This window comes from Aythya marila, assembly GCF_965140915.1.
Source record: "Aythya marila genome assembly, chromosome: 1".
Classification (NCBI taxonomy): Eukaryota; Metazoa; Chordata; class Aves; order Anseriformes; family Anatidae; genus Aythya; species Aythya marila.
Window position 1 is genome coordinate 147,219,231 of NC_139042.1, and position 70,082 is coordinate 147,289,312.

At 44.2% G+C, this 70,082-nt stretch overlaps 3 protein-coding genes across 7 annotated transcripts in view; all 3 read left to right on the forward strand.

Annotated features, from left to right (window-relative positions):
* The window catches only part of KDM7A (lysine demethylase 7A), a 61,219-nt gene extending 54,707 nt beyond the window's left edge, over positions 1 to 6,512 (forward strand). For both annotated transcript variants that reach the window (XM_082774322.1, XM_082774323.1), the window contains exons 19-20: positions 256 to 532; positions 1,340 to 6,512. In XM_082774322.1, the coding sequence (XP_082630448.1) occupies positions 256 to 532; positions 1,340 to 1,434 (372 nt within the window). In that variant the 3' untranslated portion in view covers positions 1,435 to 6,512. The remainder of the gene's footprint in view (positions 1 to 255; positions 533 to 1,339) is intronic.
* A 13,177-nt stretch (positions 6,513 to 19,689) lies between these two features.
* Positions 19,690 to 42,642, forward strand: LOC309883381 (cystine/glutamate transporter-like). 4 transcript variants are annotated; one of them, XM_082771375.1, is made up of 17 exons: positions 19,705 to 19,834; positions 22,844 to 22,949; positions 23,365 to 23,750; positions 25,195 to 25,339; positions 26,032 to 26,136; positions 28,144 to 28,416; positions 30,277 to 30,403; positions 31,118 to 31,233; positions 31,693 to 31,818; positions 33,973 to 34,072; positions 34,160 to 34,204; positions 34,404 to 34,527; positions 34,844 to 34,947; positions 36,740 to 36,836; positions 37,477 to 37,626; positions 40,577 to 40,751; positions 41,626 to 42,642. In XM_082771375.1, the coding sequence occupies exons 6-17, from the start codon at positions 28,221 to 28,223 to the stop codon at positions 41,688 to 41,690; spliced, it is 1,425 nt and encodes a 474-aa protein (XP_082627501.1). In that variant the 5' UTR covers positions 19,705 to 19,834; positions 22,844 to 22,949; positions 23,365 to 23,750; positions 25,195 to 25,339; positions 26,032 to 26,136; positions 28,144 to 28,220; the 3' UTR covers positions 41,691 to 42,642. The 4 variants fall into 4 exon arrangements, 3 of the variants coding, with proteins under 3 accessions (XP_082627501.1, XP_082627502.1, XP_082627500.1); XM_082771376.1 differs by having other exon boundaries at positions 26,032 to 26,132; positions 28,142 to 28,416; XR_014318445.1 differs by having other exon boundaries at positions 19,690 to 19,834; positions 26,032 to 28,416; positions 37,539 to 37,626.
* Positions 42,643 to 45,106: 2,464 nt separating this feature from the next.
* Positions 45,107 to 56,964, forward strand: LOC309879744 (protein mono-ADP-ribosyltransferase PARP12-like). Its single transcript, XM_082763913.1, has 9 exons — positions 45,107 to 45,167; positions 46,465 to 46,511; positions 47,638 to 47,749; positions 48,223 to 48,343; positions 49,404 to 49,494; positions 50,786 to 50,861; positions 51,655 to 51,785; positions 53,680 to 53,831; positions 54,446 to 56,964. Exons 3-9 carry the CDS (start codon positions 47,693 to 47,695, stop codon positions 54,724 to 54,726), a joined length of 909 nt encoding a protein of 302 aa, XP_082620039.1. The 5' UTR covers positions 45,107 to 45,167; positions 46,465 to 46,511; positions 47,638 to 47,692; the 3' UTR covers positions 54,727 to 56,964.
* The last annotated feature ends 13,118 nt before the right edge of the window (positions 56,965 to 70,082 follow it).

The following is a 70,082-nucleotide window of genomic DNA, read 5'->3' on the forward strand; positions in this document are numbered from 1 at the left end:
TCCTTAAGTGAATATGAAAGAGCTTGCACAGAGATATTATACTGTACTTATATTCTATATCTTATTTTTAAGAGGAGTCTGGCCTAGAGGAAATGATGGAATCATAAAGTGGTTGGACACTGGTGACTCTGGTGGAGTTGCATCTTCTTTTTTAAAGATATAGTAGTGGGATTAGAAAAGCTGTAGTGAATTTGAATCCAAAGGCTATTAACTTCCACTTTTTTCTTTTCCTTCCCCCCCTCCTTTCCACACCAGGATACAAATAAGACACAAAAATATATCAAGAAAGAGGGTGCATCAGAGGCTAATCATAAAGTTCAGGAAAACCGAAGTATAGTCCACAACAATGGCCTGAGTTTTCAGCATGGCAAGTATACACGAGACTCCAACCTAATGCAAGGAGAATGCCGGCTGAGTGATGGCAGCCTTAGCCCTGACAGGCCATATGGTGAAACGTCCTTGTCTATACCACTTCACCCAACGAAGAGGCCAGCATCAAATCCACCCCCTATCAGTAACCAGGCGACAAAAGGTAATGTTTATCTCTGTCCTTTTGCTAGGGAAAGGAGGGTGGGAGGTGGGGGGACAACAAACACCTGAGAAAAGAACCCTGTAAACATCAAAAACAGCTGTTAGATGCAGAAACTGCAAAGGGGACAGGCTTAGACCTTGAGGAAAAACAGAAAATTGGGAATGCTTTGGATGGTTAAATATTGGCTTAGAATGTGCGGAGGAGGGGAAAAAAGAGATCTGACTGACTGCTTGGCTAATAGAACCCGTCATTGTTGGCATTGCATCTCTGCAGGTTTATCTGTCGTGCATTCATTATATTACAGGGAACAGAACAAAGAACCACAGCTATACTCTGAAAAACTGTCCTGAATCATATTTATTTATCTAAGTGAAGGTTTAAAAACTGTGCCATTAAAAACAACAACAACAACAAAAATGATGACCATTCTGTTTAATTTTTACTTTCTAGTTTATTTTGCATATTTTACTCAAGGGAATAATTAACTTGACTAGAATCCAGGGAGCTCAGCTTAAGTTCTCCTCTACCCCACTCACTGCCCTTCCTTAGACTAGCAATATTTGGAAATAGTATGATAGCATTATTTATGATAATGCTAGCAGGAGTATAGGGAAAGGAACTCCTGCTGTTCTTAGAATTCTGATTCCTGTTTGCTTGCTCCAAAACAGAGAGATGAATAGCATTTTTTTGGAAAGTGTTTTAGGTGAAATCTTTTCCTGCTTCACCTCTAAGTTCTTGATCTTTGTTCTATGACAATAAAAATTTGTTCTGAAATTCCCACTTGAAGTACTTGATTTATTTTTTCAGGCAAACGTCCAAAGAAAGGAATGGCAACTGCTAAACAGCGCCTTGGGAAGATCTTGAAGCTGAACCGGAATGGCCATGCACGCTTCTTTGTTTAATGTAGCTGCTACTTCTACTACTGCTGTCTTTCCTACACAGACCAGTATTGAGGTCGACAGAGCCTGGAGCTGCTGTTTTTCCTCTGCTTGAAGCAGACTTGCATGTACCGTATAAAAACACTGCCTGATGAACAACAAAAACAAACAAAAAAAAAACAAAACCCACAACCCAATGCTGCATTTTCACTGTGCCACACCTGCTCAGCAATAACCATATGGGAATGGGGAAATCTTTGGAGAGACGTGGACTGTGAGAATTAGTCTCTCATCAGGGCTTGAATATCATTTGTTGCTGGTAGTTTCTGACCTAATTCATGAGGGGAAGATAATGAAGGTGGTTTATCAATAATTTATTTCTGATAGATTTTGACAACTTTTAAATTCATTTTAAAAAACTATTTATTTGGAAGACTTTTTTTTGCGGGGTTATTAATTTAGATTTAAGAATGTGAAAGTTTTTAATTGTTTTGATAATGTATGTTTGGTGCAGTGGAGAGCCACATTAATGGTGATTATTATTCTGGACTCCTAAATTTGATATTCAGGTTATAGTCTTAAATAGGGATGAGATGCATTATTAATTATTTTTAAATTAAGGCTTATGGAATCTTATTTTTTTTCCTGCTCTTTATAAGCTATTGGCTGGGCTTCTGTTGATTTGCAAGGTGCATATTCTCTGCCAGCTTGGTTATTTTTTGACCTCCTCTCTTTTATACAGATTTATTTATTTGATGGACTAGAAGAGACTCTCCTAAAGACAGAAGATTCTTCTTATGTCAGTCCAGTAGCTAACTTGCTTTAAGCCGCACCCCTTTCCTCCAAATTGGAGTGCATACTTTTCCTCCTGGTGTGATGTTTGATTTATCTCTGATGATTTTCTTCTGCAAAAAGGCTTCCTGAAGTTGCATTTGTACAGGTTATTCAGAAGTTGGTACAAGGGAGGGAAACGATACGTCTTCTTGGAGGAACGGGGAGCTCACGTTACATGTTTTTCCACAACGCTTACTCAGTAATAACTCGTAAGATACATTGTGGTCTTAAGATTTGGCATATTATTTAATGTAGCATGAAAAAAGCATTAAAATATTATTGTACTTCAGACATTTCAGTGAAGATCAGGAAGGCAAGAGAATCTGTGTTGCTTTCAAAGCTGGGCATGACAGCCAATTAAAAGTCTTAACTGGTGCGCATATAAGCGTTAAGTAGCTTACTGGTATCGGAATGATCATTTGTGTCAAGCTTCCTTCAGAGCTGATGGCAAATGCTGATTCTGAATTATTGTAAATAATTTTGTTTTTAAATTTGTATTTTTCTGTAATATAAAAATTAAATATTTAACTTTTAGGGGTTGGGGATGAAGGCAGAAAGGGGAATACTTGATTCTGGAAAAAGGGCATTTTGCAGGGTCCAGCCAAAATGAAAACATTAATATTCTAGTGACAACGATTTTTTTTGTTGTTCTTTATTTGTTTGTTTTGTTTTGAGTGATTTCCTAAGAGTAAAATTCTCAGGCATAGTTATCCAATTTGTTGAGCTGATTTAAACTTCCATAACCAGTTTTTCCTTCCTCCATATTCTATACTGAAATAGTTTTCTCGTGTTGTAATTTAAAAAGAGATTATCTTGGACTTTCCAGAATATTTGTGCAGAGTTATTTTCATATAGACTAGATTATGAATGCCGTTAAAAATTTATGGCAATAGTTCTGATGTCAGGTGGTTTTGATTGTTGCAGGGTCAAAACTTTTCAGCACTATGTTATCCTGTTTCTAAATTGAGAAACATCAAAACATAATGCAACTGCAAATAAATCGGGTAGTTTTCATGGCCTAACTTCCTCTGGAGCTTCAAAAGTATAACTTAATTTTGTTTGTTTGTTTGTTTGTTTGTTTTTTGCAGCCCCTCTTTAACTTTATATTGACTTGACTTTGTGTGTGTGTGTGTGTGTGTCTGTGTGCGTGAGTATGCATATGAATGATTTTTTTTTTTTTTTTTGCTAGCTATGATCTCACAAAAGTAGTTATTTTTTCCACCCTCACCCTCTGGAAGAACACCACTGGCTGCATTCAGGCTGTTTTCAGCCTTTTTATTACTATTTTTTTATTAATGCAAGCTGTTAGCCTTGCTTAGGCTATTGGGAATGGACATAACAAAAGATTTCTACAAATCAGAAGATAAGCTAAGAGGTACTCTCTGGTGCTGAAAGTGACAATAAGTACTTGCTATTCTCAGGTGCTATGTTTTCCAGATGGAAATAGTCAAAAGAGAATATTTTAGCTATCTTCTCACATGTTCTTATCAAGGTAATAAGTCAAAGAAATATACTATGTCGTCAATGCTAGTTAAAATTATATACCATATAAATATACTCTGTGCTTAAGCTTGAGCAAATAGATTACTGCCCACCAAGCTTTGAAATCTGTTTTAGCTTTAGCATATTGAACCAAACTGCTTCCTTCTTGCTGGCTGTATGATTTTTAAGAACAAAAATTTCCAGTTTAGGACAGCAAGCAGATTCAGAATAGGAGGAGGAATGAGCCATCTCTCCTCACAGGCAGATTTCAGAGAACGCTAATCGGAAGTAGAAGTATGCCAGAATAGAATCTGGAGTAAGGAATTTTGAAGTATGGAATAAGTGTTCTTGTATACGTGACAGATTTATACAGAGTTTCTTTTCTGATCATCCATATTATTTATCTGTATCTTACTATTGGAAGACAGGCATGGCTGGACCCATATATATTATTTCTTCTTGTTTTTATTCTTTCTTTATTCTATTTTCTACCTTTTTTTTTTTTTTTTCCAAAGTGGCTCTCCGCTGTTGTTGCTGTTGTGAGTTTATGTAATAGTCTCTTCGCAGGCTGTCAACATGCAGAGGTTCATTCCCATTTTCTTCAGATATCCATGCTTCCAGCAGATGTTAACTTTGATGTTCCACCACACAACAAGCAATTTAAAAGAAATTGCCACTATGAGCAATATTTAAAGAAAAAAAAAAAAAAAAGAAAAAAAGAAAAAAAAAGTCTAGTCTCCTGGTAGCTTATGAAGAGGATGTGGTAACCTCACTTGTTTTGTGTACTTGTTTGTAGGGGTATTTTTACTGTGTTCTAGGTGAAAACACTACTGCACCAATCTTTTTGTAGATGGACTGAACCTTGTGTTGTAGTGGAGGGAAAAAGCCCTATTTTTTTTTCTTGCTGTATCACTTGGGATGGGAGAGAGAGGGGAGTGGGGAGCGCTGACATGAAAACTCAGAGAATTAAGCCTGGTATGGTAACTCGTTTTGAAGGAGGGTCTTTTTTGAAAAGTCAGTGAACTTGGATTTGATATAAAAATGTACTTTTATTTTTTTGTTGATAGACCATACAATAGGAAATGAAATATTGTAGGGGTTTTCCCATTCTCTTAAGATCTCACGTTCCTACAACTAGGAAAAATAAAAAAGAAAAAAAAAAACAGAAACAAAACAACCAAAACATGAAAATGGAAAGACCACCTAGAAACTATATCAATGACTCTTCCAGCAACTTTCCCTTTTCTCCCTCTAGACTTGCTAATAAACCCTGGCTACAAGGTAGCCTTTAATGACCTCTGAGGTAGATTACCTATGCAACCTATAATACTCTACATGAATCCATTTTAAAGACAATTTTGAAAGGGGTAGATGTTGAGAGTTCCAATTATTGCTTTCTGATCACATGGGGAATTTTGGGGGGGGTTTGAATTTGTTCTTTTTTTTTGGTGGTTGAAGTGCTTGTGTTACTTTTCGTAGCAAAATAAGAGAGCACAGTGTCATGATTGCCTTTTAGAAGCTTCAGCTTTCCCTAGGCTTTGCTATACGGCATCAGCTGCCTTCATCCTCACGGCCATGAAGTTGCAAATGTTGAAACTTTTTTCAGGGTTTCGGAGTTAGGGCTGGCATGAAGTTTGCTAACTGCTTTTTTTGGCGATTGTGGAGACTAAGCAGAGCTGAAGCTAGAATGACCTGGCACTACAAGCCTATAACTAGTACCCTATTTAGGCTCCACGTGCCCACCTATCCCTTCACACTCCCACCACCAAGTCTAGCGTCTTTTCAGAGTCTCATTCATGTAATACTTCCAGACCATTAAAAGCTGTTTGTGCCTCTGGGACTGAGTGAGCCTAGAGCTAACTCTGTTTCTCAGAAGAAATATAAACGGAACCCAGGGCCTTACTATTTGTGGTTAAACACGATTAAAAGCTGCGACATCCATTTTTTCCAAAAACAACCCCCGGTAAAAATAAACAAAAAACAACCAACACCCTAGTAGCCCTCTTTGTGGGAGCATGAGAGTGATAAGTCATGCAGCGGATGGGAAACACAAGTAGCACTGATAAGGAGATGCGCCTTCTTCATAGGCTGCATTTCTGTTTGGAAAAAAGGACTTTTTCTACTTTTAATATAAATTAAGCCATAAGAGTTTCATGCTGTGGGAAGGGAATGAAAGGGATCACTTTAAGAGATTATATTGATATGTATTGTCACTTCTGCTGGGAAATGTCTATTGCTGCCAATGCTTTGGCAAATCTTTTTTTAAAAAAATAACCATGAAATTTGAGGGAAAAAAAATGGGGGGAGGGAGGGGCTAGTTCTTGGCTATATTTACTAGTTTTGTAGTAATGTTTTGCTGGCCCATTTGTCTTTTCCTCTCCTTTTTCTACTCTGATAGTCTAATTTCTGTCCTTCCTTCTGATGTCCCTGAAAATATTAGCTTGTCTGCTCAGTAGGGGTCGGTGTATGTGTGTCTTCCTTTTTACAGAAACGCACTACTGTGTTAAGTATTTGGCTGGGAAATGGGATGCTGCAGCTTTAAGAGCATTTTTTCAATTCATAACAGTATTTCCCATCCTCTTTTGCCTGCAGGCAGGGAAAGTGTATGTACAGTATTTATTTTGTTTTGATTTTACTTTAAATTTGTAAGTTTCTATAAGTAGTTCACATTGATTATTCTAGGGGAGGACAAGTGGCTTTGTTTAAATTTGTATTTGATATTCATAGTTTCCACTTTCTGTACTTTAAAATACTGAAATTAAAAAATGGTATTGCTTATGTTTTGATTTTAGCACTCTAAAGTGTTTAATTTCTTCAGTCTTCTCATTCACTTCAGTGTAAATACAGAAAACTGTACAGAATGTGCTTTTCTAGGCCCAGTGTCTGTGCTCTTTACTCACGGCGTTTTTAAGAAGACATTTTCTGGAGAAATGTGAGAAGGAATATTCTCATACTGCTCTTTATTTTTCAAAGTGCAAATGTTGTTTCAATCCAAGCTTATTATATGGCAGCCAAATGCAATTTGTGAAGATGTGTATATTCTTTCTGAATCTTAATATAAAAGGGAGTTGGAAGTGTTCTGTGATCTGTTATATTAGCAAATCAGGAAAAATAGAGGTGTAAACTCTAAGCAGGGTGTCAAAAAAAAAAAAAAAAAAAAAAAAAGAAGATATTTTCATGTTCTTCTTGCTCTTGGTTTTTGTTCAGGTTTGCCTCCAGCTACTGATGACTCATTTCTGAATATCTTTTTTCTTCAAGTGGTGTGCTGTTTCTGCAAGAAGCGATTTCTCTTGCACACTTCCACGTAGTTTGTCATATTCACGGATGGCTTCCCTGCTCATTTCTCCCTCCACATGTCATCTTCTGTTTTACAGTTGTCAGTGCTTCCTGTTTTGATTCCATATGGCATAGCAGTGTTTGCATGTGCGTACCCTACCTGGGGTAATTTAAACATTACCGTGTTGCAGTCACTGCATTGCATTTTCGTCCCTTGCAAATAGTGCTTTGTGCTGCTGAACAATTTCAGTGTCATGTGTGGACAGATGCTTAGCTTCCAGTGATGGTCATTTTATGAGAGCCTTAGATACATGGCGCAGCAGTGGGCTTGGAAGAATCAGATGCCAAAAAACATTTGAGCATCCTCTGCAGCTGTGCAAGTGTGCTACTTAGGCTGGCTTTTAGTTTGCAGAGAATTTATGGTTGACTGCAATGACTAGGAGATCTGTTCATGGACCAGGACTCTTTCACCACATGCTTCACAAAGAGCAAGAACACAAGAATACTGTCCTCAAACCATGTCCTGCTTCAGTTTAAGGTTTGAAAAATAGTTTTGTTAAAAAAAAAACAACAAACCACACACACAAAACAAAACAAAAAAAAACCCACAGAACTAAGTCTTGTAAATTTTGAGGATAGAAACTTCTGTGCCGTTTCAATAACAAATTTAATCTGTGTGGATTAAAAAATCATGGGGAAAAATAACTATTTAAGTACAGAGGATGAAGATTAAATATATGTCCAGCAATTATTTTCTTCTGTATTTTGACACACCTTTTACATTTTTTGAATTAATGTGTTAAGATTCATTTACAATTTGGTTAGCCAGAGATTTGCCAAAGATCTGAAAGAGCTGTTTCTCTATCAGAGCAACCAAGTATTTTTAAGTGATCACTGTGATTGGTTGAGGGCAATGCTGCAACCTGGGCATTTCCGTCAGACACTCATCTGGATTTGTCACACTGAACCCACTGCTCATACTTGTTTTGGTGTTAAAATAAAGTGGTAGACTAAAAAAGTGTCTCAGTGGGACACAAAAGTTTCATACCCATATAAAAATCCATATAAGCACATTTACTCTTTGTCCTTTTGCTCTTGCCAGCTATACTCCAGAGCTTTTCTCAAATGACCGCTGTTTGGTGCATAATATGTAGGATAACACATGGGGAAAATATATGAAATATCATAAAAATGCTGCTTTAAATGCTATTTGATAGCCTTCAGCGTCTGGAGCCCTATTTCTATTAAAAGTGAGAGTTTCTGGCCTGTTTTTTTGGTTTCCTGTTTGGGGAGGATGGGTCCTTAACCTGGATTGTTCTTCCCTAGTGGACAGATGGACAGAAGGCTACCAAATACAAGAAAAGCATTGCATTTCAAAAGAATTAAAAGTGGGCAAGATACTTTTCTTGGTATCTGAAGACTGAAGTGTGCTTTTTTTCCTTCCTTTTTATTATTTTTTTCAAATCAAGTGTTCTACTGAATTTAAGGTAGAGTCGTGGTGGTGTTGTCCCTCCTCCCCCGTAAAGTGCCTACAAAGTTGGTTTTGTGTACATTTAGCGCAGGTCAATGCTTTCTCTAGAGGGCTTTCCATCACCTGCTTAAGTTGTAAAGCTATTTGGGGCATTGGCCAATTAGATAATACAGCCAGCCAAACCTTTTATTGTGTGTTTAGTTTAGCTATAACTTTGGATTGATGATGGAAACCCGAGTAGTAGAATGAATATGGTGAAGTCAATCATGCCAAGTCTTTGTTTCTATAGGAACTTTTATTTTTTTCTTTGTATAGAAGTGTTTCTCCTGGGAGCCCATGAAATTATGCTTTTACTGCTGGTAAGTAATGTCAACCGTCTTGAGCCAAAAGTTAATGAAGACCGAAACTGTAAAAACAGAATGTTATTATTCATTCTGAAATGACCAGGAGTTTTAAATACCTTTGTTTCTACAGCAGCCAACGACTAAAATATTCAATCACAGAAGTCTCTGGTGGTCAAGATGGTGAATAGTTTCATTGCCGGAGCTCGTAGTATTCCACCTAACGGCAGGTTCATAGGACAGTTTGCTTTGTCTAGATTAAGTCTGATTTCTTTGAAGCCAGTTATATTTAGTCTTTAGAATAAGTACTGCAAACTTCTAAAGAATTGTGTTTGGCTTAATAGATCTATTTATCTGTGCTGTTCCTGCTGTATTTGCTTTGGTCTTGGAAAAATTATTCCTTGGAGCATATTAAGTCAACTAAAAGAACAGTATACAAAGAGTTTGCTTGTTTGTGGTGCTTTGCTTGAAAGTTTTTCCTCATAAGAGATGTTTTATTTGCTTCATTCAATAAATGTGGGTGAAGTTCTCACCCATATGCAGATAATACACATGTGAAGAAACATTTGCCCATGAACCAGATGTAAGTCAGCTTTTTTTTTTTTTTTTTTTTTTTTTTTTTTTTTTTTTTTTTTTTTTTTCTGGTGGAACTGAAAGCCAACAAAACTCTGTAACTGCTACCCTGGTCTCCTAGAACATGATCCGTGCTGTGGAAATGTGGTTTAACCGGGTAGCATTACTAGTTACAGTAGTAGCATTACAATTACTAGTACTAATTTGAAAGGTGTGCTTCATTTTCAAGTTGTTAATTTCTAGTTAACAGAGTTTTGGCTTTTTTACAAAGGATCTTGGAATAGTTAGGTTACAGGTCTGGTCCAGTAAGGATTGTCCCATGCTTGACCTGTGCCTGTAGAAATTGTTTTAAATTCCATTCTGTGACAGTTCCTGACCAGAGCCCCTTTCTATATGGTTAAATCACTTCTTAAGAGGCAACTCACTGCTGTGTTCCTACAGACCTGTACCAGTGAGGAAGGAGGGCATTCAGTGAGCACATTTACCATATAAACTGTGCTGTAAGTGATGTGAGAAGGAACTAGGTGGTTTGAAGGAACCTCTCTGTTTCCAATGTCCATATTCAACCCAGGTCCACTGGGGGAGGTGGTGCTGGAAATCTGTGAGCCGTGCAGTGGGCTACTGCAAAATGAGTTGGTCAGATTCCAAAGACTGGTGGACAGCTGTGCCTGCCGTAAAATTAAGTGGCACAAGTGATGCTGAATTGCCGGAGCCTTAGGAGGGAGACCAAGCATTAAATGGGACTTGGCATCTGAGTGATCTCTTCCTCCCTGGGCTGTTCCAGCAGCTCAGAGAAGAGGACTTAGTGAGGTGCTTTGGGGAAAATGCAAAAACATTTTATGTATCTCTTCTCTGGCTACATAAAAATTTAGGTGTTGGTTCTGTTAAACCATTTTCTTCAATATTAAGTGAATCTCACTTCAAGGAGGAGTTCAATTTGTTAAGAAAGCAGAAAGATTTAATGTTTTACATCCCCCAGTTACCCTATGAGAAAGGTTTGTAAGGGGAAGTGTTAGGTATTAGACTGATATATTTGGAGAGTGGGAAATAAATGTGATGTTCAGTGCACACAGCTCAGAATTAAGATCCTTCCTCTCCACACAAACCTTGCTGTGCTTATGTCCTCGGCACACAGGGCCACTGCTATGAAGTAGTAGCTTATAAATGGTCTTCAGTAATGTTGCCAATAATAGCTTTCATATTTTAAGCTACATTTTTAATGGCAGTTACTGTAGTAAATGAGGAGAAAAATGATGTAGCTTGGTTAGATTGAATGCACGATGTCTGAAATGCCTGGGAGAAAATACAGAAATAAGGCAGAATTTCCTGTGGATAATGTGTTTACTAAATTAAAACAAATAGGAAACAAACAAACCAAACAAACAAACTTAGAAGGGAGGACTCTTCACAAGATTACAAAACTAAGGAAGTCAGAAATGCTTTCAGCAAGCCACAGAATCCATTTTCTTACATTTCTTATTCTACTTGGACAGTGTTCAGTCATGGCAGGTACAATTATAGTGTGCCTGTTGGTGCATATTCTTGTCCCATATTTTCTGTTTCCTCCAGTTTCAAGGGGTTTTAAACAATACAGAAGGTTACTGCTTGGTTACCGTTACCAAACTCTGATAATATTAACATTTATACCATAGCTATGATAGAAGGATTGTTTTCACTGGTCCTTTCATTATTTATTACACATTTAATTGATAGCAAAATAGCTCTGTCAATACTCTTAAAATATTTTTTGTCTTCCACTTGGTTGGGACATTCAGGGATTTCTAAAATACAATTTTTTTGCACTGATGCTAACTCACATTGTATCTTACACTTCAATTTTTAATCTTACTGCTTGAAGAAAAACCCGAATATCGTTCTGTACCAGACTGTCATGATTCACTGCAAAGGGCTCTAAAAACTGGGAACAATACAAAAAGAAATCTCTGATTTGTTAAATGTTCTCTGGAGCCTGCACCTTTATTAATCAGCCGAGGCACTAAAGCACAGGTCATACCGTAACTTGAGATCTTGAAGATACTCTTGACTACTCAGATCAAATCGTATCTCATGGTAGAAATCAGAAGGGAAACCATACCTATAAAATGCGGTAATTCTTTCCTAATTAGCTACAGGAATGCTAGATTTCTATCGTGGTATACATGAAATAGACAAATACTCTTGCGGTAGTCATTTCACTTGCACATTTACTTAAAATATCTGGTCAGACTGCCAGGTGACAGAAGTGGCTGCAAATAATAAGGCAAAAATAGGGTTGACTTGAAGCTAGAAGCACCAAGGTTGTATTTTTCTAGGGAAGAATCTGCTTAGATTTGCACAGCAATGGTACTCCCGGGTGATAGATGGGCACCACTGCTTTCCCCAGTGCTGGGAGAGAGGCGGCGGTGGGGCCGAGAGGAAGGCTGCCATGCCCAGGCGCTGCCCGCTGGGACTGCTCCCAGAAGGGTGACGCTTCTCTGAGCCTCCCTGGATCAGGGTCATCCCTGTCCCTTGCACAGAGGTCACCTTCAGAGAAGTTAAGCACGTTTCTGCCGTTAACGGGACAGAAAATAATACAGGACTATCCAAGCAGATACATGGAGTGGTGTGCACTCTCTTAAGAACGTAACCCCTAGGGGTCAGCTTGAGTGCGAGCATTTTGAAGTAGTATTTAAATCCGCAATAAATCAGTCTTTCCCTTGCACTGCTGGCATAATATGGAGCAAATTTCTCTGTTTTGCCATTTTCAAAAAACCCCATTGTGGTCACTTTGCTGTATTCCATAGCTGCATTGCTACGTTGAGTAAAACGGAGTGGCATATAGCCTCGTCCAATGTTCCCGTCACCTACTAACTAACGTAGCAGCTTACTTTGGAAGCCAAGTTATCGCTGCAGCACTGGATTATCAGCGTTTCAGTCTCTGCTGTAACAGGACGGAAGGAAGCTGAACAGACATGTTTCCTTTTCTATAAAAACATCTCAACCAAAGGCTCAGGGAGATGAACAGCTTCATGTTGCATTTGAACTAATCTGTGTTCCCTGCTTCTCTTGATTATGTGGCATTTTGGAGATAATTACTGAGGATCTTTGGATCTCTTTGCTCAAATTTCTTTATCAGCTGCCACGAAGACTGGGCTATAATAGATCTAGATGCTGGCTGGCTTTGCCAAGGATCTGAACTGGAGGATTTTTAGTCATTTTTGGTCCTTTTCACTGATGTGTTATGTTCAGTCTTGTATTTCATTGAAAAAAATATTCATGCAAGTTAAAAAGTAAAAATCTGAAAAAAAAAATAATTATGATTTATCTAGATTTTCAATTCTTGTAGCTGACACCTACAAAATCTTAGTGGGTGTTTTAGGGATCTGTATCAATAGATATTTTTTTCCACTGATTGTTTGTTGTTGTTGGCTTGGCTTTGCAACGTTTCTGCGTTAAAGTACTGTAGTCATTCTCACTGATATGGTTCTCATATGTAACCTAAGACATCTCTGCCTCTATTTTTCAAATTTGTCAAATCTTTGAGGGCATTTGAGAGTGCAACTATTGCTGCTTCCTGCAGTGCTTTTTCTCTTGTCTCTTCATAAGGTCTTGATATCTTCAAGCACTTAACACCTTATCTTATATCACTAACAAAGCAGCGCGAACCCAAAGATTGCCATCCCTGTGAAAAGCTGATTAAACTTGAACAGCCAAAGGGCTTTCAAATCAACACCATCACGATAATCATCAATAACATAATAGCTGGGAAATTAAAAAGGCATAAGAGTAAATTTTAGGAAAGAATCTGTTCTCTAGCAGAGGAGATATGGCAAGGGGATTTAAAGAAGATCATTTCTGACATAGGACCTGCATTGCTAACAGCACATAATGCATCTTACAGGTATGCAAAACAAGTGTGTGTGTGTGCGCGCTTTTGTAGGTGTTTGCAACTCATTTAATCCCTAGTTTTCCCAGAAGCAGGAATTGGTTGTTGAGGCAAATGCAGTCTACTCAAGAACACAGTCTGACACAGGGACAGGCTGTGCCTCTGATCTCTGCTGTAATCCACGTCTCTTTCTTCACGATGGTGCCTGAGCAAGCTGGTTTTTGGAAGCCCATGGTCTGCACTTCTTACTCGGAGTAAGAGACGGCAGTTATGTATGTGCAGCAGAGGAAAGAGGGAAGTGATGCTGAGGATAGTGGAAAAAGCGTGTTCTCTGATGTTGCATAGACCAGCTGTTGTACAATTCCATGCCGAGGCATCAGAAGGATATCCTGGACAAAACATTTCTAAAATGAGCCTTTCTAATGCAAGATGTTGGGTTTAGTGGTCTTGACAGGGCATTTTGGCTATGTACTAAAAATGGGCAGCATTACAAGGGCCTGCATTAGCCCACACTCAAGAAAGTGCCTGATGCCCCGTTCTGGCAAAGGTAGTTTTCGAAGTACCTCAGTTCAATGTGTGACAGCAAGACTGAGCAGAGGCAGATCTGCCACCAAGTTTTTGTTTCTGCTACCTGGATAGCAGCATGTTTGTGCAGAAACTAAATCCATGTTACAGAGAGATTAGAAGAGTCTCTGCAAAGCCATAATGCCATACACAAATGGCCAGCTCAGCTAGAGGGGAGCAGAGGCAATTGCTAGTGGACCATCTTTCCAAAAACTGTCATGTCATGTTTTTTCCCCATCTTTTGTTCCATTTATGTGTTACTGCTTGCTCTTTGTAATGCCATCTTTTCAAGACAACAGCTCTTGGATGCTAGCTGCTTGTGTGGTGCCTATTGAACTGATTCTGTTAAAGCCTTGAGCAAGCATTAGTTATAATTTAGCTTTCTGTAAGAGTTTCAACCATTTGTGTAGAGTAGAATTTGACATTTTACTCCAATCTCAAAAAATTATGTGGGTAACTCTCCTCCCTCTTTCCCTCTTCCTGACCTGTGGACTCTGCATGGAGAAGGCTGTTTCCAACAGGCATAAACAGTTAGGAAGGATGTGTTTTTTGGGTGTGGGTCATATAGAAGAGTGGAGTCTTCTGTTCTTCCTTTGAAGCTGCAAATAAAATTATTTCTTCTGCTAAGAAGAAAATGTGCAGCAGACATGTTAAGTGAAACTCCTGATTTTTATTGAAAAATCAAAGCGAGGAGAAAAGATGTGTGGCTCTTTAGCCACATCTGCAAACAGTGAGGAATGAAAGCCTTTACTTCACTCACAGCATATATGTTTTATTCTGTTTCAATTTTAAAATGTGTTTATTGAGTATAGAAGAAAAGAGGAGAGACATATCCAAAAGCTGCATTTTTAATGTTGAGCTTGAAACGCAGGGGAGGTTAATACGACACTAATGACCACCAGGAGGAGCTCATGACACAGCTTGCAGTGTTAAATCCTTACCCTAAACTTGTAAGAATTTCAAGAAAAACTTGATGTCCCAGCCCGGTGTGGGCAGCCATCCCCTTAAGGCTGTGCATGCTGGCATTTGACACAGAGCTGCAGGAACTGAACCGCATCTGCACAAGGCAAAGCGACGTGACACGGCGGGCAGGTGGGACAATTTGCCACGGGCAGATTTTGGGGGTGAGGGAACGGGGTGGCCCATTATGCTGCGAGCGGCCTCCTCTGTACAGGGAGTCACGGCCGCACGCCCTGCGTCTGAAACCTCTATTTTCCCTTCATAAAACCAGGGAGCCGGGGTGGAATAAAGGCCAGCTGGCAGCCAGAAGGGGGGAGCGCTCACATGGTGCCGTGCTTTTTAATGTTTTCCTAAAGCTCTTTATGGGCCAGTCAGTAACGGCGCTCCGCTGGGTGATGTGAATGCTCTCAGCTGTCCCAGGGCTGCAGAACAAATTTGTAAGTAAAAGACCAGCAGCTTTGTTGTGGAGGAGGTGGCTGATTTCCGAGAGCACAGCCCCTCACCTTGCAGCTGCGAAGTTGCCTTCGTCCAGGACAAAGCAGGACAGAGGCCTCAACACTGAAACTCCCGAGGAAATTATTTTAACAACTTTCTGCAAAGCGTCGTCGTGAATTGAGAAGAACCCACTGCCTGTCACATCTGTTCTGCTCTGCATCTATTTTCGTACTTGCTGAAAAATCCAGTATTTTACAGTGCCTCGAGGCTAACCAGTTCCCATCTCACTGAGACAAGAGACCAACGTCTGTAACCCAGTGACTGTGGGCACCTTTCTTCTTGCTAAAATAAATTAATACTGAGCAGACAGAGTCCTTTTATCATGGCCGGGTTCTTATCAGACCATCTCCTTTTATATTCCTTCCTTCCCCAGCCATTGTGGAAACAGACATCCTGCCCAAGGCATCAAAACCCACAATCTGCTGCCTCTTCTATGGAGCCTCTGGATTTGTGCCAGTAGCCCCTCGAGATGGTCCCAGATGTGGCTGCCTTTTTCTGTGCTGCCATGAAAATATCCGGTAAAGACAAAGGGCTGCACTCACCACAGTTACCGCTTTGGAGGCCAGCACTTCCTCTGCTGTCAGGGCTGTACAGTGGGAGATGTTAGTCATGATGTACCCCAGGGTAACCACTGCTGGAGTGGCAGGGTCGCAGTCAAAGGGGATGTTCCTGCGATAGAAAAGAGCCCATACTTTGACTGCACCTCCCAGCTGTTCCTTGGGTTTACCTCCAGTTCCCATGAAGCCAGGAGATGTGCATGGGGTGCAGATTCCTTGCACCTATGTCCAGTGTGAAAAAGAGTTTGGGTTTTGATGCTGCTTTTCACTAGAGAAAGGACTTCAAACGATGTTATATTTATTTCAAAGTGACTTGGATTCGAGGCATTGGCTCTCCTGCTGCTTGTAAAACCAACATGTTCCGACTGACTTTTCTGGGAGAAGTCTGGGGAGAGAGAAAGGCAGTGAAATTACCAACTCGTGGTTTTGGCTTGGGTTTGTGGTGGCTTCAAGATGCTTCAGAAGGTTTGGTAATTTTTGGTAGCGATACTAGAAGCACACTGTTACAGGCTGTTACTGCAAGCCATTGAAGATGCCTGTGAGGAGTCATGGGGATGAAGCAAATGTACCCTGCTGCCTGGTTTCCTTGTGTCTTCATCCTGTGACCTTTTCCTTTTTTCTTGTAGCTTAGGCCTTCAATACCGCTTCCTTTCCTTGATACCTGCTGCCTAATTGCTGGACTTCCTCTTGCCCGAGTGCACTTGTCTTCTCTGCCTTCGTAAGCATTCGCTCATGCAATAAGACATTTGGAAGGTTTTTTTTTGCCAGTTCATCAATTTTTAGGCATTGAGGGAGGAAAGGTGAGAATCCAATGTGATTTCATGCATGAAGCTGTGCTTTAACACTTAAAAGTTTTACGTCAGTGTCACTGCAAAGAAAAACTTCAAGTGCCGCTCCACTGGGATCCACCTTGCAATCTGTCTGCCTCTAAAACGAGGAGATTGGAGAAAAGTGATGAATTGTTAGCCTTGAAAGTACTTTATTGCTCTGTTAAATTAGGTGAAACCTCTGCTCTGCAACTTATTTGCCTGACAGAACTAATTTGAGGACATCGATGATGCGCTTGTCCCTTGGATTTCAAGTGTTTCCTGGCACAGTGTTTGTAGAGAATCGGAGAGGAAAGCAGCTCGTCAGCGCTGCAGGTAATGAGGTGGTGCATGTGGGACATCTCCTCACCATGCTGCAGGTAAACCAGGCAGCTTCCCGAGGTCCAGCTCACCTCTCTCCTCAAGGCCATGCAGTAGGCTTGCGTCATGTCGGGGACGCGTGGACGTGTTTGATACGGCCTTCGTGTTTTTTTTCCAGAAATTAAGAGGTGTATCTCTGTGGCGTCTATTCTGTTAAATATTGACTTTCTATCAGCGGTGTTAGAGGGGAGGAACCTCCCTGCAAAAATTATCCCAGGGGTATTTGCAGGGCAAATGGCCTGAGCACAACTTCAGCTTTTTTTTTTTTTTTTTCCCCTCCGTTTTAGGTAAATTGGAACGGAGGTGCCTTGTGAAGCATCTCTTCATATGAAGCGGGCTCATTGCTTTAACAAAGTATAAGGGCTGATACCTAATCCTTGGTATGCAAGACCAATAATGCAGAGTACCTTGGTCACTGGTGACCTAAGATCCATTTTAAATGATGTCTGCTTTCTCGTTATTACTTTTCAGAAATGTCCTAACCCTGCAGACTGACAGCGGGCTTTCCTGAACAAAACACGCGGTGTCAGCACCAACCAGGAACACAGCCAGAACACAGCGCCCTCTGTAAGCAGGTGTCCTGGAATAAAAGGCCAGAGGGTGGCTTGTAAAGGGTCAGTGAATGCCAGCCCAAAGCATGATGAAATCTTACATGGGAGAGAAAAAAAACAAGGACTAAATATGATGGTCCCCAGAAAACTGGTGATAACACCCAAACAGCTGTGCAGCCAAGAAGGATGTAAGCATATTCAAGCTCTTTGCAAGCACTGTGGTACACAAAACCTGCCTATAACAATTACATGTTATAGAATTTATTTTTATTTTTATTTTTATTTTTTTTAAAGTCAGAAAGAAGACTGTGCCTGGCCTGATGTTTTGAGTAACGCTGTATAATACTGTTAATGCTGTTCCCAGGGTGAAAGCAGCCAGCACTCCCCAGCTCCTGGTCTTCCTCTGTGCATATGGTTTGGTCCATGCCCACTGAGCCTTTGCGTCTTCCTGTAACCAAACAGTGTGAGGGGGGCTTAGCACAGCTGTGCTCATCCTCCCTATAGATGGTAGGAGAGAGAATGTCACCCAGAAAGAGCTGGAGATGGCTTGGATCCTCTGAGCTGAGCTCTGTGCGGACCATCAGGTGCACTGTGCCCGCAGAGCTGCCAGTTAAGTTGAGTTTTTCTTTGTGCTCTTGTTTTGAAGACGTTAGTACTAAAGGCAAGCATCAGTCTGATAACTCCAAAAACTGAAATCTCTTTATCCCCTAGGAAGGAAAGTAAACTAACTGCAATCTGGCTTCTTTCAGGCTTCTTCTGTTTAAGTCCAATGTGGGAACTATACCCTGGCAGGCACGAGGGGTGTGTAGCCCACTGCCCAATTATTCCTGAGCACTTCTGCTGAGACTTTCAGTGAGGAGCTCAAGCACGTGGCTGGTTTTGCTCCATCTTTAATATGATTTTACTCCCCAAACCCCAGCCCAGGAGAGACGTGCTGTTATTGCTCGGTGCCATGAAGCAACGCGGTGCTGCAGACAACAAAAGAAGCTGACTGCAGAGCGGGGACCTCTGCATCTCCGGGTCCCCAGCTTGGCAACCTGGCCATTGGCTCAGGTCCTTCCAGTTCTAGGAAAGAGGCTGACGCTGTTGACCCTGAACTATTATTTGCGTACTGTAATACAGGGAAATGAGGGCTAGATGTGAGGATCTGCAGCTTGCTGCCTTTCCCCGCTCTCCTTCCCTGGAAGAGTTTTGCAAGAGCAACTGGGCACCACCGGGATGTCTGTCCCCATGGCTGGTAGCAACATCCCCGCCCCGAGGGGGCCCTACCCTGCAATACTCCACGCTGTCATCTGCAGGCCTTGCGGGTGGAAACTACATAGCTGGAGCTCCTGATACAGGGGCTATGGAGGAACACCAGCTCTCCCTGAACGTGCTTTATGGAAGAGCAGCAAGGGCTGGGTGCACGCTGCGTGTCCCTGCAGACACGCAAGGTATGGCACATCAGCGTGGGGCTGGCAGAAACGCATTGCGTGATGCATCTGGCACAGAAACCTTTTCCCAGCTCTTCGTGCCAGGCTCTCCTGGACGCAGGGAAAGGAGCGGGCAGCTGTTTGGCAGCCGCAGTCTGCTGACCATAGCCTCCCCCTTCAGTGCCCCAGCGCCTCTCTGGGGCTCGTTAGCACAGATGGGCCTGGCCAGCTGTAAGCGGGGCTGGGTGCAGGGATGGCCAGCATCACTGCTGCTGGAAAGCAAGCAGCCTTGGTGGCTTAAATATCTGGTTCTGACCAGGTCCGAGGAGCATTCCCTACACCTGAATAAATCATCCTGGCTCAGCACACCTTAACCCCAAGCTTTGGCAAGTGCAGAATCGCAAACCATGGCTAGAGGCCTCACATCCCTTAAAACCCATCCTTGCGTGGCAGGGGAGGCCCATGGGGCTCAGCGGCACTGTGACAGGGCTTGGCCCCGGCTGTGCTCCTGCTTCTTTTGGAAGTGTTTTTGTGTTTCTCGAAGCAGCCCCTCAGCTGGTGCGGATCACGCTGGCTCCAGTGACATGTGGAGACCGTTCTGTGCTTGCATCAATCACAGCATGCCAGTTTATTTTCTTTTTACTTAGCTGTTTTGCAATGCCTTCACAATTCAATTGCTGATATTTTTCATAATTACGTTTGAGCAGCTGCATCGGCGTGGAATGCATGCAGAGGCTCCAAATTTTGCAACGCTCTTGCTCGTGCAGGACACCACTCACGCACCTCTTGCTCCACAGGGAGGATCCTGCAAGCCAGCCAGCACTGCTGAGAGTGCCAGAGCAGTGAACTGCTGCAGGTAAACACCCTCCACCTCCTGCCTCACCCGCTGAGGGGTAGTCTCTGTGTTCTCCTTGTCCCTTGTGGCCAGTCTGCTGGGGAGGGGAACCTGCAGAGGTCTGAATTACCAGTGCCTGCTCAGCAAGCACCCCCATGCCCCTTCTCAATGCCCTTCCTAGTGGCCTGAGTTTGCGGTGTCTGTGCTCACCCTACTCTGCTCTGAGCTTTTTTCTCTGGGGTTAATGTTGCTGCTTTGTGGAGCTGAAACAAAATGCCCAGAGCAAGCGTTTTGTGGGTTGGTGATAAGCACCTTCCTGAGCAGACTGAGTGCTGAAGAAGCTGGGTGCAGGGGATGGGCTGGAGGTATTCTGGTCAGGGCTGTTTTAAGGCACCCAGCAGAGGAGCTGACGTCAGGTCTTCACATTCAGGGTGGTGACTCCTTGGTGGTGGCCATAGGGACCCCAGATCCCAGAGGCAGACATTGCTACAGCCCAGTCCTGCAATGGAAGGTCCTCTCCTCCTGTCTCCACACATAAGCTGCACCCATAGCGAGCCACAGTGACAGGGGAAAATGCACATGGCATTTCTTCCTTTGAGAGACAGTTATTAGAGCTTTGTTGGGCTGCCCTGGCCCCCTGCTCAACTCTGTGTGTGAAGGAAATGTCCTCCTGAGGCTCCCCGCTGCGCTCAGACCTGCCCCTGAAGCAGGAGATGCGGTGACCTCTGCTGCAACATGGGTAATTGCAGCTGGAGCTCCTGCCCCTCCAGCGATGCTGGTCTTTATTCAGCCTGACTGGGGGCTGTAACCCCTGCCGGCTGCGCGTCCTGCCAGCCGCCGGCGTGCTGTGTGAAGTGCTGTTTGTATTTCCTTCTATTCCTGCTAACGCTGCCTGCCATGCCTGATGCAATCCTCTGACCAGCAGAGATCATAGAGAGGTTCAAAGTCCAGGATGGAAAAAGGAGGGGGCAAAAAACACAAATCAAACAACCATCCCTAAAAATAGAGTTTCCAGGGCAGGAGCTTGTTTGGCGTTTGGATGTGGAGGGGACGTGGGGCAGGACGTGGGCAGAGGGAGCACCAGAGATGGGCTGCCTGTGCTGGAGCCTCCACATTTGGGGAGGAACATCCACGGGGTGCCTGTCTCCTGGCTGTAGCTATCTGTGCTTCAGCCATCAGAGCCACAGCTGTGCTGAGTCCAGTGGCCTCAGGGAAACCATTAATGGAAAAGTGAGCCTGTGGGGCTGGTGGAGCCCCGGTTGTTGGGCAGGGATGGCAAGGAGCAGTGCCAAAGTCAGGTGTAAGCATATCAGTGCTGGAAGATGCGAGGTTCAGCTGCTGCAGGTGTCCGTAGTGGCAGATGACATGGCTGTGGGTGACAGCTGTGGTTTGGGAGGTTTGGGGAAGGCACTGGGAGAGGCTTCTTCCCAGTGGGGTGGTGCAGCACTGGAGCAGGTCACCCATTGATGGAGCAGCTCTTTGTCCTTGGGCGGTTTAAGGCTCAGCTAAACAAGGCCATGGCTGGAAGCAGCCCTGCTTCTCATGGGTGCCCAGAGGTCTGTTCCAGTAGACACTTCTGTGACTGTACTTACTTTAAAATTGAATAAACACAGCCTGATGTTGACTTAACCTTCACAGTGAGCATGTTGATCTAGTTTTATTGACGTGTTCCTTCCCAGAATCTGATTCTCACTTACTTAATACAGGTGAAAACGGGGGGTGGCTTGTACGTTACCTGGAAAGACACGCGAGTCGGGTTTTTGGGTACTTTTCAGTTCCATCCCTCGGGCTGTGGGAAAGCTGGCAGAGGCAGCGCACTTGTCCCTGTGACGACAGTGCAAAATACAATCCTGTAGCAAGCTTTGTAGGTGCAGAATTGGAATAAGGCTTTCCTCCTGGCCAGAGGCTTTGCTTGCTTTTTACAGGGCTCTTCTCCCTGTTACCTGGGATGGGCTGTCAGAAACTCTGGCCGTGCGTTCCTGTATTGTCTCACAGGAGATGAGGTAGTGGTTGTGGTTGGATGAAACCCTCCTTGTCCCCCTTTCCTCCATCAGAGGCACAAGGAAGGGCGAGCGATTAATCTGAAAGTCTGTGCAGTAAAATATAAATCTCTGCAGCTTGAGAAATGTTGGACGAAAGCCAGAAAGGGTTAACAAGGAAATGTGTTCCCTCCAGCATAATTGTATATTTGGCTTATATTTTAATAAATGAGTAACAGCTGAGCAGAGAGGCCAAAAGAAGAGAGTCCCCCCCCTACCCCGAGCTGTGCTCGAGGCAGGGCCTTGGCTGTCTGAGTGTCAGGTACTGCGGTGGGGGTGTTAGCCCAGCACGCTGAAGATTAACCACGAATTAGACAGCTACACAGAGAGTGAGGAGCAATCAAGAGTGAGTGGCTAATGCAGGTGTGAAGGCTGTTGTTTCTTTTCTCTTTAATGTTTAAATTTTCTTTTGAATTCCCTTCAGGCAGGAAGAGGAGGAAGAAAGCCAGGCACTGTGGTGGAGCCTTAGGGGAGTGGGAGGCCTGGGGTGATCAATCAGCAGCATTTCAGTGAGATTAAGGGGGGACCTGGGGTAATATATGAGGCAATGTGGAAAGAGGCATTTTATTACAGTCAGCTCTGGAAGGATTCAGTTCCAGATGGCTGAAGTGGGGGTAGATCAGGAACCTCTGTCAGAAGGGGCCCACCATCCAAAAATGTGCAGCATAGCAGCAGCAGTTGAAGGTTTCTTCAGCTCCAAAAAAAAAATTATAAAATAAATCTCTCCTGGAGAGAGCTGTCTCCATAGCTGGTTAAATCAGTGTGTGTTGGTGGGAAATGCCCTCTTTGTGAGGACAGATGGCTATGAGCGGGGCCATTTTGGCACTTCCCCCCCATTCAGAAAATGCGTCTTGTTCTTGTGGAACAATTCTAGGAAGGCTTTGGGACCGGTTTGCTGCTCAGAAGCAGATGTGTGGTGTGGCTCTGGATGATGGTGCTGTTGTCATAGCACTGGTGGGAAGATTGGCCTTGACTATCTCTTCCACCGTAGCCCCTCTGCAGGCTGACACCTCCAGGAGGCCGAGCACCGTGCCTATTCCATGATATGGGGACCCACCTCCCTAGGGAACAGCCTGAAGCTGCTAAAACTCTTTCTGGTAAGTGACCAGGCAGTGGCTAGCAATCAAGAGCTTTCATAGCTCCCAGCCAGAGTGAGAGGTAAAGCAAAGGCCTGGTTCATGGAGGAATTTCTCCTGCAAGAGCCAGGGCTGTTGGGTGCGAGCATTGCCCATCTCCCTGTCAGAGGCAGAGTAGGCCTCAGAGCACAGCACTGATGTAGTGCAACAACTCGTCAGGAGGAGGGGGGGATGTTGTTTTATTTCAGGGTTGTTTTTTGATTTGGAATGGTTAAAAGGAATTCTCATTTTTGGAAAATTTGGCTGTACTTTGCAACAGCATTAGACTTCTCTGTTGGATCTCCTCTACTAGAAATGTTTAGATTTATTTTTGTTTGTGTTCTGTCTTACGCAGCTAAGAAAACAGTTTCAAATAGGACAAATTGTCTTGTTCCAGGGAGGAGGTCTCATCTGGAGAGTGAAAACAGCTTGCTACTTGGAGTGCTGTCTGCAAAAGAACAAAGCTCTAAGGACCGTTCCCTACGCTGTGCCCCACAAGAGAGATTATTGAGCCAAGATGTTGGCCTCGGGAAGCATCCTACTATGCTAGGCAGTTTCCATGTGAAACATTTTTTTTTTCCCTAGGATTTGTGTGCCCTAGCACCTGGTCATCTCGGTGCTGGTCCTTTGGGGAAGATGGGCAGGGAGGCAAGTGCCTGGGCTATTTGCTTCTCCTATTTGTAAGGGGAATTGCATTAGTTCATTTCACAGGGATGCTGAAATACCTTTCCGATAGTCTTTAATAGCTGGTGCTGTGGAAGAAGAGCTGAGCATTTTAATCAGGTGCGTGTCAGCCCCATATTTGTGTTTTGCACGTGTCACAGGTGACATGAAAGGAAGAAATGTTAATGAAAGAGCCAATTTTCCTGCACGGCTTTCATGGAAAATGAGTTCTGATGCACAGAACTGTTTCGTATGGCAGCTGAATGAAAAATTACAGATACTTAGAAAAGTGAGATGACATCATATGATCTGTACATCTTCTGAAAATAAATCAGGGCCACTATGATTAAAATATATGCACTTGCAATGGATGCTTTGGCAGACTGGTTGTAATAAAGAATTTTAAAATTGGAATAGGTTAAAAAATCAAGTAGGAAGGAGTCTAATACCAAGAGGAATTTTTCTTCTTGAAAACCAGACTCATTTTAGTCCAATTTCTAGCTAGAGAATGGAAGTGTGGATTCAACACTTTTAGATTCTCAATTAAGAGATCATCACCACATTATCAGGATGTCAGACACATCACATTCATCAGTCTGTTTTCTAGAAATTTTTGCTCTTGTCCAAAGTACAGCTGGAAACGCCTAAATAAAATTAAAAGGGGGTAAGTGTCACCCAGGCCAAGAACTGTTTTCCTCTCAAGGCTTAAAGTATTTTCATTAAGAAAAAAAAAAGGTGCTAGGACATTTCAGTCTTTTCATAGACAGCTCACAAGACTAAATTCGTGAAACTCTTTAAAAAGAGGACCCACTAGAAATGATCTTTATGCTTACACCTACAGCAATCACCCTGGATTTATTACTACATCTCAGGCTGCAAGCCTGAGCCTGATTTATTAGCTACCGTCCCTTTGGATTTCTTATCCAGGGCAGTAAAACAGCTGTAGAAAGCTGAAAAGAAGTCGAGCTGCACATCTTGTCTTTTTAGCCTGTTTCTTGTGTTCATTATAGTCTATAAACAAACATCTTTCAGGTCTCCTAAATAGATTTTCTGATCGAGTTCCCAGAACAGACCACCACCAGTCTCATTAAAGCTTATTTATGCTACTTTCATGCATGAATAAAAAAGCTCCCATTCACTGCTGATTTTATTTAGTTAGATCCTGTGCCTTGTAGTGGACATTGAATTGGTGTGACATTTTTTGGCATGGAAAAAGAAAAGTAGTGTGACTGCAGAGAACAGTTTGATGCCTACATCTTTTGCCGTATGAAAAGGAAGGGGTTAACCTGTTCTTGGCTGTATTGTATTGATTGAGGCCCATGCAAAGAAAATACAGCTGTAAATAGTTAGGAGTATTCCCTAGTAGCTGAGATTTTTTTTTTTTTTTTGGTAAGTCATTGAACTGGGACTTTGGAGGTACGAACTGTTTCCCAGGGATGCCACCCACTTCCTGCGTGATAGGAGGGAGGTCATTACTTGCTCTAGGTCTCAGCTCCCCGACTGGGAAGGATCCTTTCTCCCTCTGTTCTTTCTAACTTGCTTGTTTATATGGATAACTTTGCAGCACAGTAACATCTACTCTCTCTGTGTGCTCACGAGGATGGGTCCTTCTCCCGGCTGGGGCCTCTAGACAGCACCACAAATAACAAATACGGTTTCCCCTTTATGTCTGTCTCCTTCATCTCCATCCATGCTGCAGTGTCTGCAAGGTAAGATTAATGGCTTGGAAGAAAAAAAAGAAATCAGTAAAAACAAAGAACAACTGAGTAAAGGACCAGCAGGTGTGAAAAGTTGTGAAATGGGTTTGTTTTTCTCCAGTCCTGCTGGCTGGTGAGCTCACGCAAAGGTATTGCGTTTTGCACGGGAAGGATTTGAGGCTGTACTTTAAGTCAAAGGGTGAACAAAAAGCAGCTTTGTGCATTTACTTCGTGCTAAGCACATTGTGAATATTCTTAGGCACTGCCACAAGGATTAACATCTCTGCATTTTAATGTGCCTTGTGCCGGAATTTAGCTAGAAAGCAGAGCAGGCAGGAACGGGCTCTCCAGGCGGTGCTCTCTGCTAGGTGTCTCTGAAGTGCTATTCAATAGCTTTCTGTTACTCTTTTTCTTATTATTATTATTTTTCCTTCTTTTTCCTTTCACTCCTTCAACAGCTTCTGGAACAAATCCCGATAGATTTCACCTTTCTGAAATTTACTGTGCTGGACTGTTTTATCTCCAAATACTCTTGCATGGCAATAGTGTATATATAAAAAAAAAAAAAAAGACATGTGGACAGAAGTATGAAGTTTGGTATTTACTTTGGATCATTAACCTGGTGTGCAAATTTGACTTGATCTCTCTCTCTCTCTCTTTTTTTTTTTTTTTTTAATTCTCCCCTGCCCTTTGTGGAATTTCAGAGCCCGTGAGGAGACACAGCCTTTTGCTGCCTGGCGATCCCAGCAAGAAATGGGAGGCTGATGGATTGCAAACGCACCTGCTTGGTTTAAAACCCAGCCAAACAGATAAGTGCCCTTTTAATTTTCTCACAATAGCGTTTTAGACATACCTGTGCACAAAACACCTCTCTTCACGCTGGTTTTAATTTGGGGAGCTGTCTGTGCATCACCCTTAAAAATGAATGCTCTGGGTTTTTCCTTTCTGCTGAGAAAAGCCAGATGATAGCAGTGCTTCACATGGGCTGATTAATTAGAGTGAGGTTGCTGCAGCTGAGGGCTCTGGAGGCTGCTGGGGCTCTGGGGAGTGGGGCTGCGGTACCGGGCGATGCTGGTGTGGCCCAGCCCAGCCTGAGGAGCCCTCCGGGGCTCATTATTAGGGGTTTAATAACCAGGCTTGGCTGGCTTGATTGAGAAGATGCTTGTGCACTTGGCGCGATCTCAGAGAAAGCTAAAGCTGGTGGATGGAGAGGGCTTTGTACATGTGCTGCTCATATGTGCATGGAGAAAGCGATAAACCTGCTCCTTCCTGGAGGGGAAATAGCCAGGGAGATGGGACAGAAGCCCTCCGTTATTTCAGTCTGCACAGTGTGGTATCGTGAGTGAGTGGCAATGGGAAAAGTTCCTGCAGAGCTGGGGGGCATTTGTATCTGTGGACAGGAAATACAGCACATCTGGAAAATAACTTCTGGCTTCTTAGATGTGCTACTGCCTGTTCACAAACACACCGATACAACTATTAAATAATGTAAGTAATCTAGAAAATACAGTTCTCGTGTACAGTGTCACTGCAATAGTACACAGCCACGGGGTTGGGGCAAGTATTTGCTAAACCCGTGATGTACAGCATTAGAGTAATGCAAAAATCACTGATGCAGTGTGTTGGAGGCCATGTGTGGCAGGTGAGGACAAAAAAAGGTGAGGACCCAGATGATTCCAGACCCATCTTGTCTGCTCTAGTGGGGTTAATTAGCATTGTAAAATGTCCACCTGGCTGTTAGGCTAACTACAAACATTTGTTACAGCAAATTAGACTGTGCTAACTGATATGAAATTTGCCTTACCTACCTAAATGAGAGTTTCTTGCTGAGGGCACCAGCCCAGAACCAAGAGAAGCTGGAGGCCGATTCCTTGCCTCCAATTGACCGAGCACAGCCTGTAGCCTCTGTGTCTTGTCTTTTACTGCCTGGAAATGCAGCTTGTAACACTGCCCGTCCCTGCAGGGAAGGGCCACTGAGTAATGGGGAATGAGAGCCGGGGTGATGAAGCAGGAGGTTGCTGCAGCACAAGGGCTGGATCGAGGTCAGCTTCTGAGATCCCTGGAGTGCCCGAAGTTCTTTCTTTTCTCGGAAAAACTCCTCACCCTTGCTGTTGTTACCGAGAAGGGATTTGTATTAATAGTAGAAACAGCATTTCTGATATCAGTGACAGCCCTCTATCTTAGAATACACAGCAATATTTATTCTTGGCTCTTCAGTGATCTGATAGTGAAAAGGCTTGGCGTTTGGCGTTGTATTAAGGAACACTGATAAAGTGAAGCCTTCACGTTAAGGCTGTAGCTAGGGTTTGTTCAGGGATGGATGGTAAATTAAAACAGCTTAAACCATTTGTGTATGTCAACTAACAGGGCTCTTTGCTCCTCCAAAATAAATAAATAAAATTGACCCTCAAGGTCTTGATTATTAGGTGTGCAACGTGAAATGTGTTTTTCTGCTGATGTGCCGATATCAATGTTCACCCAAATTAGTTCCCAATAAATTAACCCCTAACCTGGCTAGTTCCATCCAGGGCTGCAAACCTCTCTTTGGGCATCAAAGTTGCATTCGGAAATCATGTCCTAAAGTGTGGCATGCGAGTTTCTCTGTGCTCCTTGGCAGAAGTGGGAGAAAAAGCTGCCAGTCCCTCTCAGGAGCTGTGCTGATATGAGATGATGCTGAGTGTATTATATGCAGCTGTGGTTTATCTGCTGGTTATAGCCAGTGGCTGAGGAGGAATCAACAGATCTTGACAGGTTGCTGCAAAAAATCTTGTCCAGAAAAGAAGACCCCCAAATCCCTAACTCTTTCCTTGTCTTACAGGTGAGCCTTGAGGACAGCTGAGAGTCACCATAACTCCTAAATGCATGAGCTTCTTCTGGGATTAGAAGAGAAGCCATGGGGAAAGACAAGAAAAAAGAGGAGGCTGTCTTTCTGAGGAAAAAGATAACTTTGCTGAGGGCTTTCTCGCTTCTCATTGGTAGCATGGTTGGCAGCGGCATCTTTATCTCCCCTAAAGGAGTGCTGAAAAACTCGGGCACTGTGGGCTTCTCCCTGGTGGTCTGGTTTGCCTGTGGGCTCCTCTCAATGTTTGGTGAGTGCAGAGTTAGGGAAGCTTTTGCTTAAGCACCTGGGAGGTGAGGGGAGCCAGCAAAATTGTATTATAAATAGCTGGGAGTGGAATGGACCTAAAATTCCCTGTTCTGAATGTAGCAGAAAAAAATACTTAGTAAGCCTGGGGGCCACCACGGGCCTTTGCCAGAGTCGGTGGGTGTCTGTCAGAAGGGGTCTGGGTACGACTGCTGCTTCACAGAGCGAGGAGATGGAGTGGATCAGTTCCTGGTGCCTTTCATTCTGGTTCTTCTGAAAGAATGCAGTTCTTACAGTTACCATGGGTAAAAGCCACAGCTTTCAGTTTCCTTCATTAACTGTATACAAGCACCTTCTTCTCAGAAGTGCTTTAAAGGTGCTGTTAGATGTGCAAGATCTCTCAGCTCTGGGGAGGAATCTGAAGCTTATTTTCAGCGAGTGACTTTAAAGTTCTTCCACTTTTACAACTTGAGGAAAGAAAAAAAAAAAACAAAAAAACAAGAAAGGAGAAATACTCCATGTGGATAAAACACCTTGGCACTGTGACATTTAGAAATTGGGATGTTCAGTTGTTAATCTGGCAACAATCGTGTGGTTCTTGCTCTTTGCATATGCCTACCAGTATTTCACGTCGTGCTGCTGAGCATAGGCTGCGTTACCCTACATGTGGGATGCAGCTTCTGCATGGCTGTTTGGGGAGTGATATACTTTTGCCTAAGGAAAAATCTTACAGCTTCATGTGAGCAAAGAGTCTCTTTTAACTGAGCAGAGCGATAAGTGATAAGGCATGTGCTGGCCATGTAGCCCAGCCTCCACACTGGAAAGGTTTCTCTCTCTGTGGCAGCCTTTGGTAGCTTCTTCTGTCCCGACTGCTCTTTGTTGAGTTGCTGCATTTTGTAGCTGGATCTGTTGGTTTTCTCTTCCCTTTTGTCAGCTTGATGACCTCCTGTGATCATTTTTCTGATGCTTTTTTTTTTTTTTTTTCAGGATATTTAAATGGCCTGCTTTCTTTTATCCTTTTTTTTTTTTCTCTTAAAGTGTGGCTCTGTAGCCTGACTTCAGCAAAGCACTTAAATATAAGCTTTAAGCATGTAAATAAACCCACTGGAATAAATGAGAGGAGGGCTCTGCCTGCATCCAAGACTTTGGACAGGGATTCAGCACAAATTCACCAGCAGAGAGGCAGGAAAACCCTCACCAGTGGCATGATCTGAATGATCTCCATGGGAGTAGGAGGCACAGGTGGAGGTGTAAAGGTTTCTTTCCATTTGCCTGGAAGTTTTAAAGCTGTCTCCTCAGGCTTGCCTTGCTCTGCAGTGTCAGGTTCATGATTTCTATCGGTACCAGGTCTCCCTTCTCAGACATGTCCTTCCAGGTTCTCTCTGGGGACTTCAAATGAAGATGTGAAGGTGCAAGATAGGGACACAGGAACGTGGTTCATGATCAGAAATGTGATCAAAATGGTCAGGACAGCTACTGGCGGTGAGCTGAGTGCTGCAGCCACCCTGTGTGCACCGTTACACCAAGCTGAGAGGGGAGATGAGAGAACATGAACCTCCAAGATGTTTGTCATAGGATGTCTCTCTAAGTTTAGTGCAGTGTTTCTCCCACACACCCTTCCACACAGCTCCCCTGGACAAGTTACATCATTAACCAGGCAACAAAATTTCCTTCCTTCTGACAAAACAGTGAACTTTCTTCTAAACACACTAGAATAAGAAAAAGAGTGGTTCTGCAAAAGCCCCCTTTTCTTCCTCTAGTTCACCACTTCTTTTAAACAGACTCTGTCAATTCCTGGAAGTCATGCAGAAAAGAGTATCCAAGGGATGATTTACTCAGTTCATTTATACCTGAACTTTTCCAGGTGCCTTGTGTTATGCGGAGCTTGGAACAAGGATCACCAAGTCTGGAGGACATTATATCTACATTTTGGAGACATTAGGGCCTCTACCAAGTTTCTTATTTCTGTGGGCTGAGTTTTTTGCTATCAGGTAAGAGATTTTGTTTGTTTGCCCTTTGCTGGATATTCTGATTTATTTAAAAAAATATTTATTTAATTTGTGGTTCCAGGCAAAAGTCTAAGCAGTTTATAAAGGAAAAGGGGAAAAAATCTGAAAAACTTTTAAAGACTTTCAGTAATAAAAGGAAGAAGACAGACTGAGTAAACAGTTGCATGTGTTCAGTGTGATTTGTACTTGAGGAATATCTCTGTTCTCCCCTGGCAGCTCTGGTATCATCCAAGAACTGTGATATATTTTTGGTGACAGGGAGCAGATGCCAGGTTCATTTCAGATCTTCTCATTCTATTGTGAAACTTCTCACATTCTTCTGTGGAAAAAACTTTCTGGCTTAGCCCTGAGTTAAGTAATAATTTAGAAAATTGTAAATGACTTTTCTTTCCACCTGAAAAAGGAAAATCCTCCCCTTCCAGCAGCCTGTCCTCCATGTATGTTGGGATGAAGTAGGACACATGAACCACACAGCTTTGCTCTGTATGATTAATCTCAACTTTTGCTTTCAAGCTAAGAATTAACCTTTTTTTGCAGCATGTGCCTTTTAACCCATTTGCTGAGAAAAAACTATGAAAAAGTCTCTATGGGATCCACGTTGTGGAGCAGGATTAGGCTGTGTGGGAAGCTTCCACCCAGCTATTTTTGGTTGTCCATGGACCAAAATTTGATGCTGTGCTTGGTTCTCCTCGCCAGGCCTGCCAACAGTGCTGTGGTTTCGCTGGCATTTGGGCGCTACCTGCTGGAGCCTTTTTTTGCCCCCTGTGCAGCCCCTGTTCCTGCCGTGAAGCTCGTCTCTCTCCTGGGGTACTGTAAGTACACCTTCACGCCACTGCCAGCCTTGGAGCCTCTCTGCACAGGACCTGGGGTGCCTACAGGTCTTTATCTTCTGGGACTGGGGTCCTGTGCTGCCTCCTTGGCCACTCGAAGCTTACTGCTCCAAGGAGCTGCTCCAGGGCCCTGGTGTTTGCCGAGAAGGAGCAAGGGCATCCCTGTTGTCTAGCTGGAGCCCAGGGTCTTGAGGGGATGGTGCCGAGTACGGGGGTAGAAACTATTCATGTGTAATTGCACAAAGGCTGCCTGGTTTGAGGCCACAAGGCTTTTGTAGGCCTCACGTGCTGCACCCAGCCATGAAAACACCCTGCCTGCTGTCTCTCACCGTGAACACCCTCTGTAACATCCCCCGGGCAGGGAGCATTCCTGTATTTATTTATTTTCTTCCCCTGTGTGTGTCGAGCATGGGCTGCAGCGGTGTGGTCTCTCCTCTCCAGACGCGGTCCTCACCCTCAACTCCTGGAGCGTCTCCTGGAGCGCCCGGCTGCAGACAGCCCTCTCCATCGTCAAGCTGCTGGCGCTCGCGCTCATCATCGTGCCGGGGATGATGCTGCTGGCACAGGGTAGGTGCGTGGCCGACGGAGGGTGCTTGAGGGAGAGGGGCAGTCAGCTTCAAGCTGTGTCACCTCGCTGGGGCTGATGCTTCTGGCTCAGCTCTGCTTTCTTCAAAGTTTTTCTTTGGGATGAACCTACCCAGGGTGAAGCAGGCACACACCTCTGTTGATGTCTTCCTTCCTACAGCCAGCCCATTGTCAGCGTGGCTCCAAACCCTTCCAAAGCAGCACAAAGGCAAGGGATAGCAGGGACATGTGACAGCATCCCCTGGTGTCCTGAGCCTGTCACAGCTGTGCAAGGAGCCCCCAGCCCCCAGCTGAGCCCTGGTAACTGCATCTCTAACTGTCCTGTGGCTTCAGCTGATGCTTTTAACCTCCTAATGGAGATGGGCAGTAAGGCAGTAAACTGACAATGGACTCATGCAGGATTTCACGTTCACGTGCAGAGGAAAAAAATACAACAAAAACCCTACCAGTGGTATCTTCTGGGATTGATACGGGAGTGTTGGCTTTAATCCAAGTCTCAGTCAATAGAAAAGCCCCTGGCATTCCCACCCAAGGGATGAAGCCCACTATGGCTTCACACTATTTCCTTCCTCTGCAGAGGGAACAGCAGAGGCAGTAGGCTCAACATTTGTGTTTCTTTCTGATGTTTGGAGCTGGCTCCTTTGAACATGCAAAAAACCCCCTCAGGCGGGCAACACTTCTGAAATGAAGGACTGCCCTGCAGCTAGAAATCCTGAGCCATTATTGTTAGGAATGCCTTCAAATGACAATCTGGAGCCCTGGCACCCGTCCTCAGGCAAGAAGGATAAGTGCTGGTGACATCTGGAGAGAGAATCCGTGGAGGGACCCCAGGATGTCAGGTTGTGTTTAATGTGACTCGTGGGGGATTCTAAATCACTCATGAATATATTGCAGACCGTAAATTCTTTTTGTGTCACATCACTTATCAGCAGTTGTTTTAGAATACAGAAAGATTGCCCCAGTAGGCCCACTTCCATTTTCCAGTTTCTTTTTTTTTTTTTTCAAGTCCATTTTCTTTTTGACTTAGTTTTTGTGCTTGTTTTTAAATCAGTTTGCCTCACTCTACAGCCTTTCTCTGTTTTCTTTAGTCACACTCCTGTCCTTTCCTCTGCCACTGCCTTCCCCTTGACTCACATTTCTTAAAGAGACTTCCTGGGCTAGGTTTTCACACCTGGATGCCCAAGTCTCATCTCAGAGCTCCTCGCAGAGGCATCTCTGTGGATGTGGCCTGATTTTCTCCATGTGCTCTGTGTCATTTCATCCTTTTCCTGGAGAGACACAACTGCATGAGTAGTTTGTCACTTTGATATGAAAAGACACTGTGATATGGAAAACTGAACATAGATGTGGAGTCCAAACTTTGTGGCACTTGGATTTCAAAATGTTAGAAATATAACTGCTTGTGACTGCCTTCTTCTTCCTTCAAATGAGAGGCCATTAGGTGTTTTTCCTTGTCTTTCCTTTTATTTTTATTTTTATTTTTATTTTTATTTTTTTTTTTGAGTTTGATATAGAATATACCTCACAACCAGTATCCTGACTTTGATATTTTTGCTGCCTCTAGTTTTTATTATTGCATTTGCTTTGCCCCCTGTGTCCCCAGCTCCCCTCCTGCAGGGCCGTTCCCGTGCTGGCTGCCTCCCCCCTGGTTCCCATGCTCTGCACAGCGTGGGGCCGGGGTCAGCAAGCTGGTGGGGCCGGGGGGAGCGCAGCAAGAGCCGGATTTGCTGCCTCGCTGGCTGCACCACATCAAAAAAGAGCGAGTGTCCAGCTGCTGGTGGCGTGGGGAGGAGGGGGTCAACCTGGGGAATCAGTTTGAGGCTGAAAAAAAGGATGGGAGAACTTCGTGTCCCCACAGTCTCCCATTTCCACAGCAGGCACAGTCTGAGGGAGAAACAGACGCTGCCGTGAAATTTCTCCAGTAGCTGGTCAGGAGATAGATTTATTCTGTCACTGTGTATGCAGCTTGCATGTCAGCACAGCACCACCAATTAAAGCACTGAAACAAATCCAAATGCCTGGCTCCAGGGAAGTCACAGCCGCTTCTCCCAGGTTTGGGCAGGATGTTAACCCGTGGGAAGGAAGTCTACCCCTGACGTTTCCCTGCTCTGTATCTGTTGCTTATCTCTTCTGTAGGCCACACTGAAAACTTCCAGGATGCTTTTGACAAGCAGTCGCTGGTCCCGGACAAGCTGCCCTTGGCTTTTTACGCAGGCATGTTCGCCTACTCGGGCTGGTAGGTGTGACAGGAGGGCACCCAGCGGGCGGCGCGTTGCGTCTGCTCCGGGCTCGACCTCTCTCCTTGTGTCTCCCCGCTGTGCAGGTTTCAGACCAGCTTTGTGCGGGAGGAGTTGGTCAGACCTGAACGGTAAGGCTGGGAGAAGCAGGCGGCTCTAGTGTGCCAGCCTCTGGGGTACCACTGCTTCCCCTAATGCTGGCAAACAGCATGGGAAGAAATAAGTCTGTGGGCTCACCTAACCAGTGCCAGCTGCAATCTGCAGCAATGCGATGAAAAGCAAAGGGGGAACAGCCTGTTCATTGTGGGCCTCTCTTCCCCTTTCTTGTAGAAACATCCCCTTGGCTGTCATTGTGTCTGTGATCACCGTCATTGTGGGGTACATGCTCACCAATGTCTCCTATTACACTGTCCTGGGAACACAAGATGTTCTGGCTTCTCCAGCTGTGGCGGTGGTGAGTCGTCACCCCTACTGATATCTTTCTTTAGTGTGGTCAGCTTCTGCTGAGGGGGTGGTTATGGCAAGGGTCTAGGAGATGGTTTTCCTAATGAAATGCTTTCTTGCTTTGTTATTTCTCTGGATTATGGGACAACAGTAACTTCTAGTCTTTCCTAAATGATAATGTAAAAGAAGCTGCAGATGACAGCAGAAAAGGCAAGATTTATGAGTCATATTCTACTCCTGCAATGGAGGAAGTTTTTTTCCTCTTGAATCCGATGTCATCTAGAGATCACCATATGTTCCTACAGTCACGCTTGCTCTTCCCCCAGAGTTTTGTGCAGCGGGCCTGCAGAAGCCTTATCTCAGTGGTCCCGGTCCTTGTCGCACTGTCCTGCTTTGGAACCATGAATGGAGGAATCCTCACCTTTTCAAGGTCAGATCTCTGAGATGTTAACTTTTTTTTTTTTTTTTTTTGGCTTACTGACTCAGAGGGAAGCACCAGTAACCTGTGCACCTGTCAGTCCTTTTGATGGCACTTTAACCACTCCTGTGGGAAAATCAGGGCCTTTGACTCCCAGTGTGTAAACTACAGGACACCATTGGCTGTCTAAGGGTCTCCCCTTCCTTTTTCTGGCCAGTTCTAAACTATCTCTGGCTGGTCATAAAAACAAGATTTTTTTTTAACCTCTCCTCCCGTCCCCTCATTTTAAAGTGAAATGTCAGTGTTTCTGGGGAACTATGAGCTTTGTTGACACTGGCAGCTGCTCAGTGAAATGGAGCCATCTTTTGCTGGCTTCGCCCAGCTGCTTTGCTGCAGGGCACAGGGTCCCCCTCCGCTGTGAGGATCTCTGACCAAAAGCAAATGCTCCCTGGGGGACTTTCCTTTGAGTTCACTGAAAAGTTATCATGACCAGGCCACTCCCAAAGCAATAGTCAAGGCTCAACTTTGTTCCGTGAAAAAAACATCTTGCCAGCTCCACTGGTTACTGCACTGCGTGTCCTTGTGGGAGCCTTGAAACCGGAGAGGAGGGCAGAGCTCATGGAGAAGTGTGTTGTCCTGTCCCTGGGGAGCTGAGCAAACTCTCTGGGGCCAGCTCCGTTTCACAGCTCTGATTGCAAAAGGAAAACTCAGTTGCTATGAAAGGGATCTTTCACAGTGCAGGAGCTAATGAGTTATGTGATCCGCTACCTTCACGTCCTGCGTGGAATACGGTGGGGAGAATCCCCCCACTTAACTCCTCTAGATAGCAATTTTATTGGAGGGTGGGAAGTCCCTGGAGGTTCTTCACGTCCCTGTCATCCTTCTCTCCCCCTTCCTGACATCATTAACATAACGACTGCAGAAAGGCCGTATAAACAGTGATGGGGCCTCCCTGGCTGCTGGCCAGCCACACCCCAGCAAAACCACAGAGACAGCAATAAAACCAGTTATATACTCATGCCCCAGCTGCTTTGGGCTCTGTTCCAGCCCAGCTGATGCTCTGGCATAGTTTGTGGATATTAAGTTTATAAAATTGGATGCAATGCCTTCTCCCTAATTGCCCTTTCACGATTCAAAGGAGGGATGGAGGCAAGAAGCTCTTCGCTGTCGTTTTGTAGCTGACCCTGTGTGTAGCTGGCCTCCCTGGAGGATAGTAAACTATATTGTCCAACAAATGGCCAGAGGTTTGAAAACCCTCTTGTCTTTGAGGAGCTTGCACTGCATTTATATCTACATAATTTATATATCTATCTATATCTATGCATATATGTTTTATCCCTGGCCTGTCGGGTCCTCCTGGGTGTTAAGCCCAGTTTCCTGTTGGGATGGGCACCAAGGCTGACAGTTGCCTTTTGTGAACTCTCCAGCCTCTCTTACAAAGACCTGAGGTCTGTGACCCCTCTACCTCCTACTGCTTTGTTTCTGTTTCCAGCCTGACCTCATTCATGGTCGCTCTGGACTTGCCCAAAGATCTCTGCTAATGGGCCACCTGTGGGGACAGTACCAGCAGTGGGCTCTGTGCTGAGCTAATTGGTGCTTGGACAACTATGCAAAATTAATCTTTGGAGACTTTTTTTTTCTTTCCAAATCCTCTAAAAAGTGAGGCTGAGCGCAGAACTGTGACCTTAAAGAACAGATATGTGGGTGGGGTGCATTGTGGCCTCTGGTCAGTCCTGCTATGGATCTCTTCATGTCTAGTGTGACTGTGGGGTGCTGATGCATAGGGCTCCCTGTCTTTTTCTAGGACACTGTTTGTGGCTTCCAGGGAAGGGCAGTGGCCTCCTCTCTTCTCCATGATCCACATTCGAAGACATACTCCTCTTCCTGCTGTCATGTTAATGGTAAGGGGATCTGCCTGTCTGACATGCCCTCTTCTTGCAGTCTTGGCTTGCTTGTTTGGTCTGGCAATCTGCAAAGCCTGGAGAAGCTGAGGAGCTTTAAAGGGTATCGAGACACTAAGTGAGCTTCCATAAAATGAAGAAAGTGGAACATTGGAAATGGCTGTAAATTATTAGGTCCCCTTGTGCAAGTAGTGAGGTCTGAACCCTGCTGTCCCAAAGTCCCTGCCTTATTGCCTTGAACGTGTTCTTTCAAGGTATTGTCCCCACCATCTGTCACAGTTACTGCTTGATGTTTGCTACCATCTCCCCCAGGCTTTGGCTAGTTGGAAAACTGAAATTCCCAGGTTCAGTGGAAATCCAGAAAATGAGCATTTGTGGAGAGGCTCTCAGGTTTGGGTTGCAGTTGATCTCCATTGCTCCTTTCTGTAGCACATTGCAATTTTGTATTTGGGACTTTTGCTGGGAATCTTCAGTCTATGACAGGGTTTTGTAACATGTTCGGTGACCTCAGAAATGTTGGGGCTGTGAAGTAGCTGCCTGTGATTGCAGGGGGGCTAGAGGAGATGATCCGTATTAGCTTTCCCAGACTGGGGACTGCAGTAAGGCATTAATGACTGTATTTCATCTTCACAATGCTCAGTTCCCTTTGGTTACAACCATGGTGTGTATCGGAGATATCTACCATCTAATGAACTTCTTCAGCTTTTCCCGATGGCTCTTCATAGGATTAGCCACCCTTGGGCTCATTGTCCATCGCTGCCGTCACCCGGAGCTGCGGAGCCCGTTCAAGGTAACAACACATGGCGTGTGTCTGACAGCCAGAGACACATGTGCCAATCCTTTTTCTTTTTCTTTTTTCTTTTTTCTTTTTTCTTTTTTCTTTTTTCTTTTTTCTTTTTTCTTTTTTCTTTTTTCTTTTTTCTTTTTTCTTTTTTCTTTTTTCTTTTTCTTTTTCTTTTTTCTCTGTCTCTGTATCCACTGCTAAGAATTAGAGCATTGCATAGCTGTGGTTGCCTTTAGGCTCCAAGGGCCCTCAATCCCTTTTGCTCAGTAAGGCATGTAGGGAGCTGCTCAGGTTGGCTGATGTACCCAAATGGCCAGATTCAGTAAATCCTATAAAAACAGTTCTATGTGGTGTCACCATCTGCAGCCAAAGAGGTTGGCAGCCTGCTCCAGGGAACAAGGTATCGTGCTGGGAGCTGGTAGATGTGCAGGTCCCATGCTCACCTCTCCTGAGCTGCAAGGGGAACCCTTCCTGATGTGATTTCAGTGGTAGGTAAGTCTCAGCCCTGGCTGAGAAGCAGAAGGCTGTCAGGCTTGGGGGAAAGGGGAATTACCAGAGGAGTCCTGGGAGTAAACTTGACTTACAGGGAATTGTTTCCTGGCGCAGAAATACTGTGTAGCATAAAGCAGCTTGCGCACAACTCAGGGCCATTACAGACCCTGAGGATGTGCACTGTGTGCATGTATAACACAAAGCATTTCCTTTAGCCACAGCTAACAGCAGCTAGTGGATGGTGTGGCCCCTAGAGAAGGACCTGCCCTCCTGCATGGGGGAGGTGATGGGCTCAGTGAGCCTATAGCCGTATGTGACTGCTGTGGGACACTGATTGTGCTAAGCACAAGGGTGTGAGGAGCTGCCTGATACATGCCACAAACAGATGTGTGCACATGTACAGCTCCAGCACGTTTGGGATGCACCGGACCTGTGGACATAAGCATCAAGAGGCATTAAAAGTGGGCAGAGGGAAGCAGGGAGGCGAAGGAGATTCAATCCCCTGCTCCTCAAGGGGCAGCTTGGCCCCTTGTGCCTTTCGCTGGCCTCCAGCTGGGCCCCTCTGGTGGCTGCTGGGATCTCTGCTCATGGGAAGCAGCCGGTCCCCTGTGTCAGCCGGGGAAGCTGGTGTGGCTTTTGCAGCCCCTGCTGTGCTTGGGACACCTCTCCCACTGCCGGATCATCTGCATTTGGCCGGGGCTGTGCTCATCGTGTGCACAGTTTGTTCCCCTCTCTGGTTGCGCCTGCTTGGTGTCTCCAGCCAGTTCCTGTGGAGGAGAGGAGACCTCCAAGGCCACAGGCACTGGGCAGCTGATCAGCAAAAAACTCAGGGGAAAGAAACGCTTTCCACCACTCCCAGGGCTCCTCCCCAAGCCGAGCGAGGCCTGATGTGAAGTTTGGGGTAATTTTTCTTCTTGGTCTTTGCTGGAGACAGTGTGTTTAGCAGAGACCTCGAAGCTTCCCAGCTTGTTGGCTGGCTGTGCTCATGCACTCACCCAGAACCAGATTTTTTAATAAGCTTTAATTTTTTTATTTTAAACCAGCCAACCAGCCTGCCTTGGAGAAGCTTATTAGTTGATAGCACTGGTGATATTTTCAGTTTCTGGGAGTGTGCCCCATTTTGTTTTAGGTAGAGGTTTAGGTTTTTAACGCTTCCTAAGAACAGATTGAATGAGTGAGGGAAATGCGGGCAGTTTGGTTCTCTTCCTCCCTCCCCCCAGATTTTATGCCCACTTCAAACCCAAAGTACAGTCATCTGCAACAGCGAAGGAGTGAATGTGATGTGTGCATGTGCTGCTCTCCAGTGGTCAGAAATATTTCTTCTTCTGACACTAGCCTGCTTACAGAGAACAAATAATAAAAAAGGTGAGTGGCTGTGCTAGTAATTTCCCCCCACAGCATTTTCAGTTAAAAATGGTAAGAAAACACCAGGAAGAGGAGTGAGCAGCCCCCTCACGCACCTCTCACACAGATGTGCAGTGTGAATGTACGCACGTAGGAGACCCTGGCAAGGGATGCTCTGGCTGGAAAGGCAGCAGGAGCACAGGAGTTTGGTGGCTGGCTGGGTGCCATCACTAGAGCAACTGATCTCTTTCAGCTCGGCACGGTCAGCATCCAAAATGAGGTCCTCACCCTAGGTGAGATCAGCAGCTCCTTTATCAGCTATGGCGAGGAGTAACTTGGCTTGCTTGGATCTAGGGACTAAGGGAATGTTTCACAGCTTATTTGTTACGGTCTTCCAAATTACTCTCCGGATAATACAGATGAGTTGGCTCACCCAACAAGGTGAGGCTGACGTGCTCAGAGCTACTTTGGTCTTTCATCAGGGTGTCATTGAAAATCATGTTCTTGATGCAAGTGCTATGGAGTTGAGTGTCTGGTTTACCCTGTTTCGGTCACTACAGGTCTCAGGCAAGCTGGAGGCAGCTCAAAATGAGTTACAAGTGTTATGGCCAAAGAACGGCTTGTTTCTAAGGGCTTCTGCTCATGGCTTCAGATTTTCCACTAGCAGTTGCCACAGGTGGCAAGCTTAGGGGTGTGTGGACACGCACATGTGCTGTATGTTCACAGAGCAGTGAGGTCTGGTTGACTTCTCCCTGGCTCAGTGTCTTGTTGCAAATGAGGTGAGGTTTATATCACAGAATCACAGAATTTCTAGGCTGGAAGAGACCTCTAGATCATTGAGTCCAACCTCTGACCTCAATGCACATGAGGTGAGGTTTATATCAATGCATGTAGAAGGAGGCATGTGCCTCTCAGGGCACACTGGGCTCCCAGGGTGATACAGGTAAACTTTTCTTCTATGCATCCTACTTGTTCACAACTGATTGTACAGAAATAGTGCACAGGACAGATACATGACTTTTCTCATCTTCTTTAACATGGGAAAGAGAATACAGTGTGTGCTGGCATGTATGGAGGCTGATCAGTTTTGCCTGAGCATCCTCTGTGTTCTTTTCCCCAGGTGCCCCTCTTCATTCCCGTCTCTTTTACCATCATCTGCCTCTTCACGGTGGCAATGTCTTTCTACTCGGACCCTGTAAACATTAGCATCGGATGTACCATGGTGTTAAGTGGCTTTCCAGTCTACTACCTCGTAATCCACAGGCAAATGTCAAACCGCTGCCGTAGCCTGCTTTGTAAGTATGCGCTTGGGTTACGGTATCCTGGACCCAAGCACACTCAGGGTAGAGATGTTGGTTTGCTGCCAGTGCTCATCTCTAACACAAATCACTCCGTGACCAACAGACCTCGTGGAACCTCAGTCACAATCCCTGTCACCCCTTCCCTGCCCTTTCTGGGATGCAGCCTCCACGGCCGAAGAGAAGGGGCAGGCTGTGCTGTGGGGGGCTGGCCTGGCTCGTGAATGCACTGATAAACCAGCTTCATGTGTTATTTTAGAAAAGGCAGGGCTGAGGTCTACCAACAGGGGGAACCAAGAGGATCACTTTTGCTATCATATCTTTATCATATCTGTGTGATCAGCACCTCTGTCAAATCTGGCTGAAACTGAGCAAAAAGATCAAAAGTGAGTATGGAGAGATTGAGAGTACTGTAACCCCATGCACAAACACATTTGCTGAAAGGCTGGGGAGAGGACTGATAGGAAAAGATGATGCAGCCTGCAGGCTGCTTGGTGACGGAGCAGCTTGTCTAACAGTACAGATTTGGGCACAGATGTGGGTGTGTAAATGAAAGATATCTTCTCTCCATGGCACAGATTTAGCTTGGGTGTAGCCCTGGTGGCACAAGTACAATGATTTACTCTGAAACAAGAGCCCAGTTTCGATTTTAGTTTATAACTTCAATTGTGAATCTTGATTTCTTTGGATTTGGTGTTGTGCTGAGGTGTACTGGTAACCAGTGAATGGAAAAAAAAAGTATAGTAAGAAAGAAAACAGATACAGTGATCTGCTAATATAAAATGCTACAGCAATCAGTGTTGATGCTCTGATTTTCACCCCCAGTTTAAGATATCCTTCAGATTAAACTTTTTGTTTTTCTTCCCTTCAGATTATGTTACGCAGAAGCTGCAGTTACTGCTGGAAGTAGTTCAACAAGAAATCAAGACGTACTGAGGAAACCATCATAACTTAAAGGAAAAGATGAAATCTACTTACTCCATTTCTGATACCTTTGATCCTACAAAAAGCAGGCCACGCTCTTATTCTTTTGATCAGTGCAAATGAGGATGAACCTGAGCCAAAACGTTGCTGCAAGCAGTCCTAAGCTTGCCAGTCAGGATCTGGATGAGTGTGTCACATCTGCTTCTGCCCTTTTCTTTTTTAGCAGAACAATCTAGTTCTTTGAAATGAGCTTTCTTTGCCTGCAAAGTGTCTTTGAAGAAAAGATCTTAATTTTGCAGCCTGGCCCAGCCCAGTCCTCAGCAAAATATATACTATTTTTAATTTCCTAACTTGGCAAACAGAGGAAGAGATCCTACTGCAGAACTACCGAAGAGCCCAGCCACATGGAAGCCAAACACAGGTTTCAAACTGAAGCTTCGTAGTAGTTAAGGGAAATGGTGCTGTGAAGAAGCTTTATAAAGGGAAATGGACGAGGAGAGCAAATTAGAAATAAGGTAGATGAACTGGAAAGTAGGAGGCGGGAGACTAAAACTTCATTTACCAGGAAGAACAAATCATTAACAAAGTGAAGTCAGAATGTTTTGCTTTGATAATTGTATAAGGAAAATAAATTTATTTTGCTTATACAATAATGCTTCAATTTTGAATTTTATTTTTCTGAAATGATGTTTCAAAATGTACTGACACAGTAAAAAACAAAAAAAAAATAAATCTAAATACCCACAAGAATAGGACAGGGTAAATTCTGATTCCTCACCCGGTGCTACTAATGAAGTTGAAAAATTGAGATTTTGGCCCAACTCCAGTGAAACACAATTCTCCTGCAGGAGGACAAGACCACTGATGAGTCTTGGGCAGATTCCTTCATAAGCACATCTTTTGGTGCTGTAAGAAGACATTCAAGACTTCATGTCTGAGCTTTAATTTTAAATCTACAGTCAAATGACTTGCTGAATCGATACATAAATGCTCACGTGAACCATTGCCATCAGAAATGTTTCTGTTGTTGGGTTATTTTGGATTACATTATTAATGTTGCAAAGTTATGTCCAGATAAAAGAGAAATTAACACTTAAGTGATTGGAAATAGTTAATCTTTTCCTAAAAGATCAGAAGTAGTATACAGGGCTTCGGCTGATGGCCACTGAAGAGAGGAAGAGCAGAATGTGAAGCATTTTTAACCTTTTGTATCAAGCATTTATGTACTTAGAAAACTAAGTAGCATTTACAAAACCAATGTAATCTACCAAAACTTGTAAAATGCACTATCAAGATTTGGAAATAAATAATTAGGACTTTTTTTTTAAGCAATTGGGAATTATTATTCTTGTTAAGACCGCTTCTGTTCTTGTGCTAAATCGACCTGTGAGAGCAATAGCATAGTTGCAAGGTTCATCCTCTTCCTGCCCCATGAATTAATTTACAAGCTGCTGGAAGCTGTCCAACAGGAAATGCAGACTTCCTGGGAAAAGCATCACAACCTAGGAAAGAAGGTACTGCCTTCAAGTGTCGTTTGAAGTGAGATTTGGAAACAGTTCTGGGTTCCCAAGCAGAGGCTGTGCCCCCTCAGGCCATGTGTGTGGCTGGGGAACCAATGTGCAGAAGACCTTGCAGAAGAGGGGAGCCCCACCACCCAAAGGTGGCCCAAATACACCTCCTTACATGCTGGTTTGGGGGATTTTTCTGCATTTGAGGTAGAAGCATGAGGTGCTGTCAGCCTGTTCCTGTGCTGTAAGACCCCTGTGAGCTCCCTGTAGCACCAGCTCTCCTGTGTCAAACCTTAGAGTGATCTGCAATTGCAACAGAGCTGCTTTGTGTCTGCAGATACACACTTAGAAAGGGTGAAACATCATTTTTTTCCATCTGTTTCCTTTGAAGAGAAAACGGGAATGAGACTTGGAATTTGTGGGGGGAAGAATAAGTGGGCTGTGGTTTCTTAATGGATGATAAATCATTTGACAAATGTAGGGAAACCACACCTGGGCGCCTCTGCTGACTATGCAGGAAAAGGATCTTATCTTGCAGGGATGTAGAATGTCTGTTCACAGACCTGTCAGATCCTCAAAATGCAGACACTTCTACTACTGCTGTTACATTGACAGCAGGAATCTGAGGTTCAACAGCTACATGGCAGTCACTGCAGTTAAAAGTAATAATAATAAAAAAAAGAAGTCAGAAGGTATCAGTTTACAGTGAGTTCAGGTGTCCAGGTTGTGGCAAGTTGTTTGTTTTAGAGAGGATGCTATGCTGTTCCAAGCAGAGCTATGCAAACATATTCTACCAAGCCAGAATGTTTTTCCTAGAGCTGGTACCTTGTGTCTACTGAAAAGCTTGGCTTCAGTTCAGAAGAGTATTTTACTAGAGAATTCACATATGCAAAAATGAACCTGCAGGATCTGATCCTATAAATCTAATCAGTCAGAGAAGCATAGAAGTTGCACAACTATGGAGATGAGAGACAGATACTATACAGGAGGTGAAAAGCCAGTCGGAAAAAGCTAGATGGGGAAGAACCAAGGTTCAACTTCATAATCATATTTCTGTTTCTATTTTTATCCTGTGTGTATAAAATGCACTCAGGGTGCAGCCTTTCCAGAAACTAAAACAGAGCTTTATATTTTGCCACCACTGGGCTGACTAGATCATCAGGAGATAAAACTGTTCTGGGCAATTCTACTGAATGTAATTCGTGTAACTAAACTAAAATAGAATGGTTGCATCTGAGTAGGTTTACGTGGTTAGCATTACTTGAGCTATTATGCTTCAGAGCTCTGCTGGGAAACTCTGTCAATCTTCTGAACTGGAAGGCCAGAGATCAGGTTGGAAAGCTCTTCACCCTCCTTTCATTTCTGCAGGGAAAAGCAGAGAGGAGCTTCAGAGTTCAAGGTAAAGGAATAAAGATTCTCAGGAGACTCCAGAGCTCTGTGTGGTTTAACTCTGCCCTGTTGAGCTCTGTGCTTGCTTTGCACTGGCTTGGGTCACTGTGCAATGCTGCCCTCTGAAAACCCCTCTGAATGATGCATAACCAGCACAGAGCACGTGCTGGGACTTGCACCCCTTTTCTGTATTGAGATCAGTGTATGTTTTGTAAGGCAATGGTAGCTTTGGGCTTCCAAAAACGATGTTCAGAAGAAGCTGCTCCTGACAGGAATCTCGAAAGGAGAAGATCTGGAGTATCCCTGGCTGTTTGAGGAACAGGAGGCATCGGTGCATGGTAACCACAGGTACATGACGACAGAAATCCAGCAAGAAAGTTAAGCTATGCTGGCTCACAGGAACGTTGATTTTTACTGATGCATCTGCCAAAAGCATTAGCTCCGCCTGGCCGTTCTGCTCATGCCTGGCAGGGGTACATGCATATGATGTAATAACCAGAAGGAAACGCTGTTCAGCTCCTCTTCCTGTGGGCTGGTGGCTAGTGGCAAAGCATTTGTGACGTCCCGCAGCGAGGCACGAAGGGAAAAGGAGGTACTGGACATACAGCTAGGAGTTCACGTGGGGCTCTAGCAGGCTGGTCATATTTCATTTCCGAAGGTCGAGCTGAATGCAGGGGATCTTTCCAACGTGGAGCAAGGGTTCAGAGGCTGGTCCGGTGCACAAGCACGTGATTGACACACCCAGGGGTGGTGGCTTAGCAGCCTGGTGGCAGGACCGTGAGTAGTGGTCTGAGGGGCTCTGACATCTTTTCTGGGGTGCATCTGAGGTGGGAGAGGGGAGGAAGTCGGTGATTTTACGGTTTGTGGGTTTTGCTTTTTGCTGGAAGGACACCTGCTTGTTGTTAATCAGACCATACGCTGCGTTTGCCTTCCTCAATTCATCCACCATGAATGAGGAGGAAGTGTGTAAAGTGGCGTGAGGTTGTCTTTAATGTACGCAAGCTGTTACTGTGGAGAAACGAAAGGCAAATTTACAGGGTATCTCTCTTGCGCAAGAACAGATAGTAACACCTCAGGAAAAGGTGAAGGACACGAGGTGTCTTGATAGTGACATATTTCTGTCTGTTTATTGTGCTTCACCTCTGTTTCTTTCTAGTTGGGGTAAGATGTTGAGCGGAAATAAAACAATACAGAGCAGAAACACTAGAGAGTGAAAGTGAAAGCAGGGCTCAAGCTTATGGTTTCGGAAAGCAGAGGGTGTGACAGCAGAGCAGGAGCTCTGGGTCTGAGCGGGGATTAGCAATAGTGTGTGGAGTAACGGGAGAGGGAATAGGGATGGGGGGAACAGGGGAGAAAAACTGCTGGAAACTTCATCTGACTTTTCTCCGTCACATCCCACTCATAGTATCCAAAAACTTCCCGTTTTCCTGCCATGGCAGCAGCATACTGCTGTGCAGAGGGGAGAGAAAGGGTGGCTGCATTAAAAAAAAAAAAAAAAAAAAAGTTAATGGGAGCATTGGGTCTTACGAATCCCCTGCAATGGGATTTGAAAGAAAATGAATCAGGAGATCGGGAGTGTTTTTCTAGGAACAGGCCTGGCTGGTGTTACCATGTATACAGAGCAACCACGGTCTGAAGACAGCAGTGGAACAAGCTAAGGCTACAAAGAAGACCCGAGCCCTTCCTTCTCTTTGCCCTGGCAGTCTGTGGGGCTGCCAGGCCTTTTTTTTTGTGGACCCTTGCACTGCAACCAACTCCAGAAGTTTTCCTTTGTTTTCCCCGGGTTAGCCTGCTGTGAATACCCATGATCCCTGCCAAAGCACGAAGGGTGTCAGGGCCAGTTAAATGAACAATCATTTCCATTTGCACACCGTGTTCATATTTTTCAGGCAGCTGTGAGCAGCTCTACCACAGACCCTTGTAAACTCCGGTGCAGGTAGGTGGGCAGCTCTGTGTGACCTGTGATAAGGTTGTGTTGTAGGGACAGTGAAGTGATGCATAGACAAATGTCATCTGGACTGGGGTACAGAACTGGAGGAGGAGAAAGCATGGCAGTAAGCAAAGTGCAAACCCTCTGCATTTTAATTACAGGCGGTCAGCTCTCCTGTCTTTGGAGGTGGTGTACCTCAGGGCAGAGTGCTGGGAGGGGACTTTGCTGGTGAGCAATTTGTTCCTCTTCTGAGGGTTTGCCGAGTACCTGTGGTGGGCTGATCTTGGTAGGCAGCCAGATGCCCACCCTGCAGCTCTCCTGTCCCTCTCTGCAACAGGGAGAAAATAAGATGCCAAAGCTTGTGGGGTAAGATAAAGGCAGGAAGATCACCAGATTACCAGTTACCATCACAAACAAGATGGAATTGACTTGGGGAAAATTAATCTAATTTGTTGATAATTAAAATGGATTTGGAGGAGAAAAACAGACAGAAATCAGAACATCACCTTCCCCCCTCTTTATTCCCAGGCTCTCTGTCACTCCTGACTGCTCTGCCTCCTCCTAGGAGGAGCAGGTGGGGCCTAGGCCTGAGGTCCAGCCCTTGGATCTGTCTCTGTCTGTCATGGGGCACCCTCAGCCTTTCCTCACAGAGGCCCTGCAAACCCCTGATGGCACCAGGGCTCCTGTCCTCATGCAGCACCTGTGAGGGGTTGCTTTGTTTTCCTGACCCATGAAGGAGGGGTGGTGCTGTTGGTGCTTTCTGAAGGCACTTGGATTTTGGAATTTGCTAGAAGCCAGGTCTTGCTACTGTTAGCCAGGTGGCACCACTGCTTATCACTTAACAAGCGGAGATCATTGTGTCAGTTGTGTTTTCTTCCAAAATATATTTTAGAATTATATATTTTTTAGAGAAAAACAGTGACCTGGGCCCAAGTCACTGAACTCAGGGTCATTTCTCTGATGCGTGCCATGCCAAACATACAAATATCAGTTCCTTGGTTTTGCAATTTCCAGCCCAAGAGGTCTTCTTTTCTGAGATGTGATTAGACTTCTGACCTCATCAGAGATATCATATATTTAGACAGCTTTGGAAAAGACACATATTGATTCTGGATCTTTCTTTCTGTGTTAGGGGTAAGGACGCAGCCAAGCATCAACCAGCACTTCTGTGCGTGTGGTACCTCGGAATGGAGAACATCTGGTACTGGCTTGATGACTTCGAGTGGATTGAGTATGGGAAAAAGGTGAGGTCCTCGGTGTCAATGCCAAGAGCTCTTGTTCAACCATCTTTGGAGAATTGTTTAGGGCACATTGTTCTGCAGCTGGTGTGGTCTACATGCCCTGCTGGTGTCCTTGCAATGCTGCTCTGATACCCTGGTGGATTTGTCTTACTCATTGTCCCTCAAAGCAGTACTGATACTCAGTGAAAGCTTTCAAAAGACTAGCTTTGAAAAACAATTTCATTTTCCAGAGGCAACAGAAGTAATTTGACTGAAGCTGACCACACAGACTGAATGCTTCTTTCTTGCTGTTGTTATAAGCAGCTGTTCCCTGTGGGGTACCCCTACATCCCTGAAGAACAAAATGCTGGAAGTATTAGAGACTAGTTCCACATGGCATCTCATTGCTGTGGCTTAGGGAAAAAGTGGTATGTCCCTACAGAGTCACCTAAACTGAAGACTAGTTTAACAGTATAATTTCCTTGTTCTTTCTTTAGCATCTGTATCATTCACCTGCCACGGTAAATTCTGCAGATCTGGAGAAGGCGTTTCTAGCTGACCCTAAAGGCACTCTGTTATTCTCAGCCGGTTCACAGATATATGAGTTAAACTTTAAAGGTGAAGTATCTCTTTATTTACCATTCATTACATAGCTGACTCTAAGGTGGCCTCCGTCATGTGGAGTTGTTGCTCTGTCTGGGTTTCTTTGAGCATGTCTTTTTTCCTCCAATAAGTTTTCTCCAAGCCGAATTTGAATATTAAGTACATTTCTCTGCAGTTCTGAGATACTCTGCTCAAACTTACAGACTTGTGCATCTGTGGTCAAAAAAGCATCTCTGACAATGCTGTACATTTAGAACAAAAACTGAGAATAAACACCTCATGGCATCTGGCTTATGCATTCAAGTTTACGTAACAGAAAAGGAGAAATGAGAAATTAAAAAAATAATATTAATATATAAATGTAAGAACTAAAAAATCAAATGGTGAAGAAGTAAGCTCTGGTAGACATCTTGCAAGATAGTTACGGGGAGAGAAAACACAGTGCAGCAAAGGAAAAATTATGGGCTAGTTACACAGGGAGAGAATGGGAAAATAAGAAATGTTTTTCTGTTTCTAATTATTTATAATTTATTTAACCATCTTAAGGTTTCTGCTAGCTTTCCAAACTTTAAATGTTTCTTGGCATGAATAAAAAGAATGGTGTTTAAAGGAGGAAACAATGGATAGTTAGCAATGCCACACTGTGTGTGCTCTGTGATATTGTTGCAGGACCAAAAAGATGTTCCTCAACCCCAGCTAACAAACCCATATTGCCAGAAAAGCCAGACTTATGGGCTCCATCATATCCTCCTGCTGCAGGCCAGACATCAGATGTGGTTTTCTCTGGCCAACAGCCTGGATGTGAATGCATCTGGAGGTGCAGTAGTTGATGGTTGCATTTGAGCTTCACAGCCTATGCTAGTAGGTTGTTGACCTTGATGATCTCCAAGGAGAAGCTACCCAAGTGGAAATGGTCTCAAACTAAGAAGTATGGAGTGGGGTGGACATGATAGAAAGAACATCACCGTTCAGCCTTCAGGGCTACCTGTTTTATTTGTATTTCTTTTCTAAAGGCCCAGTGTGTCCCCGGGCAATAAGTTATCTAATTATTGAGGTTTTGTGTTTTTCTTTCAAGACATGGTCCAAAGAAATTTGTTCTCTCAAACTCGAAGAAAAGTTGTCCGATTACCAAAAGCTCTGTCCCCTCCATTTGGACACAACATGAGGTACTATACATTGATTATTTCATAATGTCTCTGGATGATGCCACCTTTCTACTAAGAAATTCCTCTTACCTCTCTACAATTCAAGTTTAGATTTCTTAAATTCACTTTTAGAAACCTTTTGCTGACTAGTTTAACAGGAAATTTTGCTGTGACAGTATATTTGTAAATTATGCAATACTTCTGTGAAGCATGCTTGAGGGATATTTAGCGGCAGTCTCTGGCAGCCTTTACAGACCCATAGAGTAGATTTGTTCCTTCTGTGAGAGTAAGGTCACACAGGGCTGACACAACTGTGCCAGGAATTTTTGTTCCTTGATTTATGCCTCAACAATGCAAAACTGTGCACAGGGTATTACCTCCCAAGAACTGTGGAGCAGATAGATGACATCCCCTGGAAAGCTAAGTATGAAATAAAACAGAAAAAAAAAATCCCCTAAATGAAGTGACCAGGATGCAATTATTTGGGATAGTCAGTATATGGCTTTTTTAAAGGAAGTTCAGCATGACAGAATTTGGGCACATTTGCTGTAAAAGTCAGTTGGGCTATTGTTTTACTTAAAAAAGAAAAAAAAAAAAAAAAAAAGCTTCAGAAACTCACTGTCAATGCATGAGAAGCCAAGAGTTAAATTTAAGGGTAGGTTCAACCAAAAGTTTAAAGGCAAAACAAACCGAAGTTCCTGAACAGATGCTAACGCTCTGATTGCCTGTGATAAAACATTCATGCCAGGTGGACGGTTGAAGACTTGTGCTGGGAGTTGTTAAGCACTGACTGCTGCAGTAGTGCATGGGGGCACTGCTGTCCACCCATGGCCTCCTGCCAGGCTGTTCCTGGGAACAGGGAGGGACAAGCTGCCCATCTATCTGGTGATTTAGAGATGAGTAGCCACATGGAGAGTGAGGGCTCATGGTCCAGTTTCCTAGAGGTGCAAGCAGCACACATGGAGGTCTATCAGAGAGCAGTTTTACAAACCAACTGGCTATGAGCATCTGTTACTTCTTGACTGAAGTACTCCTACCACTGCTTTGGCCTGCCAAGAAATTAATTAGTGCTATTAGAATGTGTATGGACATCTAAACTGGAGAAACTGGAGAAAGGGGTAACTGTTATGTGGAAGGTAAAACAAAAATGAAAATCCCAGGATGCCTGAAGGGTGCTGAAAAGCCAGCTGGATTCTCCAGAAAGAGGATTTGGTTGGAAGTGTTATGGATTGTGACGCGCTCTTTCTCTTTCTCTCTCTCTCTCTCTCTCTCTCTCTCTCTCTTTTTTTTTTTTTTTTTTTTTTTTTTTTAGCCAGGACATGAATCTATCATTTTCTTCATGCCCTCCAGAATGGGACCAATCATCAGTGCCTGATATTGGGTACAAGGTATGTATTCTCACCTCTCCAGTGGGTTAAGTGAACTATGTTCTGCACTAATTTTCCTGAGCAGTAAGCTATATAAAACATGACCTTCATCTCCAAAGACCAAGGTGACTGAGGTAGTCTGAGCTTTTAAACATACCTTCTACAATATGCAACTATGAGGTGAAACAAGACTAACGGTGCCACATTCAGAATAGATCTGTGTCTCCTGGGAGGCTCTCTGAGATCCCGCATATATACCATGCAGGCTAAGGGCACTGCTGGTCTAGCCTGTCCCATGCATTCTTTCCACAGCAGTTTATCCTCTGATAAACTGGATAAATTGCATTTTAAAGGGGATTTTTAGTATTTCCTCAGTCTATTTAAGGCAAAATGTTATTTTCTGTGGTAAAACTAGGGGTTGGCCCTGTAAGAGAGTATCTAGAAGGATCTAGGGTGTCAAATTAAGGTGAAACTGATACCCACTCTTCTCCACACTGAATACTGCCATGCGTTTCAGATCTGGGTTAATCTGAAGTAAAATTAATCTATACGCATAAGAAGTGTGTCCACTGAAGGCAGTTTGTGTGGTATTACATTCATTTTCCTGTGCATCAGCACCTCAGTGCCTGTGCTTCCAACATGTGGAGAGAGAGTGATGGTGGGGAAAGGATGGTTAAGTGAAGAGACAGCAGAAGCTCATGATTTTAATGGCAGGGCTTTTCCTTTAGTGCAAGGAGGTTGATGAGTCCTTTGGAAGGGCTGGGAGCTGTTACTACTAGTAACACCTTATTTTTGATGTTTTTAAAATTTTCAGTTGGTAGAGCTCAGTTCCAGTTCCAGCGAATATGTAAAAATTCAGAGGCTGTTTGAGAAAACAATGAAAGATTACAACATCTGTCGGCTACAGAGGGTCCAGAACCCATCACTATGGCAAGTTTTTCAGTGGTTAGTATCTGTTTTACTTCATTATTCTCATGGTAGCAGAGCACTGCAATTTCCTGATCTATTGTCCTCGCAGGCTGTGATAGGAATTGCCAAATGCAGTAGTCCAACAGAATTAAGACTGCCGCACTCCCATGTGTCCTGGTCTAGCTGGTAGTGAGGTTCAGAACTTATTTCTAATAGGCACACATGCCCAAATACATGCATATACGCACAAAGTGCATCTCTATCTCTTGATAGAGATATATCTGAACACAAAAATTAACACAGACAGCACAGCACTCATGCAATCATAAGTAGTGCCAACAATCTCATCCTGTTCCCTTCTGGCTAATCAGAATGAAAGCTTGTTATTGGAAAATACATGTGCACATATTTATGTATCTAAGTACAGGTAAATACATGTATATATACAAACACAGATACACATATTATAGATACATATATATGTACACACATATATATATATGCACAGTGGTATGTGTCTCCTCAGGATCTGGTCTTAGACACTCAGTTTATGCATGTGCTGGCCCTGGGGTCCTCTCATCTCCAGTTGTGTTCTGCACAGATATACAAATGTGCAAATGGATCTCAGTTGACCTCTGTACTTCATGTTGCCTTCTGTAGTTGTCCTGAACCTCCTGGTCCCCCTGGTAGGCAAACCAGACCCTCTGCTCTATCCAATATCTGGCCCAGACTTATGACTGCTCCCATACCCGTGTCCCAGGTCACTTACCCTCCTCACTGACTGTCCAGCTTGATATTCACTAGTGATCACACATTCACACATGCATATCCTTGCTGCAGTTGCTTGTAAGCTGAGGCCCCACTTCAACTACTGTACACATACCCCCATATGTGCTCCTGCGTGTGGTCTGGAGGGTCCGTTGCCCAGGATAAGAGTTAGAAATGGAGTTTAATGAAGAGATAGGGCAGACTGCATGGATCAGGTGCTGGGCCTGGCTACACAAGCCTACTGACCAGTCAGTCACCTGTTTATAAATCACCAGCCCATTTTGCCCTTTTCCATCTGTTTTCCCATGTGTGTTCCTCACTAGGCCACCCTGAACCTTCCCTTGCCTTGCCTCTGTTCCTCCCCTCAAACATCCCTTTATAAATCTTGTGCAATCCCCAAATACTTTTCCCCTGCATCCCACAGGGAGTCCCATACCCCCATAGGCAGTACCCACCTCAGCCCATCAGGTGCTCCAGAGTCTCTCCATTGCTTGTGGTGCTGGGCGTCCCCCTAGCCCCTGGGGCTGAGGCTCCCCTGTGGAGCTCTGAGGGCTGAGCCTTCTTTCTTCCTAATCAGGTTATTGGGGTTCCCCTGCCTGTCTCTGCCTCTGTGTTCCTGTGTGGGTGTGGAAACAAGACTTTTTCTGCAAGACCTAACAGGTTGTATGTGTGGGTCTTGCTTACGTTATTCAAAAAGAAACATGCTTTCCTTTGCTGTGACTGAGTCGTGCCATCTCAAATTTATTCTTTTTATTGCTTAGTCTCTTCTACATGGGAGTTTTAAAAAACGGACTTTTTATGTGGTAAAGCTACAGGAAGAGATTCTACAGTCTTTACTGTGGCTTCACACTGTTTGTTTATAACCATATTTATTCATTCATGATTTATATAACCTGGGAACAATTCCCGCTTGAGATGTTTGTCTCTTTACTCTCTAATGTGATATGAAGTTTTGGGTTGATGAAGTTTTGGGTCCATGATGATTCAAGAACTTTTTGGTTTGCTGTACAGTAAAGTTACCAGCAGAAGGGCAAGGCGGGCAGGAACCCCACCAAGAGCAGTTTGCATCACTGTTCCTCCACAACCCCAAAGTAGGAGGAGCTGGGTTGGGAAATTGTCCTTGCTTGAATCAGGGCAACAAGTTATTCATTTTTGTCATTAGGCAAAAGGAGCAGATGAAGAAGCTCAATAAATCAAAATGTGTGGATGAGCGGCTCCTGTTCCATGGGACAAATCCATCCCTTTTGCCAGCCATCTGTGAGCAGAATTTTGACTGGAGGATTTGTGGCGTTAATGGGACAGCGTATGGAAAAGGTACAAGGGCATGGGCTGGACCTGCATTGAAACTCTCAGGGTGTTTCTAGAGCTCAGGGAAGAGCTGAGAAGAAGCCATGCTTCCATTCTGTTATTTGTGAAGTTGCGTAGAGTGAAAGCCATCAGGTCAACCTGTGTGGTCTTACCATGGGCCCAACCCCAGCTGTGGTGGGACTCCAAAGGCAACAGCAGGACCTGCTGGCCTGGGAGGAGTGGGTTCAGGGGCCTCAGCAGCATGGGCTCCAGATGCTGGCCAGGCTGGTGGGTCTGTGTGAGGTGACTGACTGTCCCTGACCACGGCGCTCCTGCCATTAGGGCACTCTCATCTGCATGCCTCTGCGTCACTGTAAGCAGTGTCAGCAGCTGTCAGGGGGTCTGAAAACATCCCTCTTGGCAGAATAGCAAAGCTCTTGGTCAGGTGGAACAGAGAGGTTGATTGAGAAATGCAGCTAGCATCTGTTGATGCTTTAAAAGAAGCCAACATGAAAACACATGGTGAGGATGTGTGTAGAGCTACCTGGGGCTGTTGAATCGCTATCTGCCAAAGGGCAGATAACAAATATTTGTTCTTTGGTTGATGCATTGTCTTACCTGTGTATTTTCCTGGTCCCTAGGAAGCTACTTTGCCAGAGATGCCAGTTATGCTCATGTTTACAGTTCCTCTAGGAGTGGTCACTACAGCATGTTTGTAGCTCAGGTTCTTGTTGGACAATTTGTTCAGGGACAATCTGAGTACCTTCGTCCTCCACCCAGACCCGGCAGTCCCAACAGGCTTTACGACAGCTGCGTGGATGATCCAGAAGACCCTTCAATTTTTGTCATCTTTGAGAAGTACCAGATTTACCCTGCCTATATTTTGGAGTACCGCGTTGGATCTTCATGTGTGATTCTGTAGTGAATGGCAGAATCTTCTTTGTATTTTCACTGAAACAATAATCAATATATATATATATATATTCATATTTGTACAAGTTTAGAACTTGCTAATGTCAAAATTTCCTTTGAGAAGCTAGAGAACATTTTGTCATGCAGCAAACCAATGTCAATCCCCTGTGGGATTTTGGGGCATAGTTTTTGTTGGTCTGAAGAAGAGGAAACGGCACAGAGGAGAGGATGGATGCAAAAATGCAGAGAGGAGTTTGGAAGAAAAGGAGTTTTCTGAATGCGTAAAAATTATTTTTGACTGCGGAGGGAGTTCACAGAGCCTCCAGCAATTAGGTGCCAGATTCTTCATTTAGAAGATCAGGCAGGGGTCTGGTGGGTGCTGCTCTAAGGGTGCACTGCGATGTGTGACTGCTGAGGTGTAGCTGTTTTTAACTTTGCGTGGGCTGGGCTACCAGATCTGAAGCAGAAGCACTCCTTGAGAAGCCCACGTTATTTCAGGGTCACTGCACAACCCTCGGTTCATGTCACTGCTAGAAGGAGCCATCCCACCTCTGGGTGTGGGTTGCTGCTCTGCTCCCAGTGCTACTGCTGATGACTGTACTAGGGTGGGCAGGATCAGATGCAGAGCATTCACCTACTTGAAAACTGACTTAGTCAAAAAGCCAACCAAACAACCCAACCCAACAATGACAACAAAAAAACACACAAACAAACACAATAAAGCACAGAACCAACAACTGCAAACCCAAAATACCAGCGAGGACAGTTCCCAGCTTTGCTTGTGCCAACCCAATAAAGAGACGGCAGGCTGCACCGCAGTCTTTGGCAAAAGGTGATACTGAACCTATAGCCCAAGCAGGGCTTTGAATGGTAAAATGTTGGGGAATATCTTAGTGAGTTGTTGAGAGATGAGATCACTACTGAAAATGAAAAGCAGCTTCATCAGTGAGTACTTCTGCATGGGGATTTAGCTTGATATTATAGATCTGCTAAAAATGTCCCGTGAACCTGAACTTACTGCTACCTTGGGAGCACCTGTGCGCCTCCCAGGTTCTGCAGCTGTGAACAAAAGCATTCCTTAGCACCCTTTCAGGTGAGAAATGCTTGCAAACAGGCAGCAACACGTGCCATTGTCAGCAGGCACTGAGCATGGATCTGACAGATACATGAGCAAGTTTTCCCCCTTGGGGGTAAAAGAAAAAGTGTGAGTTCTCTACCCTGTCAAGAATGGATTAAATAACTTCTGACTCAGACACATGTGACTGACAGCTTCAGAGTCACTGAGGTGGTGGTGGAGAAGGTCCAATGGAGGAATGCTGTGAGTAGCCATGCTGCTTTCTGTGGAGCTCACTGCTCTCTGTGCCAGCCTGAGAGGTGCTGGGTGGGCAGGTGTTGGAGTGGGCTTGTCCCTGAGCATCCACAGTGTGTGGAGCTCATTCTATTGATGGATGCAGAGGACACCTCCTCTCAGCATGGGATGAAATGATCAGTTGGATCACGACTAATGACTTCTGCACCTTTCCAATACGTTGCCTGCTTTCAGGGTGCTGTTAAAGTGCTTTATCTGTGTCTAATGGGGAGGTTTAGGGAGCGCATCAGCTGCAGAACACCCAAGGGAGAGGGCCATGCTAAGAGGTCAGCCCCCTGCTCAGGAGTCCCCAGATAGGAAATTTTAGTGTTTAAAAAAATAGAAAAAAAATCCTAACACACGCTCACAAAACACTCCCTCTGTGTGTGAGAGAAAGACGAAGCAGGGTATCGGCAACTTCTCTTGTCATTCCTTTAGCAATTGTCTTGCAGGAACCAGCAGCAATCTCAGAAGAATCAATTATGTTTTGCACTTAAATAAATAATGCATTTCTTCCACATACTGAGACGTACCTAATTTTCTCTTGCAAAGATGTTAGCTCAAGTGATCTTTTCATCGTAATTTATTTCTAATTGATTTCCTGGTGGTGGTGCTCTAAGGTCTTTGTAGTGTAGTCCCTGGTTTTAATGTTGTTGGTTACATAGTCATGCACCTGTTCCAGGCTTTCTATTAAATAACATCTCAGCAAGTTTTCAGGCTTTCTTTTAATTTACTCATGCCAAGTTTGACTTTTCAGCGTTTTTTAAGAATCCTTTTAACAACTTTGACAAAATTTATTACAGGCTGATTAGACTGTACAAACCTAATGCTTGATGGAAGGTGCTGAATGGCATGTTGTTTTTCAAAGCACTTAAACTCCTAAAAATCAAACCGAGCCCCAAAACCTGTAAGAAAACACAGATACTGTTTTTGTTGTAACATGCTCAATAATTAAATTTATCAAAGCTGTTTCTGGACCGAGGCAATAACAACCCAGAATTAGCATGTGGTTGTGGTAATGATGTGGGACCAAGGGCTTGTGGGGAGGGCAGGGTCCTCAGTTCGGGGCTACAGGATCATCAGGAATCAGGCTTTCACTGCCCAGGGAACAACCTCTTCCAATTGCTCCTATTCTTTTGTTGTCATGCTTCTTTTGGGGAAGCCTGTTGTCTGCTGTATTGAGCCCTAGACACAGTTTTCCAAACCAATTTGAACTATCTTTCCAAGATTACTTTTACATCTAGCCTACAAACACAAGGAATAGGGAAGGCTAACCTGGATCATATCCATCTGTTCTGAATAAGCTTAGATTTTCCTTCCAGATGCTTTGCTGCAGTGTCAAAGGAGCCATTAATCAGTGTGCCAGAGCTCAACCTGAAAATACCTGGCAAGCATCTACATATAATATTCTAACCACTGGAGGAAGCTGTGTCTTTACTCATTCCCAAAGAGCAGCATTATATCACTGTGTGTTCTCTGAATCATTTCTCTTGGGCTGTATCTGCAGCTTCAGTCTCCTTAAATTCTTTTTCAAAATTGTTTTCCCTTTGCCACGTCCAAAAGGGATGTTAGAAGTCACATTGGTCTCTGTTTTCTTTAACACTTTGTGCACTCTTTCAGTCTTGCTTCCTGTAAGTTCCTATCTTCACATAACTAGTTTGATTGAAAGTTCTTACATAATCGCTTGAAAACCACTTCCTTTTTTTGGGGGGGTCACACTGAGCAACTCATGTTCCTTCCAACGCTCTTCATATTTCTTTAGTATAGTCTTAGATGTGATTTGTTTCAATGCACAAAACTGTAGGCTACTAACTAAACCTCAACCTTGTGACAGCACTATCAAAAATGCATTTTTTTTTTTTCCATAAGGGCTTCCTCCAGTTGCTGCTGTTTCTGTACTGTCTGAGTAACTCCACGGTGTGTTCTGCTCACCTGTTTTTTTTCTATTTTTTTTTTTTTGTTTCCTCCTCAGATCAATTTTTGCAACTATTTTCCTTTTTTCTTCAACTTCTATTTCTTTTTGTTCCTGTTAACCAATGGTATCTAGGAAGTTTTCTGAGACATACCTAATGAGACACTCACAGGTAAATAAAAAGCTTAATTACATAGCAGCTGGGGAGGCAATTAGCAGGTGTCTTATCTATCTAAATGCTATCACCTGAGATAAAAATCAATGGAATTCTGTAATGACTCTGACTGTGAATTCATGAAGATTTTGGAGGCGCTGCTCATCATGGGTAGCAGCTCCTTTCAGTAGGCAGTGTAAGAGACATGGACTTTGTAGATAGGTGATCTATTCCAACATCTGCTGAGGTTTTGCTGATGAACCCAGGGAGAATCAGCAATACTGACTTCTACAATTGAAACATTGGTAAGAACCAAATAACGCTATTGCCACCTACCCAACATCAGGTGTCTGCTCACATACCAGGGGGCTGGTACACTCACACAGCAGAAAATGGCACGTCTGGGTTCAAGCACAGGAAAAGATAAAGTTTTAGGATTTGTTCTTTTCCCTGAGGATTCAGAAACCAGACAATTTTCAGGGCTATGAAATAATAACATATGTCTAGGAATTCCTCTTGACACTGCTTTGAAACAACCTGCCAGAAGCTGATCCTTTCTTCCCCCATTTCTTCTCCTTTACTTTTTTTTTTTTTTTTTTTTTTTTTTTTTTTTTTTTTTTTCCCTCCAGTCAGTTCTGCACTTTTTGGCTGTTCCTTCAGCTCGTTCAGTGGCACTGAGACCCACTGGTATTGGCCAGATGATTCCCTGCAGTGGATTGAGGATGGGAAGCAGGTGAACTCCACAGCAGCCCTGACACCCTGCTCCGAGTCCTAGCCACTAGTGGGGAACAACTGCTTTAAATTTTGTTTTGTTTTTGGTGAGGACCACCTGTAAGGTGGCAGAAAATCTTTCTCCATATTTCTGCATTGCTGACCAACCGTTGTATTTTCACTGATGCTCTCAGGAGAGCTCCTGAATGCCACCTCTAAGCACAGATGCATGTCCTAGGAGTGGCTAAGATAATTATTGAGGCTATGAGGCTGTTTTTTTTCTGTACACACACACAAACACCACATGTGTATATACATTATATGCATATTTTGGGCATGGTATGTCACGACTCACTAAGAAGCCAAAAAACTTGGATTCAGAAAGTCGCTTCTCTAGAATACAGTGTCGCACTATTCTGACTATTAAATACATTTCGGATGTTATGCTGAACATTTACAAAGACCCCATTGTGAGTATTCAATGTCAATTGCCTGTAATAGGTATTACCACTTCAGTCATTTCTGTAGCATTCAACCTGTGCTGCAGCCATGGTGACACCTGCCCAGGAGGAGACGGTGTATCAAGCAGATCAGGATGGCACTCTGAAACTTCAAGTTTGTTCACAGAAATAGGACATAAATTTTAAAGGTAAAATTCTTACTCATTTGTAATTTAATACATGTCTCTCACCTGAATGTGCCTCGTGGAGCCCTATGACCAACAGAAGTGTCTGTCCCAGCCAGAGGGAAAATACATCTTCAAAAGCATTCACTATAAAATTAATTGTGTGAATTGGGAAAGTACAGGAGATGTTGCTTATGTCTGACAGAACACAAAATGGGGGAGAAATAATAATAATAAAATCTAATTATTTTGTTTTAATTTGTGATTTGATTGCTGGAGCTATTGGACAGGAATACAGTTAAAAGATTAGAAAAATAGAGTCATGGTATTCAACAAAAAGAAAAGCAAAAGCATTAGGATAATAGTTTGAAACCAAAACCTAGGAGTGGCATTGCAAGAGCTCAAAACTCACTGTGTGATGGGATCAAAACAGGAGCCATTACAGGTGGCCAAGAGGGCGTGTGTGCACTGCTCATGCTGCCAGTTCAAGCAGGAGCAACGCTACAGAAAATGACCCCATGTTGTGGAGATAATAAAGTGAAAAAAGCCATTGATAAGTTGCTGTATGGGTACATCAGTAATTTTTCATATGGACAGTGTTCCTTTCTGTATAGCAGTGGCTGAACAGGGGCATACCAAATGGTGCTAGCCTGGCTCTGGTCTCCAGCAGCAATAGGTGCTGGATCCTTGGAAAAGAGGATGAGCAATAAGTAGTGATGCATCCCTTGCTGCCAGGGATATGTAGCTCAGGGACTTCCTAATTCACTGATTATAACTAAATAACACCTTTGTCTTTAATGGCCCTCAGTGGATTTCTTCTCTTCTCTGGGTTTCTTAAGTCTTTCCTGACATGCTGCAAACTTCTAGCACCTGCATTGTGTTGCAGCAGTGGGATCTGCAGTTGAGCTAAGCATTTATTGAAAAACTGCTCTGCTTCTGCGTGCCTTTATGTTTTCTTTCAAGATATTTTCCAGAGAAATCTGAAAATGCAGGTGACAAGAAAAATCTGCCAGTGGCTGGAGAATGAGTCTAGCAGAGGTGGGAATCAGATGGAGGAAAAGTGCAGGGTGCTAAGTTCAGGGTTGCTGTGTCTCTAGGTGATGAAACCCACACCTAGCTTTTAGGGCCTGCTGGGAAGAGGACAGTGGAGGCTATAGAAGTGAGGCCCTCAGGTCCATCCTTCTTGCTCAGTGTCAGTAATTTTGGGGGATTGGCCCAATTTAGGGTCTGTGAGGTAGGGGCACCACAATGCACCAGTGCTTGTCCATGGTCAGTACAAGAAACTGTTGGTATGGGATAGACAACTTGAACCAGTGGCAGGAACATGAAGCGGAGGTAAGCACCTCGTGCCAGCCTCTCCTCAGGGCTGCCGCTTCTTCTGCTCTTTGCAAGCTTATCTCAGGTACTGGGTAGTGCAAGCTCATCTCGGGTATCATACGGCCTCCCCACAGCTCAAGTGCATTTTGACTTACTCAGCACCTCTCGTGATTTTGCTTAGATCCCTCAGGACCCTGTGAGGTCTAAGCCTGAGTACTGTTTATTTTCTTGGCTGAACCAGAACCTTTCAGAATTGCTTTCATCTAAACAGCATTTTTGCTGTGTGCACATCTGGGAGGGAAGTGCATTTTTCTTTGGGAGATGCTAATAAACCACTGATGAAGAGTGCCAGAAAGTGATCCCATGCGCTGACAAAGAACAATAGCAAGACACAACCATTTTGGAAGCTGTGGCAATGTCCTCCAGCCACAGGTGGAAGGACTGAGGAGGGGGTGGTGGACCCCATTGGTAGGCCATGCCAACAGGCCTGGTCCATGCGTGTTGTGCTGGGAACAAGTAGAGGAAGAGTCCAGCAAACAGCTTCTGGTGGGTGTTGGGGTTAGGGCTGGGGAAGGCCTCTGCACTGGGGAACTCCAGGTCATAGGCAATTAACCCTGGTTGGCAAACAAAATGCAGCTCTGCGGGCTCCTTAACATGCAGCTGTCTTCCAGTGCATGTTTTCCTTCCCTTTTCTAATCCCCAACAACTGTGCTGTAACCTCTGCCCAGATGGAGAAGGCATTTCAGGCCAAACAGAAAGTCGCTCTCCGGTTTCAAGCAGGATCTCAGCAGTACGAGAGTAGTACCGGTGGGGTGTGGTGTGATAGGAGAGGCAAGGTTGTCTGTGGTGGAGGCTGCAGGGTTGTCAGGAATGCTTCTGGGACTGCCAGAAGCTGATCTGCCTTCTTTATTGCCCATGGACATACTTCTGTGCTCTGTCTATTGCTGATTAATAGAAAGCTGCTGGTACTGGCAACACAACCATGGTATTGAATGAGGTGAGCATCCCCCTCTCATGCCGTAACACCCTAGGCCATTTGCTCCCTTCCACCTGGCTGCTTCCCCCAAAGTGAAGGAAAGGTTGTGGTACATCAGGACAGGAGCTACGTCTAGTCCCAGAGCCCATCCCCTCCACAGGGTGATAGGTGTCCACAGAAAAACCTAAGTTCGAGGCAGGCATGTAGCCATACACCCCCCCCAAATGCTCTTCCTGCCTCTAGCAATTTTTGTCTCAAGGACCTCCTGCATCAAGAATTGGTATCTATATGTATTAAGCCTGGATGCATTTCTCCTTCAGTAATTATACCATTATTTTTTAAACCTGTGTAAACCTTTAGCATCTGTTACAACTTGTGGCAAGTATTCCCACAGCTGAAATGAATGTTTGAAGGAGGAGCTCCTTTTCCTTGCTCTGAAATCATCACATGCTAGCTTTATTTAATGAGTAAAGCTAGGATGTACTCCTACTGCTTGTTTGGTCCCCTCAAAAGTTTCTGTAAGGTTTGGTGATTTTCCTCAATGCTCCTTAGAAAACCAGCTCTGAAAACAGGCTGCCTTTACAGGTGGCTGTGGGATTTGGTGAAAATTCAAAAGTTCTGGGCATGTGAGAAAGGTCTGCTTTCTGCATACTTCTGCTGAAAGAAGCAAGTGAAAACCACCTGTTTTACTCATCAAGGCGCGTGGGAGCCATCCCCTTCAATAATCTTTCTTGGAAATAACTTGGGAGCCTGTAATCTCACCTCCTCCTTCCAGGGAGCCGCTGTTCCCTCACCAGAGGGCAGAGGAGGGTGAGGAGCTGCCAAGAGTGAGGTGGGTGGCACTGCACAGCGGAGGTGTGGGGAGGTGATGTGCATGGATGATCAGAGTGCTCTGCAGCTGCCTGCAGTCCCTAGACGGGGGAGGCCCTCTGATCTGCAGCCTGGTAAGCCTCCGATCTGCAGGGGCTGGTAAAGACAGCAGGGAGATTCTGCTGGGGCACAGAGATGAGTCCGCCATCTGATGGGCTTATATCACTTGCTCTTCCCCTTGACTTGCACACACAGGTGTGAAATCCAGCTCTGCTGAGTGTGCTACAAAAGCCATTGCTAACAAATATCCCTCTCCTTTGTAGCATCCAGAGCAGGGTCCTGCCTCTATAACTTCTGCAGATGTGGAGCAGTGGTTTCAAATTCATCAGGAGGGTCCTTTTGAATTTCGAGTTGGTTCACAGAAACATGAGAGAGATTTCAAAGGTAAAAGATCCATGTGCTTAACTCTTGACGTATTTACAGGGCTAACTGTCATGCAGCTCCAAAATGTCCTTATAGTACTTTTATGCTTGGATGCAAAAGCAACGAGGGCACATTTCATGGAGTACAAGCAGCTGGTCTTAGTGCAAGAGGAAGGGGAAAGAAGTAAAATATAAAATAGAGAAAATTGAAGCTTTCTTTTTTTTTTTTTTTTTTTTTTTTTCTTTTTCTTTTTTCTTTTTTTCTTTTTTTTTTCTTTTTTTCCAGGCAATTGAATTGGGCGTGGCTCTGATCTAAACAGAGAGCCATTTTACAGTAATGTCTCTGTCTCCTTGATGTTACAACATACTGTATTGAGATTGTAAATATGGGAAGCTTTTTTATGTATTTACAGTCAGGGACTGAAAGATGTAAGTATAATCAGGGCTTTTCCTAGTAGAAGAAAAACAAATTAAAAAAACAACCAAACAACAAAAAAACACCCTGCAAGCTTCTGTGGCCGCTACCTTGGGAGAGAGGAGGGAAGGTTGTGGTCACCACAATTTAAGATGACTGTGAACTGTATATGAGTTTCTATAGCATGTGTACGTTCTGTGCAGAGCTTAGAAAGAAATTACGAGCAATGACTGCTGCTCATGATGTGTCACATTTTAAGGAGACAATTCAAATGTTAAATGTTAAAAAGGTGAAAAGAGTGAATGTCTTCTGTCTAGAGGAGGGTGTGCACACCTTCCACACCAGTCTGAGGGAGCAAGAGGTATAGCAGAAAGCTATCCCCTCTCCTGTGTGAGGCTGGAGAAAGGGCATGGCTACTCTGGTGGACTTCTCCAACAGCTGGACAAAGAGGAGTTTGTCCAACATCTCTCACAAGTGAGCTGTGAGTTAGCACTCAGGAGGTGGCTGAGCACCATCGCTGTAGCTCATGCTGGGTTTATACTCCAGTTGAGTGAAGTGAGGCACAGTCAAAAAGATGTCCACAAAACTTTCAAAACTTTCACAGGCAACACTTAAGCACCTGTGAGTATTTACCCTGTGCTGTTGCATGAGGTCAGAGAGGAGAGGGGCCCTACTTTCAGCACCACAAGATGACCCAGTTCTGGTTGGAAGCCAGCTTAGCAACCTCCAGGTATCAGTGGTTTTGGAGGCACGTTCTACGTGAAGAGAAGAAAAGGTGAAATTGGGTGGTGATGGTAATCAGCTCCTCAGTTAGCTGCTACAATGTGAATTCCCTGTGCAGATGTCTTCTGAGTGACAGCAAAATGCCCGAAGCAGAAATGGCAGGGAGCAGAGGAGAGGCTCGATGCAGGAGAGCAGCGTGTGCAAGGCTAATCCCATTGCATTGCACAACGACATCTGCTCTCCTGGGCAGGGTTCCCAGATGGCAAAGGTCTCCTCTCTCATTCTTGATGCATTTGTCTTCTCTTTCACTAAATTGTCCAGTGAAATCTGAATGCTCACACTGAGGTAAAAAATCTGCAGAAGTTTGAGTGCTGCAAGCAGTGGCACAGGACAAGGTAAGGCATGGGATGTTAGGCTCATTATTTTCCTGGCTCTGGCAGGCACACTACAAGGAGAACACATCAGGAGAAATCCCAGTGGCATGGAGACTGCAGGGCAGTTTTCCACTTTCTGCTTACGTGAAGTTATGTGGGTGTTCAAGTAAATCTGATGGAGACAGAAAAACCTTACCGTAAGGGTGTTTCTAGGGTGTCTTTGCATGTTCTTCAGTCAAGGCTGGTACTGGTGACTATGTGAAACAGTGTCCTACCCAGGCCTGCAGAGTCTTACAGCCTGGGGAAGATGCACCTTTGACCTACCACACAGCCCAGTAGTGATCTGGGAAGCTCAGGGAAGAAGGCTGACATCCTGATCTGTGGATGCTTTAGCCTGGAGCAGAAGAAAGAGCATGACTGGAAGAATGGAGATGTCAGGGGAAGCACAAGGTTGTTGGAAAAGGGATGGGCGGTCTTTAGCAGTCAGGGCAAATAAGAGAAATGGGAAAGAAGTGAATGCTCTGGAGAAAAAAAAATGAACACAAGCTAGCAGTGTGCACAGGTTCAGTAGGCCAGTGGCATCCTGGCCTGCATCAGCAGTAGTGTGGCCAGCAGGATGAGGGAGGTGACTGTGCCTCCTTGGCATGGAGGGATCGTGCCTCAAATATTGTCTTCAGCTTTGGGCCCTGCACCCAAGGGGATTGGGTTGCTCGAGAATGTGCAGAGAAGAGCAATGAAGCTGGTGAATGGACTAGAAAATTAGTTGTGAGGGGTGGTTGAGGGAATGGGCTGTTTAGTCTGGAGAAGAGGAGCCTGAGGGGAGGCCCCATCACTTTCTGGAATGGGTTGCCTGGGGAAGTAGTGGAGGTCTCCATCCCTGAAAGTATATAAGAGATGCTTGGAAGTGGCACTAAGGGACATGGTTTAATGATGGGACTCAGTAGGTCAGGTTGATGGTTGCTCTTGATGACCTTGAAGGTGTTTTCCAACCTAAATGATTCTCTGAAAAGAGAGATGTTGATAATCTGATGGGTTTTAGTGGCCTTTTCCTTCTCTGGTTTCCTTCCTAATAGGTAGAATTTTAGCAGTTCTGCCCTAGGCATCTAGGTAAAATCAGGAAAATTAGAGTTTTAATGGTTACCTATGGTCTCAGCAGGTGCTATGTGAACTGTCTGGGCCACTGCATGGATTATTTATTTATTCATCTGTATCTTATTGGCAGAAAAGGCCAATATGGCCTGGCAATGGTAGGAGAGGTGATACAGGAATTCTGCTTCTAGAGCTGTCCTTCAGATGGGACTATGTTAGAGTATTGTTAAATATGTTTTTAAGCATGTGGCTGACCAAGGAAGGAAAAGGCTTGTTGAAAGCATTTTGTGATGCATCTTGCTGCAGTGCATTGCTGTAACATACATGGAAGGTCTCTTCTTGCAGCTCATGTTAGCAAGGGAGAAGAGTTTATGTAAAATAAAGAGATGCTTTTTTTTTCTGAGGTATCCTGAAGGGTAGCTTACATCTCATGACCAGGAAACTGTTTCATAGATGTCTCTTGAGCCTGCTAATCTTGTTTAAACTTGTTTTAAGCAGGCAATCAGATGCTGCTGACACATGTCATCTGCTTCTGTCAGACTGGGACCATTCAGCCCTGTCTGAAATAGGATATGAGGTATATAACTTTTCACATCTGTTTGCTCCTTTGGGAAAAGTAATAGTCTGCAACGGCTTGTGTTGTGCAAATCTAAAATACATGCTCAAGTCCATGTGCTGGTTTTGTTAGTTTTTAGCCTGCAAATGTGTCACTTTAAAATGTACAGTGACAAAAGGGACAAGGATGACTGTGTAGAAGAGATTCCCAGGGGACACAGGTTTTGTTAAGATTGTCCATTGCACATGTGATGCACCATGGCATTGTACATCTAAAAGGTCAGTGCACTGAAATGTTGCTTTATCCATAGTGTTTTTGATTTGACCTAGATGACAGCTGATGGTCTGGAGGTTGAGCCTCAGTGCTCCCTATTCACAGGACTCTTTCTTGTTTAAAGCTCAGTCACGCTCTAGAATTTCAAGTCAAAGCATGTGCTTTAGGGGGATCATCAACTCATTTAGTATTGCTATAATGAGATTTAAATCTTGTGTATTTTTGAAACACCAGGCAGTGCGATTATAAATAAAACTGTCTTGATGACTCACTACAGTAACATTAGGGCTCCTGTAAACAGAGGAGTTAGTGCACATGTAAGATAAGTGTGCACTTGGTATTGAAGAACAATTCCACCTTCTTTCTCTTTTCTAACTGGGAACCTATTCTGAACCCCCTAGTGTCTTCGCACAGCTTTGCTTCAGCTTGCTTAGGACTACAGATTCTCTCTGGGCAGAAAAAATGTACTCCACAGAGAGCAATAGCTCCTTTGTATTACAGACAAGCCCTTGGAGTAAGAGCTTCGAGCACATTGGGACAGGAGTGAGAGTGAGGGAAGGATTGTGAATAAGTGAGAGGAAAAAAAATCCCATCCTGTGGTTGTACCCAGGTCCTCTGGGAGGGGTCGCCCAAATTGTTGTAACATGTTGGTCTCTGTTGCTGTAACTTTTCTTCAGCTGGTAGAAGCAAGTCACACTGACGGCAAATACAGGGAAGTCAAGGACATATTTCAGCAGACAGTGAAGGATTACAGAGTCTGCAGGCTGCAGAGGTCCTGAACCTCAGAGGTCTGAACTGTTGTGGGCATGGGAGTGTTCCCTGTGAGTGGGCTGCTCCCCTTCCGTGATTTATGATGAGGAAATAACCCATTCCACAAATGGAAAGGGGAATAGCAAAAAGGTTGGGGCCCTGTGGAATTAGACCTAGAATTTATGTGAAATTTATGTTTTGATTAGGAAACCCCAGCAACTTAAGAGATTTTTTATTATAGAGATGGCTTTTATAAACCTGGGGTTTAGATTTGGGGCACACGCAAATCTTGTAACTCTGTCTTTACATAAGCTATTTTAAAACCATTCAGTTCTATGACCTTTTTTTAGGAAAAAACAACAACCCCAGGCATTATAAGCTTGGGTTGTATATGACCTCCCTGTTGGGAGAACAACGTGGGGAAATGTTTTCTTTGCTGTTTGGTTTCTCACAACTACAATGTTCCCATTCAAAATGGAGAAGGCCAGACTTTTATTTTCACATGAAATCTGAGAGGTTGATTGACCGCAGCCGGAGGAGTGGGTGGACTGCTTCCCCAGGATATGGGAGACCTACACTTAATCCTAAACTTGAACTGAACCTAAGTCTCCCTGTTTTTGGTGTCTGCTCTTATCATTTCACAAATGGAGCATGGGATAGGGTCACTTGGGCTGGAGTACAGTAACCAGAGCTAATCCGAGTCTGAGGTTTTCCAAGGAAAAACAGCACCAAAACTGAATGTCTGTGCAAAAAAACAGTGGTTCCAGTTGGCATTAGCATTTCCCACCAATTCAGCAAAAAACCTAGTCAACACTCTGGTGGAGTTTGCTCTTTGTCTTGTAGGTGTAGCATTTCCTTGTGGTAAGCATTGTCGTGACTGAACAGAACATCAGAAATTAGTAGATGGATTTGATTTAATGGTCAGTGAGGGGATGGATTTAGTTGGTAAAATGAATTTTACCCCCCCAGATAGAGAGAGGAACTGAAAACTTTTCAACCTAAACAAGAGACTACTTCAGTTCTTCTCTGAGATTAGATATACTGAATTTGTAGCAAATGTGGTTGGCTTAATGGCCAGTGTTTTATAAGAAAAATCAAAGTCTGAGACCAAAACTTAGTGTGCTCTCTGTTAGGAATTAGAGTTCAAGGCTGCAGAGAGAGAGTGCACTGTTTGGCTTGTGATCTGTTGTCTTTATCCATATATGAGGTGTGAATAGCAGCAATTATTTGTATCAGAAATTCAGTTTTCTTTTTCTGGGTCTCTTTGCCCTCACCAAGACAACCTTGCATTTCTGAAATATCTCCTGTTATAACTAGCAAAGTTTCCTTTAAAAATATGAAGTGCAGTGGGAATATTTCTGTTTATGATGGCACAGAGATTCCTCTTCCAGCTCAAAATGTTCTTGGTTCATCACTGGTGTTGCAAGAATTAAGGTCTTAGACACTTTTCTTAGGATGGAGGCCAGGGAAAAGCATGACAGGGGAAAATCATCTAACACATTAGTTATCTTGGCCTTCCTATCACTGATGTGATCAGAAAAGAAGAAAACAAAACTTTTTGACGGCCGTCTAAGGATTAAGCCATCAGTCCCAGCCATCTGGGTGTTCTGGCTTGGCTGGTATTTATTATAAAGCCATAATCTGCTCAGATTATTTTCACAAAAGAGCCATGTCCCTTCCCCTTTTTTAATGGAGCTTTGCAAAGACAGTACTGAACAGAAATTAGCTGTGGGCACTAGTCCTACATGTCTTCCTTGGCGTGCTGGAAAACACCATCCAGTTTGATTTCAGATGAAAGGCTTTGTTCTGGCATGTGATAGAGGGACAAGAAAAAAAGATCTTAGCTCAGATCCTTTGCCTCATCTGATTTCAAACATCATGGGCTCTGGTTTGGTCAGGTACACAGAGATTTGCTGGTGAGACCAAGGCAATGCTCCCATGTGTGCTCTGTGCATGTTTTCCATCGTGCACGTGGGTCATATGATCACAACATTTTTTGTTCTATCCTCCAAATTATTTGGATCTGAGCATGATTTGGGTAATGAAGGCAGGAGATCCATAAAAAGAAGTGTTTGTACATGGTATATGCATATACCAAACATATTTTCTCTAGGCAGAAGAGCACGTGAAAAAAGAGAAGCTCAGGACAGGGCTGGATGAGTGGCTCCTGTTCCATGGGATGAATCCATCCCATGTGCCAGCCATCTGCGAGCAGAATTTCAACTGGAGGATCTGTGGCACTCATGGGACAATGCATGGAAAAGATACAAGCATGTGGGCTGGACCTGCATCGAAACTCCCAGGGTGTTTCTAGAGCTCAGGGAAGGGCTTAGCACAAGCTGCACTTCCTACTGTGTGGGCCTGATTCTATTTCCTTGACCTTTTATAACCAGTGAACCAGAAAAAGCAGTGGTGAAAGCTGCCAGATCAGCCCTGTCTATTGATGCTTTAAAATAAACCGATGGGGAAACATCTGGTAAGGATGTGTTCAGAGCTACCTGGGGGAGGAAGGAGGACAAGGTGCTTGTTGAGTTGTTGGCTGCCAGAATGTCGATAGCAGATGTTTGCTACTTTGGTTTAAGCATTTTCTTGTTTATGGCTTTTTCTGTTCCTTAGAGAGATGCCAGTTGCTCTCATCGGTACTGCCCATCCAGCACCAGCTACCACAGTGTGTTTGTAGCTCTAGCTGTTGTTGGAGACTTTGTTCATGGCAACAAGGCCTACCTTTGCCCTCCACCTAGACCTGAGATTTCAAACAGACTTTTGGACAGCTGTGTAGATGATCAAAAAAATCCTTCAATTTTTGTCATCTTTGAGAAGAACCAGATTTATCCTGCCTATATCCTGGAGTATACTTGTAGGATGCTGTCAGAGGTAATGATAGCTTGTCTGAACCATATGAACCACACTT

Coding starts and splice junctions, on each gene's coding strand:
- LOC309879744 (XM_082763913.1), top strand. CDS start 47,693: ATGGAGAACATCTGGTACTGGCTTGATGACTTCGAGTGGATTGAGTAT. Junction 48,344..49,403: donor ATATGAGTTAAACTTTAAAG/GTGAAGTATCTC, acceptor TTTTCTTTCAAG/ACATGGTCCAAAGAAATTTG. Junction 50,862..51,654: donor TGCCTGATATTGGGTACAAG/GTATGTATTCTC, acceptor TAAAATTTTCAG/TTGGTAGAGCTCAGTTCCAG.
- LOC309883381 (XM_082771375.1), top strand. CDS start 28,221: ATGGGGAAAGACAAGAAAAAAGAGGAGGCTGTCTTTCTGAGGAAAAAG. Junction 34,948..36,739: donor GGAATCCTCACCTTTTCAAG/GTCAGATCTCTG, acceptor GTCTTTTTCTAG/GACACTGTTTGTGGCTTCCA. Junction 36,837..37,476: donor TTCCTGCTGTCATGTTAATG/GTAAGGGGATCT, acceptor CACAATGCTCAG/TTCCCTTTGGTTACAACCAT.